We start from the raw sequence: 72,089 nt of genomic DNA on the forward strand, positions 1-72,089 counted from the left end.
GAACACACATGAAATTGGAAATTCTGCCAAAAAACTATGACTTTTCTATTAATGTTATGAAAAGTATGCTACTGATAATTGTGGATCACACTAAGCCTAGCGATCTAAATACGTTTTAGCACATAAATCATGTTCACTAAATGCATTTTTATTTCCTTCACTTGATTTTGAAGTAGCTTTTCTTCTTCGAAAAAACGAAAATGAAATTAGAAATTGTGATGTGATAAGCATGACATATTACTTAAAAAAACGAAGCAATTTTCGGCCCAAATGTGAAGTTCTATGACTTTTTACTTTTAATGAAAATATTTGAGCTTTAATATATATTAAAGAGACACCGGAAATTATATTATTTTAGTAAATTTACGCTTATTGATAAATTTTTATAGATTGCCATTAACTTACGAAGTGCTACCGACAGGGGCTTATCATTATTTTAGTGTTATAATTTCATGATCGGATATTATAACTCAAAAGATTTCCGGAAAATAAACATAAATTTTAGAAAATTGGAAAAAGAAAATCCCAGAATGTATATAGTCAAAATACAAACAAAATGAAGCAAAGAAGAGAAGAGGGCAACGGCTGCTGCCGCCGCCGCCGCCTGCGGATGACTCTCACCAAGACCAATAAACATTGGCCGCTGCTGCGGTGGAGCGAGGATTTGACTAACCAACCGGCTAAAGAGGTCTGCCTAATCACCGTCCGACCCCGAGGACGGCCGAGGTGGTCATCGGCCACCACCAGCCCTTTGCCTTCCCTCTTTCTCCTGTTTAATTTTTTTATCTTTTTGTTTTCACTCCATTTCTTCCCTTCTTTGTTTCTTTTTCAATTTTCAATGTTTTATTTTAAGGTTCGTGTTTGACAACTAACGATGGTAATAATGAGCCATCTCAGCTGCATATAGCAATTAACGGCCTCATAGGGGTAGTTGTTTTGAGGGTCCCCGCTGTACATTTTAAAGTTTAGGATATGTGTTTTATAAAAGATGTGAAGTCAGATTTGCTTCAGAGGTTTGGCCTTAAATATCAAAAAAGAGTACGATTTTTTATGGGATAAAAACACAAAGTCTGAAAATTGTGGCGGTTGGAGGCGCCTTAGTTCTAAACATTTTTTTTTTCCTTCCGTGCGATTCAGCTCGAACACTTGGTTTTGCTTGACTTTTTAGTCATTCCATTAGAACTTTTTTTTTTGGACAATCATTCCATTAGAACTTAAATGCATGAAAAGAATAGATTTAATAGAGATCCTAAGATGCGAAAGTATTTGAATTTTATGACTTAGCTGCACGCAAATAAGTTTTAGGATTAATTGCTCAACCGACACAACTTTTAGGAGTCCTGTAGTCATTATCCCCTAATTCTATCAATATAAGTCATCTGATTAAGTCAATTCATTGTAAGTATATCGACAAGTCAACCGATAATGATTAGGAAAATAGAATAGGCATAATAAAGTTGAGGGACAAACTCATGACCTGTGTCATGTTCGACAAACTGTTGTAAAAAAGTCCTAAGTTGTCAAATAATGAGTTCACACTGCATTTACAGCATATTTCTAACAATTTCCACCTTATTATTTTCATGGTCAAATTTCTAGTTATTTTTTCACTATTGGTAATGACATAATTCACTGAACATTGAATAAATACATCTTTACGTTTCCGTATGTAAAACCGAGCAATTTGCATTTCAATTTACTTCTTGTGGGTAGAATATGAAGATATTTTGTCTTCAAAATCTATGATTAGGAAAAGGCAAAAAAATCCAAGAAATTATTACGGTTCCTCGACGGAAATGTTCCTGCAAGGTTGCGTTCTATTGATATGTCGTTAGGCCCTCATTAGCAGATTTTTAAATGGTTTCTTTTTTTGGTTGTCATGATTTGCTCTTTTCACCAAACCTAACATTATGTCACAATTTTGCTAGTTTAGTATAACAAAATCTATATATACATCTTCAACAAAGTAGAATTGAGTACTGAAGAGTATAAGGACTCTTAAGTATGACAAATAACCAAGAAAAAAATAAAATGGAGCAATTCAGTCCAAATATGAAGTCTAGGGACTTTCTACCTTTAAAGAAAAATATCCGAGCTCCATTTATTTTTAGGAAAATAACTTCTAGGAAAACGTTTTCGGATTTTTCAATGTCTATTTTACGGAAAATGAACTACTTGTGGAAAACATTTTCCACCAAAGAAAAAAAGTCTTGTAAAGGAGGGGAAAATATCTTTCACTTTTCAAGTTGGGGATATCATTTTCCCTACTCACTCTCTCTTTATCTCATGCACTATTGGCCCCTTCTCTTTCTTTTTCTATTTTCATAATTTGAATTTTTAATTATTTTTCTTTTCTTTTTCTGTTATTTTTCCACCTTCTTCTTCGGCCAGTTGTTGGCCATTGCTATGGCCAGCAACCGGCCAAAAGAAGAAGATAAAAAGAAAGAAAAGAAAAAAAATAAAAACTTGATTTTTAAAATAAAAAATTATTAAAAATTGATCTTAAAAATAAAATAATAAAAAATAATTGAAAAAATGCATAGAGAAAAGATTTTCCATATCAGACAAATTTTTCACTTCATTTTTAGGTTTTAGTTAAACATTGGAAAATAATTATATTTTCTTGAAAATGTGAAAATGTTTTCTTGGAAAATATTTTCCAAAACGCTACGTTTTCGCGAAACGAACGGAAATGTATTAAAAGCACATTGAAAATTATATTCTTTTAGCAAATCTACCCTTTTGTTAACACTTCATGGATTGCCATTAACTTCTAATGTGCTGGGGTGTTATTTTTCAACATTTGATATCATGACTCAAAAAATTCCTGAAAATAAACATATTTTTTTAGAAAATTGAAAAAAATATATAATTGATAAACAAGCAAAGTTGAATTAAAGAATCAATGTTTTTATTACCTATTAAAATTCATGTTTCAACTTTTTTTCTTTGAAGGCAATAAATTTGTTATGGATTCTTATTTTTTTATCTCAATTATGAGACTACCATATCAAACCCTCAGTTGTGGAATCATGTAAATACAATCCATGCACTAAATGGCGTTACTCCTAGTACATACAATTTTGGGAGATAGAGAATATATATATATATATATTTATGAAGTTGTGTGATTTGCACATTGTCTTAGAATTAGTTGTACTTATTTAGTTTAACATGAATATCGAAATGGTTGGACTCATATAAATTTTGTAGTTAGTAGTATTAGGCTTTACATTGTAACTTGCCAACTTTCTCTACTCTTTTGTTCTTTTGTTCTCCGGAACAAAAAAAAAATAGAAAAAAGAAATTCATTTGGTAACGTTAACTAATTTTTTTTTTTTATTCGAATAGAAAAGTAGTCAAGGAATAAATTTAGTACATAAACAATAAATAGAAAAAGTAACTTCTTATTTCTGGGAGCAATTTTTACAAAAAAGTCATTTTTTTTTTTGCTTTTCTTCTTCTTTCTCGTTGCCCATTGCTCGCCATCGTCGCCTGCCATAGGTCAACGACTGTTGGCCACCACCTCCTAGAGAAGGAGTAAGAAGAAGAAGAGAGGGAAACAAGAAAAATATAAAAATTATTATAAATTTAAAAAAATCTACGTTACAAAAAAAAAATTTATAGGTTATACCAAACACATTCCTATTATTTTTCTATTCCAAAAATAAAAATTTTATGTAGTTATCAAATGAATTCTTTTACCCAAAAATTATTCTAGAGAATAGAAATAAAAAAAAAAAATATTTATGAAAAGAAATTGTTTTTCAAAATAGAAGTATTATCAAATGCAACTTTAGTTTCTTTATTTGAAACGGGATTAGTATCAAGGGTAAACCGCTGATCTAAATATGAAGTTTTAAAAGCGGCCTCATCCACCATTAATAAAAGTCAGCACATTTGAGGGCATTTCGGATTGCAATCGGAAATATTCTTGGAAACGCTAAAATTTGAATTGATATTTTTTCAAAGAATATTAGAAATTCCTATATTATTTTGGCCGTAGAAATTAAATTATCATGGAAAAGAAAACGAGGAGAATGATTGTGACCCTGTAGGACTACCATGATCTTTTATTAGATTTTCCTCTGCAAGTAATATTCAATTGATTATATTAATTTACATTGAGAATTTTTTCTATTGGACAAATGACCTGTGAAGTATGATAGGAAAATAACATATGCTAGATGTATTAATGAATTCGATGGTTTGTGGAAATCCTTTGGATCAATACTTAGCATTGTTACATTTGATAAATAATAAGAAAAACATGCAAGTTTGACATCACGATTTATAATTTTTGGCTGGAAATATTACTCCTTAACTTTTTCTGCTTTGAATATTTACTAGATACGCCTAATAACAATGTTCAAAATTGTATTGTTAAATTCTTGTTGGTTATTCCATGGATAGAGATCATTAACAATCTGGCGGCTGGATTTCAATTTTCTCATATAGTTAAGTAATCATCTGGGATGTATCTTGCCATGTTTGCGGAGTAAATCAATTATAACAAACCCTGCCCATTATACTATTTCCGGTTTTGAGAACGTATTATATATAAAATAGGCAAGTGTGTCCATACCAATAATGAGAAGAATCAATATTAGGCCATCGACGATTTTAAAGACCCAACTTTAACTTCTTTAACATCAAGTATCTTCTCCGAAGATGTTCTTGAGGACCAATATTAGGCTATCCACGATTTTAAAGACCCAGCTTTAACTTCTTTAACATCAAATATCTTCTCCGAAGATGTTCTTGGGGTATACATCCAAATAAGTATGAACTATATATAGAAACCATTGGATTCAAAAATTCATCCAGTGGTGGACATACATCTAGGCCATAAACCGTTCCGCGGTTGGTGGCAATGACGGGTTTCGCATACTTCCGTGGCGGAATGCCATCATAAAAAACAAAATCTTTCAAGACATGGAATAAATAAGAGCATAATGCAATTTCTTGATTTTCTCATTCTTGATTGAGACTTGGGAGACATTCATGGTTAAGGATGCTGCAAATAACATTGGATGACAATCGATTTATTTATGTCAACGCAATTTTATCACATGGTACATGGTCATTAATCACATTTCTTGGCTACTTTTATGACTTTTGTTGCGTGAACTTAACCAAGGGTACAAGCTTTCAGTTCAAATAATAGGAAAAAGTTTTGCTATAATTAAATGACAAGTTTGCCCCAAATTCGTTCGAGTTGTGTTCTTCTTTGTTGATCTTTTCTTTGTCCAAGATCTCTTTGGGACAATTTCGTTCTTCGTCCTAGTTCTCTTCTTTGTCTGCAGATGGCCTTAGTTTTGTTCTTCATTTGAGTCCTCTGCTTCATCCGAAGGAAAAAACTTGCAAAATATCGACATTGCCATAGACGAAACTGCAATCTATGAAGGTAAGGTCGTTCAAACCCCAACTAAGCAGCTTTGTAGATTGCTTCCCAAATATCGGTTTCTGGATGTGCACGCAGCATACTCGGTTCAGTACTTAGTTTTCACCTCCAAAAGGATCAAAAGAAAGGCCAACTTGAATTTCAGCATCCTGCAGATGTGGAATTGTTGAGACAGGTCCAAGCGTTGCTTGCAGTCTTGTAAATTATTGCTTTTCCCTTTAATTTCATCCAGCAGAAGCAGTAATATTTACTAACTTGTGATTTTGTTAAAACTCAAAAAGAGGAGATTGAAAGAGCTCTTCAGGAGCGGAAGCTGTGCATTGCGAAAGTTTCAGAACATCAACAAGAGACCCCACCATGTCCTCTGCCTTTTTTTCTCAAGTGGACATGAAGCTTAGTGAGATGAGTGTTGAACATGTCGATATGGACGACGGACCAATTCACTTGGTGTAGGTAGCATCAAGCTGAGCAAGATCGTGTTCATTCAGCAGAGACGACTCATAGAGCCGTCATTTTCACTTTCCCAATGTTTTTTTTTTTTTTTGAACAGCACTTTCCCAATGTTGATATGTATATATATAGCAGCATGACAATTTGTACCCCTATAGTAGCTAGATCTCTGAATAATAGCAGTTGAGCACAAATCAGAAGAGTCTTCAATGAGAATACCTCATTGCACAGCTTTTGTAAAGGTAATTAGAAAAAGAATTCTTTCATTTGAAAGGAATTTTTTTTTTTTGTCAAAAGTGAGATGCCTTTCGTACCTTGTCTTCTCAACTCGGCAAATTCGCGCTGAATTCAGGAACCCTTGCGAATCGGTTCTAGAAATTGAGTTTCAATTAGAGGAAAGCTCCCTTGTGGCCCCCTCATAAAAACGCTTTTCATCTTCTTCTGTCGAAAGCTGGTCGTTCAAAGTTGGGCCTTTTCCTCTTGGAAATGTGAAATTATTGTGTACTTGGATAAGGTCTTGAATTAAAAATGACTACGCTCTTGAGTTGTCAGACAGAACAGCTTGATCATGGCAAGGCGTACGGCTTTCGAAAAGCGCTGTCGTATCTAGTTCAATAATCATGTACATTCAAAGTCAGTTGATGTGTATTCAAGCTCGACGTGGAATCCTTTTATAACTCGGCTCAATTTCTTTGTAACTTTGCGCTCGAGTTCGACCACAAGTAGCTCGAGTACTATCAATAGCTTTTATTAGTTATAATACAATTTGATGGAGTGTGATGGTCTCCTCTAACGCAATGTTGAAGTTTAGATTCACTGTTGTATTCAGCAGTATATAGCACTGTAACAAAACCAGCTTAGAAACTCGGAAATATGGAAGACTTAAAAACTTCCCACCAACTCTCACATTTTGTACAATCAATATAATGACAAAATATAGACACATAAAAAATGGAAAAATTGCCAAAACAGTCATAAACTTATTGTAATTGTGTCAATTTAATCATAAACTTTTTTTTTGGCTAATTCAGTTCTTAATCTTTTGCATTTGTGTTAATTTAGTCAATTCGTTCAATTTTAGCTAGCTGGCATGGACGTGGACGTAGGTCGGCGCCGGCCATTTGGCCGCCATTAACGTAATAATTTTTTATTATTTTTTCCTTTTTTGTCCTTTTTGTTTTTTTCTTTCCTCCTTCCTTTTTTAGAGCCTCGGGTCGGTGAGGACAATCTTGCTGACCACTGAGGAGGCTCACTCTTGCTAGTGCCTCAGCCACCCCTGTAAAATTTTAAATAGTCATTTCCCTACCAGTACATAACCTCTCGGAAAAAGAAACCAGCTTTCCATTTTTTTTTTTTTTTTTTTTTGGGTCAAAAGATAGCATTCTATTTCTTAATTATAGAGGAGACTTACAAGATGCAGATGTGGAAATATCTGCACATAAAAAGTTCCATAGTGGAATAGGTGGGGAAAACAGCCAATTACGTGGAAGAGACCGATTACGGTGTTTCCTTGCTATCCAGTCCGCAGCTTCATTCGTTTGGCGGGGGCCATAGTTCACCGAAATATTTTTATGTCTACTGAGCCCATTTCGGCACCTCTGCACAATCTCCTTTAGATTCCAATCTGGTTGAGCCCGGCCCATGATCATGTCCACGACGGATGAACTGTCACTTTCAATAATCCACTTTCCTGTTCCTGTTCCGAAGACTTGCACGTGAGACGACTGGAGTTCGTGCGTATAGGAGATCCCAAGTAGGATTGCTTGGGCTTCCGCTTCACTTGCCGAGGAAACCCTAATCGTTGCAGCGAAACCCTCAAGCAGTCTTCCTTCCCGATCGCGAACAATACCCGCCGCAGATCCGAGAAATTCGCCGGAGCCCCATGCCGCGTCGACATTTATTTTCAGCCCATCCCCTTCCGGAGGCCTCCATCGGTGAGGTTTTGCTAGATCCGTTGATTTTTTGCTTCTCTCTGTTTTTCCTCGACTGAAGAACTCGTTTTGCTCCCTGGCTGTGCTCACCAGATCTGCGGGTCTAGGTTCTTTAGATCGGAATATCCAGTTGTTTCGCGCCTTCCAGATATCCAGTTTTCTTTTGCCAATAATTGATATTAGCACCGCATGCTCTCTCTCACATAAATGTCGCTAAATGCTTTTAGAGAGTTTCTCTCCATCCTATGTCGGACCAATAGCGATTAATATATGCAAGACCAATGAGTTTATTTGATGTTGGAAATCCTCCTAATTCACAAAGATGGTACTTAGAAAACAAATTGACAATCTACAGCTTTTAGCTGCATATAGTAACCTTGAAGTTGAGTACGTGGCTTTCAACATTTTATTGGTGTATCCAATAACAACATTGAATATTGATCATCGAGTTATCTCAGCAATTTCAATCAAGTAAAAGTATCAACAAAATGAGGTTTGACACATCGATTTTCTATAAAAGTCAAGTAAAGATCAAAGGATATGCATTGACACATTAGTGGATTACAGAATTCCTACCTAACCTACCATTTATCATATTTCTTTGTATGGGAATAAATCCAATGCAGAATATGCAAGTGTATCCACCAATAATGGGACTAGCCAATTTTTTTTTTCCTATTTATACAGCTCTCATCTTGTGATGCTCCAAGCTTCAATATTTAATTCCTGTTGGGCCACAATTTCACCACTCTCTTCATATATGACTATCTCTTTTGATAATTGATGAAGTTTTTCAGTCAACCACCGTAGTCTTTTCCATGAGAAACCATTGATGCATCTAAATAACAATCCATTTGCTTCGTCAAAGATCATGGCCCGCATATGGAAAACACTCTTGATTTCGATAGGAGATGCATCGTCAAATGCTTTAACCTCGAAAGTCGGATCAATGATTTACCAAAATAATCTATTTTCAATGCCGTCTTTGCTAAAGGTATGGTTTTCCAAAAAGTGACAAATTTTCAACTTAAAACTATTTTTATCTCAATCCAACTAAATATTGTTCCTACGTGCGATTTGGATGATTGGTCTAACTTTTCATCACTCGCTAATTGCAGATTGTGGTGTCTCACTCTAGGTGGACTTGGTGTTTAAGAGTTGAACTGAGATACAATAAACCGGAAAGAAGTTTTGAAGTTTAATCGAGGGCACCATAGTTGGCGACTCTCCACCTTGGCTCCTTACCATGCCCGTGGCCAATTTTCCTCCAAATCACCTTCCGTTGAAGGCGAGTGAAGTATGTGCAGATTCTACGTTGTCCCAATGGAACTTCGATTTGCAAAGCGAACTCCTTCACTGGATAGATGGGGAAGAGAACATAGGATCCATTTCAGGGTGAAATTCACTTGCAATTATTACGTGTAAAGTTGTATAAGAGCTTGATATAGCGAGTAAGCTTCCCTTGATTTTTGCGTTACTTTGAAGTAAATTTTTATTACACGGAACATCCATCTACTTTCTTGTATTATGTGCAAATCTTCCATTAGTGTTGTTCCAACATTTTCTAAGTCGCTAATGAAATATGTGACCTGAATCTGTAGCGATTATCTTATTAATACTGTGACAGTAGCATAATCTTGAAGCAATAGCGATCTTGGCACATGTTTTCTTTCATACTGTTTTCCAATCAACAAAATCCGATGTGAATTCTCTCCTAATTATGTTGCTCAGAAGTCCCATCTGTACTTTTGATTAATTCAAACTAGAAGGAACTTAAATAATATGTGACATAATTTTTCTAGTTTTAGTAAATGTTGGTTTACAATATAAGAAAACCCCTCTATTATTCATGTATATCAATTGGAAACTAGACCGCAAGTTCAAATGGACGTACAATGCAAATATCAAGTACATGCAACGATTTTTCATTTGAACTCAGCAATATACTCGAACACAAATAATGATATGCACGATATCGTTCATCATTTATATTATATAACACAAAAGAGTCCGCATTTTAGTTGCATAAAACATAATATATTGTTTAAATTAGCCCTATAGAACAAGTGAAATATTTGCAGAGATAAAAACATCCATTTTTACCTTGTATACTATGTACTAATTCCATTTACATGTCGAATATGTCGAATTACCATGTAGTGATTTCTCGAAATCTTAAGGCTGGTAGTCAAATTTCCTTTAAATCTAAATATTCATCAATGAATAAATGTGCAACACCCTTTTGGACTGGACCATTCTGATAGACCTACCATTTATACAATTGCTATTATGGAAATATGTATTAAATGCAAATGTGCAAGTTTATCCACAATAATAATGAGTATGGCCAATATATTTGCCTATTTATACAATCCTTCATCTTTTATGGCACCATGCTTCTTTACTCTTGTTAATTAGCCTCTCCAATCAGCCCCCACATTACAAGGTTATTATGCATAAAAAAGGACCAGAATACAAGCAATTGTTACAAGCGTGTACGATTATTTTTAATTTTCCGAAATTACGAACATCATAAATATTATCTTCACGAAATTAATTTCTTTTAGCTCCTAGTATCCTACCCACGCTTTCCTCAGATGAATAAGAAGTGCGAGGTTCAACAATTATATTTATAGCCTCATCAGCAAATTTAAAGAGCCCGAAATGAATAACAAAAAAGAGAAAAGAGCTTATTACTTGTGCTGCAAAAATCAACCCACATAAATTTATGTCCACGACCGTACACGAAAAGGCAAAATCTTTAAAAACTTCGCATTAAGAACTATTGATTTCATGCAAGAAAAAAATGTAATTAAATGAAAACTATAGACATATACTCATCCATTCACTATCACCGAATTCGGATATTTCTCCTATTACTTGCCCCATTGATAGGTGGAAAAGGTCGGTTTATTTATTTTGTTTAAGCTGTTGACTTGCTCGATGGAGAGCTGTACAAGCCACAATTGCGAATCATAATGTCCACACGACATTACAATCTATTTGATTGTCTCTTTCCATTCACCTTCCTATCAAGTTCCCCATAAGCAAATGGAAAGCCGAAAAAAAAAAAAAAAAGCGTGTCATGGGAGTTGCCACATAAATTTTAAAAATATAAATATAAATATAAATATAGGAAGCGTCGACTGCGAGTCGAGAATAAAAGGCTGCAAAAAATCGATTTGGTTTCAAGCCAACTCCAGCCATCTTAATTTGAATGTCTGACTTCACTGCCATCCTTTTTTCCTTTTTGGTCTTAGGCAAGGTACATTTCTAGGGCGCATGTTAATGTTGCTGTCCGAACGCCTCATCCGGTGTCCCTGAGACCATCTGTGATCTGACAAGGCTCAGGCGCAGAAATGGAAATTGGATGAAGAACATGTGAAGCTTCATGTCGTGAAATATAGCTGTTCCTATCCTGCAACTAGGAGTAGCTTTCCATTTTGCATTTCATAAATGTCCCTGCACTGTCAATATATTAATTACATCTAAAATGAATCAAAATCATCCACAAATGACTTGTGTTCGTTAGTTGTAACTTAACATAATTGCATTATTGTACTAATATTTAAATACTATTTAATTATGAGATGGTATCCTACTATAATCATAAGCGATATTATTTTTCATAATTAAAATATAGCTATATTATTATACCCAAGTAACGTTATTATAATTAGTTAATATCACGTAATTAAACATTAATTGTTATATCTTTTTGTTTATGATTTTTAAAAACATGATGATAAAAGACATTAGGCTTTGACTATCTATCATCAAAATTTTTTATGAGAATTCTTTGCTATTCCTGCCTATTCTCTACGGTGTAAAGGCAGACCAAACGAGAGTATGGTCTTGAAATAAAATTTCATTTTGCAAACCAAACTAAATAATAATTATTACTTTATTGCTTCGCTCCTTTCCTTTCACTAAAGAACCGTACAATATCAGTGGGGGCCTACCAACTACGACGATGAATAAGATCTCCGTGCATGCATGACCCCTATTGAAAAAGATTACTACAAGGTGCTATATCAATAGAACTTCTAAAATAATTTCCCAAATATAAGTCTTATGCCACAGCATTAGCTTCCGAAAAATGACTTGAACTTACCTGCATTTATAGAAGTAATCTTAAATTAATTTTAATGTTAAGCAACCCCTTATAGTATAGTTTTTTTTTTTCCTTCTTTTCATACGGTCTAGTTTCCATACTAGAAGAGGATACTAATTATAAAGACGGGTCATATACGGTTTTTCCCCCTCTCTGAGCTAAGAAAGTATCTTTCCTAAAGAGTCATGTATGAAATTTTAGCATACATAGTAAATACACAAGTGTAGTGAACTCTTATAGTTCAAAACAACAACGATTTTTTCTAATTATTTTCAATAACACTAATGTTGAGCAATTTTGTTTAACTGTTTAGTTCGCCAAACTGCAAGAGAAGAAGGAAGGTTGCCTTGTATATATTTTGTTTATGTATATCACTATTAAATCAAGACAATAACGAGAGATGGTCGGACAAATTAAAGTCCATGTAAGTAAACGAACTTGTTCTACGACTTTATATAGAGTAATATAAAGTAATTTGCGTTACAGCACGATATGCTAAATTAAGAGACACTTTGCCTTAAAACGAGATCATTGCCCTTGTGGATATAGCCTGCGAATCGAACCAAAAGCGAATGGTAACCCAAAGACCATTTTCCTTTTTCTTATTTATTTTTGCTTCCAAAATTAACCATCAATACAACATCAACATGCATGTGATCTGCATCATACATGATGCATTTCAACAACTGAGGAGATTATCAATGCCCTGACTGAGAAAAAAAAATTAACTTGTACATTTGATAAATTCCCAGGAAAAGAAAATATTTTGTAGCCCAAAATGGAAAGATTTGGTCTGAAACAAGCTTTAATATTCTCTCCCCTGTTTCTTTGACTTTGAACCTCTCTTCCATGCGAAGCCAACCAGTGCCTGTTCTATCTGAGTACATTCCCTCTCCTCTGTCTCTTGCAGTTCTTTCATTTTCTCTAGTTTTCTCTCTTTCTCTCTCGGTTTGCTTCTTCCCCCTTGGCCTGAGCGTTCTGCATCCCAGAAAAAAGAGTGTCTTCGCATCAACGTAGCTCCTCTCTCCATTTTTCATGCTCTCCGAGTATGTTGTCCTTATTTGTCAAAAACATGGCTTCTGGCCTTCCTGTAGCATCAAGGACCAGAGCCCGTATAAGGAAAGAAGACTCCTTTGCCGAACGTTTCTCCAAGGCGGAGCCTGGAAGACAGAAGGGTGAATCTTCGGGGGCAAAGCGCAGAGGCAGACCTCGAAAAAGAGTCTCGCCTGGAACACAGAAGAGCGAATCTTCGGGGCCAAAGCGCAAAGGCAGACCTCGAAAAAGAGTCTCTTCTATTTCGGGTGCTTTGGGAGGCCAAGGCGGAGGTAGTGCCGGTGATGACAGCCATGAGGTCGTTGTTATTACAGACGGTGAAGACGGCAGTGACAAAACTATTTCCGTGAGTGGAAGTGGTGAGGAGGAAGAAGAATCCGGCGATTATAGACCTCAGACAGCACGGAGGTTTGAGCCTAACCGGGTTTTTCATAAATGTAGAAAAACTGCTGTTGTTGCTGACGGTAGGATTGACTCTGATGAAGAGGACAGCACAGACTTCGAGTCTGATGAGAGTGTAGGTGGCCATGAAAATAGAAGGTTCAGGGGTGACAAGTTCTTGTATAATGCCTGTTCTGAGGATGACTTGCTGTGCTCCGATAAGGAGAAAGCTTTGGGCGAACAGGGTGAGGGAAATGACAGAAGTTTCAAATCAAAGAATAATGATTTTTTTGGTCGGTCAAAGAATGATGATTATGCGCCAAATGTGTCCCGGAAGAGGACTCCATCAGTGACTGATGATGGTCATGAGACCTATGTTAGCTTAGATTATTTGTCCTCTTCATCCACGAGATCAACTGAGGCTGACAACACCAGCGATGAGGATTTCATCGCAAATGTGCAAGAAAGCTTGAGCGCAGATGGAGAAACTTCTTCGGGCATGGAAGAGTACGTGTCTGGCACTGAGTGTGAGGATATTCTTGAGATAAGGAAGAAGATAAAAAACGAGGACGAGTTGAGTAGTTTATACAGGGCAAGGGAAACTACTAGGGAGCTTGATAGTGAGTTGATTGACAATGCAGAAAAGAAAGAGGATGAGGAACGTAGAGTTTCGTGGGTCAATGAATGGTTGCAGGATGATGTGGAGGAGGAAAAAGAGGAAGAAGCGATTAATGTTGAGCATGATATTGAGTGCATGGGTAATCCAGTGATTGACGATGTGAGAAGGAAAGAGAACGTGGAATTTAGAGTGTTGTGGGTCAATGAATGGTTGCTGGAGGAGTTGAAAGGGGAAGAAGCGAATAATGCTGAACAATTAAATGCAGAAATCGACTGTCCTTCCAATGATGAGAACGGGAGAGTGCAGGAGAAAAGACATGGGAAGCATGTACAGTCAGACTTTGATTCTGTCATTAGATACGCGACTTCCTCTAAAGTAGAAGGTCGAAAGGAGAGGAATTCAGGCATGTCCTGTAGCATCCGACAACTGCAAAAGAAAAGGAAATATGAGGATTGTAGCAGCGAGAAAGCATTTGTGAACAAAATTGCTGAGCAAGAGCAAGCGTCGGCTTCTAATGGTACTATGGAGGAAGAGAGAAAGGTAATTAAGTTGCTTGGGGAGCAAGCCACAGGAATAAGAAGCGGTGCTGAACCCGTGATGCAACTGAGGACAGCCAGTGAAACCTTGAGCAAGCCATGCAAGGTAGCCAACACAAATGCTGCGAATAGTTCTATAGGCCACCATTGCAAAAGTAACGAGAAGGCTGTGAGGAATGATTGTAGGGGCAACTGGGAATCCAGAACTAGGAGAGAGAGAGCTTGTGAATCAAGGGAAAATACGTTATCCAAACTCGCCGATTGCATATGGGGGAAGGATGAGATTCTTCAAGACAATATACAGAAGGAAAGTGAGAAGGAGAAACAGTTTGCAGGTGACTGTGCCGTGGAAGAAGAGAGAAATGAAAGCACAGAGGGGTTCGAGACTTTTGGCACAACAGCCAGCAACATCAAAAGAGACTGCTCAAATAATATGTACGAGCTGAAGAAAGTCGGTCAAATCATGACTAAGTCAGATGAAGAGGGTGTGGGGGTGCACCAGGAAAAAGTGAGAGAAGATTGTAGGAGCACCAGCGACTATCACATTCGCTGGGAGAGATCCGGTAGTTCGAAAGAACTCAAATATTTCAAACGTCCTGCTCAGAAATTCAGAGATAACAAAGATGATGCTGGTCGGAAGGAAGTTGTGTGGGAGACAGCAAGTAGGATAGAGCCACGGGTGGAAGTGCCTCCGCTTCCTGTGAAGTTCTTCTGGGGAGATGAGGAACCAGAACCGGCACCAAAATCTGAAGCAGAGAAGGAGATGGACAAGATGTGGAGCCAGATGGAATTTTATCTTAGAGCTGGTGAAATTGGTTCTTCCGGACCCCTGGTAAGTTTCATGACACCGGCTAGCAACCTAAAGGCACATCAAAGATGAGTGGGTTTTCTTAAAAAAACAGACCGAATATAGATTTAATCTTATCTGCTGAGTACTGACCTGTCCTGAATTTTCTGTGTATATTCAAATATGTTGTTAAGGTACCAATGCGAATTAATTGTCATAGAAGTGAATTGGTTGTTTAAGCACATGTACATTACTTTGTTTATACGGGAATATGGTCCTTTGAAGTGACCTTGTCAAAATAAGTTCGAGCTAATGATTGAGTGAGAAGTACTACATCTAAGCTCACCTCAAAATGAACAGAGATGTCTGTATAAGACAATTGACAATTTTTTTTCGATTTCGGTTGTGCTGTGATCTGCCCATCATGAGTTCCATACCTGATTGCTAACTATTGAAGTGATTGATCCTTTTGTTCAGATTTTTTTTTTCATCACTCTTATGACTAAAAATGTGTAGCATAAGGTCACAGCTCCGCATATAGGAACTTTCTTGCTGTGTTTGCAAATGTCAAAGTGTGGCTTGATTGAATTAATTCTCTTTGGCCTAAGAGAGTTTTATAGATTACTGATCATGGGATTTCATCCTTTAAATTAGAAAATAACAACCTCTCTATGTCTCGCAACTCCCAGATTCTCATCTCTTGCTTTTGCAGAGTTAAAATGTGTGAGCTGTGTTTATTTCTGCCTTCCTTTTCCATTGTTGATGTTGATGTGCATATCATCCGAATCATATTTGAGGATGCTCTTCATTTGATGATTATTGCATTCTTCCTCGGTCTATGGAAAATACAGTAATACCCTTTCATATTAAGCCATATGAACTTGACGTCATTTGCTTGTGCTGTATTGTACCGTCTCTTTTTGAGCCATATAAATTCAAAGATGTTGCTGTGGAAACTTTTCAAGAAGAGAACTTATGAGAAGCAAAACACAGGCAGAGGATGAGAAACAGAAGAAGCCATGAGAAAGATTCTTATTTACTTGATAGTTGATCCTCAATGCACACATGGTTTGAATATCTGAGACTATCAAACTCAGTAGCTAAGAAAGTTGAATGATTATGTGACCAATTCGAACTAAATGATCAATCTGAAGCGGTCCGTAATCTCGCATAATTTGTTTCCAGCTGTCTTAGCTCGATCCCATTTACTTTTTAATGAATCTACTCCTATTATTGTCATATTTATTGCTGTTGTATTGCTGTTCTGCATCGACATTGCCATTTTCTTAGTTTGGAAATAATTTCCAGTTACGCTGCTAGAGCATAAACAAAAAAATATTTTTCTTGCAATTACAACTGGTCCTTTTTCTAGGGCAAATAGCTATAGGAAAGTAGTAAATAAGACTGACAGCATAATTTCATAGAGATTTCTTGCGTTTTTAGTTGTTCTAAAAGTGTTATTGTGATTCTCTTCAGGAGGAAACTGAAACTAGTCAAGCCACCCTTTGTCCAGGAGGAAAGCATGAGCTCATTTGCGATGAGGAAATTGGTTTAATTTGCCTCTTCTGTGATCAGATAGTGCTTGAGATAAAATATGTCTTGCCACCATTTCTACCATCTTTTGTAAGTTCTGTTGGTTTACCAAGTACTGTGGCTTTTACTGTTATATCCATTCTCAAAACACCGTCCACACTTCACAGTTGGCTTAGTTATGTTATCGACTCTCACTTCCCTGGATTAACTGTTTCTGTCACTGCCATCCTCAATGTATGTCTATGCTCTAGAATCTTCGAAAACCACTGTTTCCTTATTTTTTTTTAATTTTTTTTTTTGCCTTTTATTCTGTAGGAAAAATTCTCCATTGAAACGTCAGGCACAAAAATGCCACTCAACAGAGGGAATGTGTCTTTGTCTGAAGAGGATTGTCTTCAGCCTTCTGGAGATGACTCTGACAAACTCTCTCATCAGAACGGCTCTGTTTTGGATCTCATCCCCTGCGACAGCAGTAAAATGTATCCGCACCAGCTGGAGGGATTTGAGTTTATGTGGAAGAACATAGCAGGGTCTACTGACCTAAAAGACTTGTCCAACTCTGAGCCTAACGACGTTGGTGGGTGCATCATATCTCACGCTCCAGGCACAGGAAAGACTTGCATGACCATACTTTTTCTGCACACGTATCTCAGACTCTTCCCCAATTCCCGGCCTGTGGTTATTGCTCCTGCGAGCTTGCTTCTCACTTGGGAAGAAGAGTTCAAGAAGTGGAACAAGAAATGGGACACCAGCATTTTATTCCACAACTTGAATAATCCGGAGTTCTCCGGGGCAGAAAATCCAGAAGCTGTGAGAATGGTGGAGGCAAATAGCCACCTCAAGCGATGTAGCGATGTGATGCGGGTGATCAAGGTCTATTCCTGGAGTAAGAACAGCAGCATACTAGGCATCAGTTACAATCTGTATGAGAAGCTTGCAGTACACAGTAGGAAAGGCACAAAGGATCCAGTGAAGAAGGCAAAGATTGAAAAGAAAGATGAAGAGATGAGAAAGATTCTTCTTGATTTGCCGGGTGTAGTGGTTCTTGACGAAGGGCACACGCCGCGAAACCAGAGGAGCAGTATTTGGAAGCTTCTGCTGAAACTTCGGACTGAGAAGAGGATCATCCTCTCGGGCACCCCTTTCCAGAATAACTTTCTAGAGCTCTATAACACCTTGTGCTTAGTGAGACCCACAATGGCCAACGAACTACCCCTGAGTCTCAAGAAATTCTGCCAGACAACACAATGGAAAAGAGCTAAAACAGATGATATCAATTCCTTTGTTCAGCCACATGACAAAGTGACTGAAGATGCAATTGTGAATCTCCGGTCTATCATGGCTCCGTTTGTTCACGTTCACAAAGGGAGCATTCTTAAAGAGAATCTTCCTGGTATAAAAGAGTGCATAGTGGTGTTAAACCCAGGGGATAGGCAGAAGAAGATAGTCGAGAACATTCAAAGATCTCAATGCACGTTTGAGTATGAGTTCAAGCTGTCTTTGGCCTGCATCCACCCTTCTCTGATCCTAAGCTGCAATGCATATACGAATGAAAAACCTCTCATCTGTCATGAGCGTCAGAAGCTTGAAGATCTGAAGACTAACACAGATGCTGGGATAAAGACGAGGTTCCTAGTGGAGTTAATCCGGCTCAGCGAAGCACTCGGTGAGAAGGTTCTGGTTTTCAGCCAATACAAAGAGCCATTGTCCTTCATCAGTGACCAACTGAGATTGACTTTCCAGTGGTCCTCCCAAGGAAAAGAGCTTCTACACATGCATGGGAGCCTCAATCTGAGGGAACGCCAACGTTTGATTGGAAAATTCAACAACCCACAGAGCCAAGCAAGAGTAATGTTAGCTTCGACTAAGGCTTGCTCTGAGGGCATAAGTCTAGTCGGAGCATCAAGAGTTGTCTTGCTTGATGTGGTTTGGAATCCTTCGGTTGAGAGGCAAGCAATCAGCCGTGCCTTCAGAATTGGGCAGGAGAAGGTAGTCTATACCTACCATCTGATCATGAAAGGAACCTCGGAATGTAACAAGTTCAGCCAACAGATGGAGAAAGAGAGATTGTCTAAGCTGTTTTTCTCCCCAGCTGACAAGGAAATTGGTGATGGAACAATGTCCAGTCTGGTTGCTGAAGACAGAATTTTGGAGGAGATGACTTCCAGCAAAAACTTAAAGGATATGTTTGATCAGATACTTTACCAGCCAAAGGATTCCAATGCATTTGAGAATTTTGACTCTGACGCCACCCCATGACTGGTCTTGTGAGCATGAGCGGCAGCTTGATCTGAAGTTGATTCTTGTTTGAGTATAAATTTTGATTTAGTTTTCTGGTCTTTTCTGGCATTATCATGGTCTTATCATGGTCTTTGGACTTGGACCATGATAATGCCAGAAAAGACCGGAAAACTAAATCAAAGTTTTCTGGTCTTTTCTAATTTTCCACAATGTTGTTCGATTCAGGATTGAATGACCCATATCATAGTTTGTATGGAGCAGCAGATTCTGGAGTATATTTCTAGTTTTCCTCATGATTTCTCCTTCTCTACAAAAGCTTGGCACAGCTTTGTCTGTTTATATTTTTTTCAGGAAAAAGCTTGGCCTGAAGAGAGGCTGAGCCAAGAGATATGTTCACCCGCAGCACTCAGTACTATCTCAGTAATCTCTTCTTATTGAATAAACTTAAGAAACTCCTTTATTTGATATCCCAAGTGAATTTTAACTCAAATGAACCTCAATGAATATTGAACTCAAACACGCTTAATTGTGAGTGTTGAATTTTTTATTTTCAGCATTATTTCCACTTGTTCCCACTAAGTCTCTTCTCTCAACTCCTTGCCATTTGCTCCGGGCCAACCGGCATAGAGACCTGTTCGATGTCCACCCAGTTTACTACAACCTTTGCCAGCCACATAGACTAAAACCCTTGTGGCATTTGGAAACCTTTGCCTCTTGGCTCTCGTTCTCTGAACTCCACATCTGGCTCTTCAGTGGTGGAATGCTGGTCTCGTTCTTGTTGACCCACAAGCTGACGAGGCACTCCATTTGAACTGTGTGTTACATTTGGTTTCTGTACTCATCATTGATTGCTGAGGTATTGGAGTGAGGTGATATTGGAAGGTGCTCCATCTATAGAATTGAGGTCATTCGTTTTTTAAAGGGATGAAATTGGTGATATCTTGGATCCCTATAGGAGCTTCAAGGCAGTCTCTGAGGTGGCTGAATGGCCTTCCAAGGAGGAAGTTCGAGAGATTTTGACAAGTGGAGTTTTGGAAAGAAGGTAAAAAGGTCTCTCCTTTTAGAGTTGAAGGTGTGTTGGTGCAAACGACTAATGTAAGGTTTGGCCCTTGTATTTCAGGTGAAGTTCTTGAACTATCTTATTAGATCAATGCTGTCCTTTAAGGTGGACTGTCATTCTTGTTTTGTGTCCAGTGAAATGAAGCTGAATCGGTGACCAAGAACAGTGCAGTGGAATTGAAGTACTAGCAATTAGCAAGGAGTACCCAATAAAGCTGTTTATGTATATTATATTAGTTAATTAAGATAGAATAATATTCAGCCTGTTTGGGCATGTAAGAACCTCATATATTTCCAAGAGCACTGAGGCCAAAATTATCATGATAGAGTTTATGGGGATAGTCTTTGCATTCTCTTTCCTTCTGGCTCAATGCTGCTGTCCAATGTATGTTGGAGAACTTATTTCAGAGAGACAGCTTTGTTTGCTTTAGTGAAATTGTTGAGAGAGAAACAATAATTGCAAATATTCTGTAGTTATGGTTTGCGCTCTATATCCGTGCAGTGGAGATACTGACGGTGAGAAGGATGATGGAAAACATGGATGCGGTTGCTCTTGAAAAAGCTGATAGAGTTTCCACTGCATTATCTCCCGTCCCTGTGCTAGGGAGAAGTTCCAAAACGACAAAGTTCGATCTGGTTTTGATGATATAACGGATGGTTTGAGGGAGCCTGATATGGATAATTATGATGAAGAAGATGAAGGTATTTTTCCTTTCTGTTAGTACTTGGTTCTCTTTTACTTTTAATAAGTTTCGTAGTTCATCCAGAGGAAGTTGGATGGCTATTTCCTACTTGGATACCGGAAAAGTGGCATCAGAACGGATTACATGGAAATGCCCCATCTAATACACAACACTCGTTTAAATGACATGTCACTCTCTTCCTCTTAATACCACAGACAGGAGCCAGCCAAACTCACCTGAACGAGTAATGGATGTATCGTGAGACTTAGTAGTGTCAGAAATTCAAACATGGTCTGCATTTGCTTTCCAAGCCAACTTCAAGAGCAAAGAAGGAAGGCTTTCCCTGTCAAAGTCCTTTTGAGTCGATCAAACTCAAAATTCTATCCCCCACTTATCATGCTTTATAAAGCTAATGGATGCTGCCAGATCTGCTTGCTGATAGGCAATTAAAAGACATCGCTTGATTCAAGAATGCAACCGCAGAAAACTATAGAAGCAGAAACGAGATGACCGCGCTTCAGCATTCCACTGCTTTAGGCAAGCCTATTTTGACTTGCTAGCCACAGAGATAAAACTGTGTTTAGGAATACTTGAAGGAAAACATGCTAATTTTTATACCAATCCATCTTATTGTTCCTGTCCCTTTTAAGATTTCAATTTGACTTTACAGGAATATCTAATCTATCACGAAACTTAATATGCAATTCCACAGCGAGGAATTATAGCTCCAGGAAAGGATGCTTGTGTAGCAACAAGATCATTAGCACAAGTGAGGCCTTCTCCATTCATTATCATTATTGAAGAGTGACATAGGCATATGATATTCTTTTCTATGGAATAATATTGATTAAAATTTTGACATTGCTCGATTTAAATTATCAATACAAGCTCAATATTAAGATTTTTTTTTTTTTTAAACATCGAAACTAGAAACGTTAATGTGTTTCCAATGTTCTTTGAAATTTACCTTCATCTTTTGGATAGATGAAATAACCTTGAGATATAATGTTTGAAATCCATTTATGACTTTCCGGTCTATATATCTTGTTCTTTTGTTATTATAAATAATGAGTTTCAAAGTTGACCGATATGATTGTGTCTTCTTGTTAAGGGTAATATTTATTGGAGAGTAATGCTTCCATTCATATAAGAGTTGCTTCTTTTCATATTGACATTCAATAAAACTAAATGTTTTTAATATATATTGAATAAACAGTCATTATATATGGAAAACATAATTTCTACATGCAACGCTTATGGTTACCTAACAGTGAATTATATAGACAAATTTATTTCTCCGCATCTATTTATTTGCTTGCTCTTCTATTGTTAATTCTCTCATATTGAGACATACGGGCAATATGAGTGCAATGAATGAGTTTAATTGTCGTTGGAGATCTTTCCAATCAATGGCAAGTGCAACTACTTTAATTTATAATAGGAAAGGGATGTAAGCATCATATGTCTTACTATAACGTTCATCAGTAAATAGTGGTTTATCTATATATTCTAAGATTTTAGTAGACACATGCAATAGGTATTTTCAATATGATGAAATTGCCATTAGTGTTTCCATTCATCACAACCATCAACAATCTAACAGTCCAGATTTTTATTTTCTCAAATAGTTAAGAAAATCACAAGAGGGTGTACATGAGTGCGCCTCTAGAGAAAACCAATTCTACCAAATCTTGCCATTTATAATATTTCTTTTTATGAGAATGTATAAAATGCAAATAGTGCAACTCAATCCACAACAATAATGAGCATGGCTAAATATTTGACTATTTATTTGTGCAAGTCTATCCACAATAATAATGAGCATGACCAAATATTTACCTATTTATAAAGCCTTTCATCTTTTGGTGCTCCATGCCTAAGCCAGCTGAATTTCTTTCTTCTTCCTTACTAGTCCTTCAAGCATTTCAAAGCAAGACCCTGTGATGCCTACAAAACAAAGTATTTGGCATCATATCTCACTCGCATTTTTTGAAGACCTCTTTTGCTCGCATCCGATGATCAACCTTGCATGTAAACAAGTATCGGATCCATGATTTACCAAAAAATAAACAACTTTGTTCTTTGTAAACCATGTCAAGATATGTATGCTAGATGAATGAGTGTAACCGTTATTAGAGATCTTTCCAACCAATGGTAACAACATCTACTTTAATTATAATAGGAAAGGGATGTGGACTCAATATAACTTTCAGCACTAAATAGCGGTTTCTTGAGTGTGACTGGCAGCTAGCTGTCATGGGTCTTTCTTTGGTAAGATTTCATGACCTCCAAGAAATCAAGAGTTTGCAATTTGTAATTGATCAAGCTGAGTAGCCTCAGTTGTGGGCCAAGAAGATCAGTTGTGATGTTATGTGTTGCTGCTGGTGCCGCTGATATGTCTTTTTCCTTTTCTTTTTTATTTAACTATTGCATGGAAACAATGTAAAGGAATTGGTTAACGTGTTTAGATGGTGCAGTGAATTTATGGTTCCACTGCAGCAAACCATAAACTGTGTAAAAACGTGTTTCTTTTGACCTTAATGAATGGAATTTTTCAGATTTGCATTTGTTGCCCCCCCGTTCATTATTTGCAGCTTGACTCTTAAAAGCAATGCAATATTCAATCTTGCAAGCTTGCTAGATTCATTGAGTGGCCAGGTTGTGGCTAAGTGCGTTAGATCTTTCATGGCCAAATTATGGATAGGTTATGGTTTTAGCCCTCTACAGCTCAATGAATCCTGCAAGCTCGGTGCATTTCTCTTGATTAGGTTATGCTTTTAGACTTGGCCATTTCTGTTGGTCAATTGAGATTACAATCATCTCAGACATCCATGTTACTAGCAACTCCAAAACCAAGGTTACATCCATCATCTTCCCCCAATTCACTGATTACATTTGCACCTTGCACAAAAAGCTTCAAACAAGTCCCTGCAACAGTAACTGTTGAATTGCCTCCTATCGACCTTCAACATTATCAACACAATCAACGCTAATTATGACCCTCATATGAATCTTCTCCTTAGCTTGCACTCTCGCGATTTCCATTTCCATCTACAAGCTTTAGTCCAAGTTGTTAATCCCTGCTACCTTGAGCTCATCTTTCTTGTCCAGTATTCGCCTTCTCAGAATGGCCATTCTTTCCTCATTTCTTTCCAGGTATCCTCCACAAACTTCACCTCCTCCTTCAACACTTCGTCATCATTCGTCAATTGGAGGTCAACCCAATTAAAGAAGCCCACAACCATCAAATTTCAAAACGAGCCTGAACTTTAGCAATCCAAATTGATAGCGAACATTGAAGTTTCAACACTGATCAATCCAAATTGATACTCTCAGCGGAGCTGCTGAACATAGATCTTGCCCAATTAAAAAAAAAAAAAAAACCGAAAATAATATCGAACCCAATCAACTCAGTTGCTTTCAGCAAATTGAGACTTCATATCCCTCCAAAATGAACAGCGGTAGAACCTCCTCGTGGGATTCTTTGATGTTCGCCAAGTGTGCAGCCCAGTACGCATCTGATGCTTGCGGGAGATGTTTTCTTCCCTAAAAGATGAAGCTTTTCAAAGCCCCGTTACCAGTATTGCTGCTTCCCATCGACGACATTGCCTGTGGATTTGCTCAAGAACCCTAATTTTTTTTGGCCCCCAATTCAAGAACTCTCCAGAGCCCTAATTTTTTTCTCCAAATTCTAATGACCACGTCTCTCTCCCTTGTCGCAGTATTGTAGCTCGACCAAACGGCGTCGTCTCCGAGATCCCAACAGCGCGCGTCCCGATTCAATCGAGAGCCTTGACGAACCAATGTCGTATCAAGCCCCCAATGTGCACCTCAGCAACATCCACGAGTGCACAGTCCACGTGGGATGCCATGTCATCTTTTTCCCGGTAAGAATGAATGACAGCTTGACGGATGTCTGAGATGGGCAAAGTTCATGTTTTTTTTTTTTTTTTTTTTTTTTTTTTTTTTTTTAACTACACTTGAAAGCAGGTGCCAGAATTGGTCAAAGTCACAAATTAGTGCTTTTTTCTAGAGAAAGTCCGAATTCGGCCAATTTTTTTGGGTTGGGCTGAAAGATAAAATAATTTACATAATCCATCATATATATTTGGGTTAATGTTACGAAAAAATTGATATATTTGTGATGAATTTACTTTAAGTTAATTTTTTGACAAACTAAAATCATAAATTAGTATACAAAATAAATTAATCTTCCGTTAGTTTCGTTAAATTTTACCGTTAAACTACCGAATTGAATGACGCGTGACGGTTAACAAATATACCAAATTGGTGTTTTACCTTTGTTTGTCGCAAGTAACCTATCACTCTAAAAATATAACCCATTTCCTAAGAGATCACTATAAGGAATCTTTATGGGAGTCAATGAAAGCGTGAGAAGAGAAACCAAAAAGAAAAGAATTGGTTACCTTAAGATTGCAAATTTTTATAGAGATCATGCAATTTCGTAGTGTCGTTTGAGCGGAATCATTAAATAATCGTCTTGATACAATCATCAAAATAAACTTTGATATGGAGTAATATTTGTGATTATATAAGGAGATTTTTAGATATATGCAAGCAAGAGCAAAGGCCTCGATGGAAGAGTTATATATAGTTTGATCGTCATGATATTTGGACCACGACATCACACCTCCATACTTGAAAAATCCTTTGATGGTCGGCAGTCCAATAAAAGTAAGATTTGGTGTGGGAATAAGACTATTGTCAGCTGCGATCGAAGCCATGCGCAACCCCAAGAAGATTTTGCCGGCCGGAATTGAAGTCCATTGCTCCATGCATCTTGGAGATCATCCTTGATCCCAGAATTGTATTCGCACTGGGATTGTTGTAAAACTAGACCCAGTGAAGTCGAACAAACCTGTTTGAATGGCAACTCCAACCCAAGTGTCTGGATAAGGACATTGAAGGGCTGCAGTCAAGTACACCTTCTTCCCTTGCTATTATATCCAGACAAGTACCTAACCAAATCATCCCAATGCTGTGTTGTGCCTCCTTCGATATCGAAATCGATGCTATCGAGCACCGCGTCCCTGAACAACCGAGACGAGGACTGCCCTCCTAAGAAGTTGTCCCATAGATAAGTCATGACCTGTTTAGCATCCTTGGCAGAAGTGAGATAGTAACTTGCTGCGTTTCCTTCGATCAAAAGCATCACCTCAATTCCCCTAGCTTGGCAAGACTTGATTTCGGAACTCAAGCCGGTGTGTCCTCTGCTATAAGGACTGCAGTGGCTGGCGAGGTTGATCATAGGAGTTTGGCCATTGTCAAAGGTAGATGGGAAAGCTAGGTTCACAAAGTTATAATTTTCGGAGGCGCATCAGCTAAAGTGCCTTCATTGCCACTCTGATCCCAGCAGATAGCAATTCCATAGGCATGGATGCCAACCACAAGAGTCAAAATGATTGAACAGGGGAATGCTGGTGAGATCGAAAATTTGGAAACCATCTCTGTGTTTCTCTCAACTCACTTGATATACTTGATTAGAGGTGACTCACTTTGTCAACCAATGGTCGTGGATTAACATAGGTGTCCTCTAATAGAGTTAAGTAAGATAAAAACAAAACCATCCTCTATAATTATCAATTTATAATTGTTTTTTCATCGTTAACTTAAGGCCAAAATGAATGAAGATGATGAAGCAATCAAAATTTTGTTGAGTGTGTGCGGGCTTTTGACAGCTAATTTGTGTCAAATAAATTGTAGGTTGCATAAAAGGTTTACTTCATGTGAATATTTGGATAACTCTTCTGAAAGATTAAAGATGATGGTAACGAGTTAAGTACTTGAATGCATCACATCTAACATATCCTGGCCAGAAGCAGTAGATGTAAAAATTTAACTAACCCAGGAGTCTAAAAGAAGTGAAACCAAGTGTTCATGTGTTCAAAAGTTAAAAGAGATGCGCCGTACTGGCTAGATTTTCAATAGTGTAGATGCAGACGAGGCAGTGATATGCATAGATCTTCTCATAAGATCAGAGCAGGTTAAATTATTAAAAAACTTCAGAGAGAGTTGCTGCGGAATTCCTTAGTTGCGAATTCACCTAGCCTTTGGGGAACTAGGTGGAGTCGCACTGGTGCAAGCAGAACTAATAGAGTAGAGTTTTGAGAGATTTACAAAACTCTAAAGGACTTTTAATAGTTAGTGCAAAGAACATGCAGGGTCAATTTGCAAGGTCGTTGGCTACTGCATCGATGAATCACGCATTCCGCGCATTAGGTTGCTGCACTAACCAAAGACCTAACAAACTGATACTACATGTTTTCTGCACTAACTATTAATGGTCCCACACTGCCTGTCACGCTCGCAAAGCCAATTGAGGGGTGGCCTTGAAATTGAAGTTCCCAGACACATCTGAATCCTTTGGCTGGTAAAGTATCTGATCAACAAATCCTTCAGGTTTTCACTGGCGGTCATCTCATCCAATATTCTGACTCTGGCAACCACACCAGATTTTCTCCTCTTGCCCCTTTTCCTTGTCCACTGGAAAGAAAACCAGCGTCTTCACTCTATCTTTCTGGATCTGTTTGCAGTACTTATCACATCCCGACATTCCCTTTACGATCAGAATGGTAGGTATAGACAACCTTCTCCTGGCCAATTCTAAATGCACGGTTGGTCACTTGTCAAATCAATTATTTAGTTCAAACTGGTTTCCAAACCGTTCAGCTTTCTTAGTTACAAGTTCTTTAGTTCCTGATGAATAAGTATAATTGTTTGTGTATAGAAAATCTGAGTCATTAAGAATTCTGTTTCTGATAAATTATGTCCTAAAAAAGTTGCCAATGCGACATCATCTCTGGTTAAGATGAAACATTATGAACAATGTGATCAAAAGCAAGAATCCACACTCATCTCTTATGCTCTCATCAGAGCCAAAGTCTGCTCTGATTTCTGATAGTTGGGTGAACTCTGATGTACATAAAGGAAGCAAAGCTTTTATCGTTAGGTTTCTAAGATTGTTGATTAGTTTTAAATACCGCCGAGTATGGTCAACATCATCTCTGGTTAAGATGAAACGTTATGAACAATGTGACCAAAATGGCGAAAGTCCATGCTCATCTCTTATGCTCTCATCAGAGCCAGAGTCTGCTCTAATTTCTGATAGTTTGGTGAACTCTGATGTACATAAAGGAAGCAAAACTTTTGTTGGTAGATTTATGAAATTGTTGATTAGTTTGAAATACTACCAAGTATGATTGGTAACTTGCTCATCACATTATTAGTAAGTAAATTACTGATATTATAGTAAACTGGAGAATCATGATTTACACACGAAAGAGAATCGCTGGGAAACTGACTAGAGTATGGCTTCCATTTCTGTAAACTACACCAAATCATTCAGATTAGTCGGTGCAGAGTCAATTGAAAAAAAAAAAGCAAAATCACAATGCCAAATTTTACACGCAGTCTAAATTCTAGTTTCTTTGTTGCTTGGAATTGAAATGGATGTGACTTCTATTTATGCATTCGCAGCCCTTCGAACATTGAAATTGCAGATCCCCTCCCCAGCCTTCAAGAAACTAGCTAGAGTTGCAACGTTGCAAGCAAAATCAAGAATGGCAGAGTTTTGAGAGAATTAGAGAAGACAAAAATCATCACGGAAGAGAAATGAGAAGGAAATCGATACTCAGCGCATTGCTTTAGAACATTTTACAGATGATTGATTACACATCCAGCACGATGGTTACAACAGTAAGCACAAGACCTATCAAATCTGTACTACAACTTCTTTTGCAGTGACCTGTAACACTTCACTGAACACCGACAGACGTATGTAATATCCTAATCATACTGTTCAATGAACTCTACTGGACTCAACATGCTGTTTCGAGACCTTTTGAGAAATTTATCGAGTCTCCATGAAAACACAACATGGTCTTTCATGACACGAATAATCACTCTCAACAAATTGATGGCCAGCAAATAGACATTTCAGGTATTGTCACTATCAATTTTGCCTAAAAGGCCAATGTTTTAATTTGCTTTATGAAATGTCTGCATTCCTACCTGCATAGGATAGACAAAACTAAACTTTCAAATCTTCTGTTGATCCTGAAGATAGGAGGTAGAACATTAAACTTTTACTTCCTTTTGTTCCTGTCCTGTTTCCTTGACTTTTGAAATATGGGTCTATCAAATTTAAAAACCAAGTCCTGTGGTATTAACCCAGTTGAAGGAATAATGAAGCAGGTCCTATTGTATTAACCCAGTTGGAGGAATAATGAAGCAGAGAGAGAGAGACTGGTAGTTTAAATTTGGAGACTTCATGTAACCGAGACTAAATATGGCTGCAGAAACTCTTTGCACGGTGAATGTTTCCTTTCCTTTTCCTTTTCTTTTTTGCACGTTTTATTGGATTATGTTAGGAACTCTTGTGCTTTGAGATTGTCCTTGATTGTTTTAAACAGTGAAGAAACACCTTGTTGAAGTTGATCACAATTCAGCTATCGCCCTCTTAACTATATTCCGCACACGGCTCGCAGTTTATGTCTTACCTACTTATTTTAATCCATGGAACAAGAATCTAATTGGACAACAACCTAGGTTGCAGAAAATATAGTTGTAACATTAACGCAAAACATTGTGAGAGACGATCATTACTCACTTCTCCTCAACCTTTGGCATCGATTTGAGGAGTTCTAGGACGAAATTTAAATGGCCTGCGACCCAGCTGACATGCAACGGCTTGTGGCCGGCTCCTTGGAGAGCCATCTCCTCTAGGATGAAGCCATAGCTTCTGATCAAGTCATTCAGTTCATTGACATTGTGCCTCTGAGCTGCTTCGATCACTCGTGGGTCCGTTTGAGGGGAAATATCTGCCGCGCTAATTAGAACTAATAATGATGAATCTGCGCAACACAGTGCTGGCCCTCCTCCTAGCATGAATTGTCGTTTTATTTGTTGGAAATTGCTTGATCACGGGAACTTTAAAATTACAAAACCTACGCCTAATTTCTTCTTGGGATTAACAATAATTCTTACAACTGCTCGTACAGACAAAATCTCAACCTCACGAAGATGTTCTCATGATGGCCAATTCATCTTAAGAAGCAAGGCCAAATGAGTACTTTGAAGGAAAACTCATGCAACCACATCTCAGAATCTCGATTGCTCTCTGTGAAGTTACAAAAGTGCTAAACTCAGATTTATTAAGAAAATATGATACGGCGAATCACTCGTGGACACTACACAATAAACTGCAGAGAATTAAGGACAGCAAATCAATATCTGACCTTCATCCGATACTCCTAAAGGCTTGCATTTCTTAGCTCAACCTCAGGGGAAGAAAAAACCGTAATTAACAATGATAGATTAGGTCCTTATACTGTACATATCCCCTAGGAGGTTAAACCGAGAAAGCCTTTCCAAGAAAAAGTCTAAAGATAGCGCCACCCACCTCTGTATCAATAGAAGAAGAATTGATATCGTTAGCGGCAGCACGCTCAACAATTCCACGTTCTTCAGTCCAAACGCTTTGTCCAGTTTCATGAACGACAGGTAAATACATCAAGCAGTAGTAAGTTTGAACCATTGTGGTCACAGAGTAACGGCGGCAGCCTAACGGGGAGATCTCTGGTGAGGCAAATGATCATCTAGACCGACACCAAGAGTCCGAATGTGTAGCTGCTCATGAAGGCAATATACGTTAAGTCCCTGCCAAGAGGATCAGTCATCCAAGATGTATAGGATGTGAGGAAGCCTTTCATGGAACTATTGTCGACTTTGTTGTAAAACTTGGAGGCTGAAGCACAGCTTGGTAGATTGCACTTGTGATAAGCATGGCGACAACTAGCAAGGCATTGCGTATGTCGCCCATTGGCTCTTTTTCTTTCTTCAAATTATTCGATGGGGCACGTGATAATGATTGAGGAGCATTTGTGACTGGTTCCCCATCTGATTGATCTTTCTTTGAGAGTAGACTTGATGGGGGCGATATTGATCTTCCTCTTTCGTGTTCAGCTCCATGCTGTACAAGAATTTCTCTGAGATCTATATCATTTACACCCGGATTGGGGTCTTGGACTGTACATATCCTCTAGGAGGTTAAACCGAGAAAGCCTTTCCAACCGAAAATCTAGAGCTAGTGCCAACCGCCTCTGTGCCAGTAGAAGAAAAATTGGCGTAGTTACAGGCAGCACGCTCAACAGTTCCACGTTTTTCAGACCAAACGCCTTGTCCAATAACGTGAATGGAGGGTAATACGTGAAGTAATAGTAAGTTTGAACTAGTGCAGTCATAGAGAGTAACAGCGGCAGCCTGACGGGGAGATCTCTGGTGAGGCAGATGATCATCTACACCGACGCCTAGAATTTTACGTGTTGGCGCTCATGAAGACGATGTACGCAAAGTCCCTGCCATGAGGACCAGTTATCGAAGATGCATGGTGTCCCTGGGAGCCTTTTGTGGAATTATTATCGACTTTTGTGATAAAGCTTGGAGGCTGGAGCACGGCAGGGTAGGCCGTGCTAGTAATGAGCACGGCGACCAGCAGGGCATTGCGTATGTCGCCCATCGACTCTTTTTCTCTTTTCAAAATTTTTCGATGGCAAACGTGATGGTGATTGAGGAGCAATGGTTGCTCGTTCCCCATCTGATTGATGACTGGTAGCTCCCTGTATATCATCGTCATCCACTGAGAAAAGTGATGAAGCGGATGTTCCTATTCTGCGTTTGGCTCCAGCTCCTGCGAGAGTTTCTTTCATCTCTCTATCTCCTACCCCCTTTTGTGAGAGAATTGAGACATCTAGAGGCGTCAAGCCACTTCGTTCGAGGCGCACACATCTACCACTTGACAATCCATGGCATGCCCACGAAGCATGAAGTCAACCACCCGCAATTTTTTTCCATCTTTGTTTTGTTCTCATTGATTTTCAGATATTTGGATGATACAGAAAATATTTTGGCATATTGTAGGGATGCCAAGTTCCTAAGAAGAATTTTGCACATTGTAGGGATTCCAAATCAACACCCTCACTGAAATGATGCGCCAAGAAAAAAAGGGAACCTGCCTCGGATGCAAGACGGTAGTGCCTTTGTTGCCCTTCCAAATAGATCACCTGCTCCTTCTTATGCTTTTTTCAGATACTCCACCAACACAACCACCACGTCAAACAGTTGTTCTTCACTGCAAGTAGAAGCGCCGTCTCCTCTCGGGCGGTTGTCTCTTTGATGGACTCAGGCGTAGTGGAGAGCTGTACCTTCCCCGTTCACGATGGCATAATGCAAAGGGACTCTTCTCTCCCTGCCCTTCACAAAGCATAGGTGTGGACCAAGAGGGGACGGAGGGAGAACAGAGGGAAGGAGAGGAAGAGAGGAAGAGACGTGAGGGTGCACGAGGGGGGGAGAAAACGAAAAGGAGAGAGGGAGAGGGAGAGACAGAGAGAGAGAGAGAGGAGAGAGTGTTCGTAAAAGAGAGGAAACGGCTAGGGATGTGTAAACCAAATCGGTTCTACCTACGAACCGGACCGAATTACCCGGAAAATAAGGGCGCGTTTGGTAACGATTCTGTTCTGGAGGCGATTCCCGATCGAACCGATTCTTTTTTATTCTCGTTCCTGAACCGATTCGAGTAAAAGCACGTTTGGAATCGTTCAAAATTTTGATTCTGGAATAGAATTGCGTTTGATCCGTATTAATTGATTCCGTTCCAAATTAATTTCTTTTGATTTTTAAATAAATTTTAAATAATTTATTTTGATTTTTAAATAAATTTTAAATAATTTCTTTACTTTTTTTCTTTTTTTCTTTTTTTTTTTTTTTTCTTTTCTTTTTCCTTTTTTTCTTTTTTTTTTTTTTTTTTTTTTCTTTTTTCCCCTTTTTCCTATTCTTCTTCTTCTTCATTTGGCCTGGTCCGCCGGACCGCGACCGGCCGAGCGAGGGTCGGCGACGCTCACCGGAGCGCCGCCGACCCCTCCGAGGTCGGCCCTTCGTTGGCCGAGCCTCGCCCCAGCCGGGCGAGGCTCGCCCGGCCCGCCGAGGCTCGGCCTCGCCCGATCTGGCGAGGCCGAGCCTCGCCGGTGGCAGCCGGCCTCGCCCGGCCTCGGCGAGGCCAAATTGGCCACCGGCGGGCCGGGCGAGCCCGCCGATGGCGAGGCAAGCCTCGCCGGCAGGCTGGGCGAGCCTCGCCGATGGCGAGGCAAGCCTCGCCGGCACTGGGCGAGGCTCGACCTTGCCCGATCTGGGAGGCCGAGCCTCGCCCGGCCGCCGGCGAGGCTCGCCCGGCCACCGGCAAGGCTTGCCCGGCCCCCACCGGTGGCCGGTCGGCCTTGCCGTGTCGGGCGAGGTCGGCTCGGCCACCGGCGAGGCCGGGCCTCGCCGATCTGGGCGAGGCCGAGCCTCGCCGTGGCTAGGCTTGCCTCCGGCGAGCTCGCGGACCTCGCCTTGGCCTCGGCGAGCCTCGGAGACCTCGCCGGGCGGACCGGCGGCAGCCGGCGCGGACCGGTGGCGGCGGGCGGCGGCGGCCGGCGGCGGCGGCGGGCGGTGACGGCGGGCGATGGCGAATGGCAACCGAGATGTTGAAAGAGAAGAACAAGGTTTTACCGTGTTGATTCTTTTTCTGATTCTCGGACGTAGAATCAATTTTTTTAGATTCTCAAATCTTGTCCAAAATTGTTCCCGAACAAAAAATTTACCAAACGCGATTCTCGTCCCAAACGATTCCGGGAACAAAAAATCATAATTTGGCACCATTGGGCAAGTTGCCAAACAGCCCTAAGTCTAAGAACCGATTCCTATTGGAATCGGTCTGGGAGTAGGTTCCGATTTTTTGAAACCAATTGTAACTAGTTCGGGAATAGGTTTCGAGTGAGTACCCACCCAGGAATCGAACGAACCACCCTATAAGCTAAAAAACCAAAACCCTAATTTCTTTTTCCCTAAATTCTAACCTCAATACTCTTTCATTCCTTGGAACTCCTCGCAATCTTTCCTCTTAACCTAAATTTTTATGGATTAATGGTGAATGTAATTTTATCATTTATGTTATATGTTACGTGTTTGAACTTTTTATCATTTATAATTATAAGTGACCATGCTAACATCTTAGGGATTGCTGTTTTTAGCGAATTATGTTGTTCATCTTTTATTTTGAATCATTTCATTGCTCATAGCCTTACATAATTTTGTTTTAAAAAATGAACCAAAAAAAGGAACAAAAACATAAAACGGGTTCTCGAGTAGACCTTGGAACCGGACTGAAAAAATAGGGTAGGTTTCAAGATCAGTTCCACACAAACAGGATAGGTTCCATGGTCCAAAAATTGGGAATCGCTTACAACAGTCTTGGAATCTACCTACCCTAGAACCTATCACCCTAGAAACGAGTGTATAAAAGAAAGAGGAAGGAGCGAATGAGCTAGATTAACTCCGCTTTATAATGCTTACGCTTTGAGTTTGTTAGCTAAAGGTAACTTTTGTTATCTTATTGGGCATTTTTCAGGAGTGTTGCTTATTTTTTCTTTAAATTTGTAAACTCAAGTCTTGAAAAGGACATAAATTATATACCATGAGTTACAAAAGGCATTGCACGACTTGATATTTATAAAAAAGAAAAAAAGTGTTGTTTGGAGCATATTTGTCGCATAAAATTCGGATTCGGCTTTTGCTACCCTTTGATTATTTTGAAATGGCATAGTAAAGCATTTTTGGAAATAGTTTATGAGTTGTTATTTGGGAATATGGTTTGAGAAATGCTTTTTAAAAGGGATTGCATAAGACTATATATATATATATATATATATATATATATTGATTTGTGAACCTGATTAATGAAAGGCATATTGTAAAAAGTTAAAATGTTTTAGTTTGTGAAATCAATTTATAATACAAATTCTAGATTGATTTTGTGGACTGTTAGATGATGATGTTAATGATTTGAAGCTCAATAATGTCATGGATCTAGTGAGGGGATTTTAGGTATGCATATTTATTTCGAGATATCTTTTTCAGCTAAGCAACTGGCAATACAGGTGGAGATACCTAACTAGGGGTGAATCTTGGTTACTTTATCACTAGGTGTTATACTGTGACAATGGTTGGATGTTGAGTATAAAATTGATTAATGGAATTGACTATTGATATGATTGAAATTTTGTCAATGGAATGGGTCATTTATGTGTGGTTTGAGCACGAAATTGATTAATGAAATAGATCAATGAGTGATCTATTAGAAGAATGGACTATTGATGTTTGTTTTAATATAGCTAATGGGTATAACCGTGTTTTACTATTTAATTAGATAGTATTCCGCTATTTACTTTAATTGTATTTGATTGTTCACTCTAACCATATTTGACTATTCATTATCACAGTACGTACAAAACTATATTGAAAACAAATAACTCATATTTGCAATTATACGTAAATTATGTATGAGATTTGGGATTATTAAGTTTATGGTATTACTTTTATGATATACATAATAGGCGTTTGATTTACTTAGAAGAAATATATACCATTCACTAACTAGTGGTTGCTCACATCAAATAGCTGACACATTTTTTTAACATAGATGTATTAGTTTAGGATTTTTTGTGAAAAGTTAATTTGTGTCAATTTGAGATTTTTTGTGGTAGTAAGCTAAGTTTATTTGTCTAGCCACTGTTTTTTGGCATCCACCGGTGTCTAATCATTTGACTAACCTCAATATTTTACAAAGGGAATGTCCTTTTTCTTTCATTATCTCCTTTCGGTGGAAAGAATACAGTCGATGTCATGGTCTTAGGAAAACTATAACAATTCTTAGTCCTAAACCTGGGATGTCGTCCTTTGCCTCTGCGTGATTATCCCGTCGCTTCTTCGAACGCAGCCTAGACTTTTCCAAAGGACAACTTCTCCCCTTTTGGCTTTTGGGTTTTTTTTTTTTTTTTTCTCGTCAGAGCTTTTGGATTAGAAACTCCATCTTTTTTCGAAAAAATTTGGGCGAATATCTTGATTTTTGTAACGGTATAACGCATACGATTTTAAAATTTCAAAACTAAGTATCGTTGGAACCAATTGTGATATTATAAATAGGAAAAAGCTACCAAAAATCTCAAACTTTGTCTCGAGTGACAGATTTACCCCGAACTTTGTTTTGTGATGTGAAAAACCCCGAAGTTTGTTAACTGTGACATATTTACCTCATTAAGGGTATTTTCGTCTTATTTTTTATGTTTTTTCTTTTTTATTTTTTTCTTCTTCTCTCTTCCCTCCGCCGGCCAGCCGGTGGAGAAAAGCGTCCCGGTGAGGGCAGCCCTCGCCGGCGTCGAGGGTCGCCCTGCTGGCCGGCTAGGCCGCCGCCCTCGCGGCGTCGGCGAGGGAGGCCCTCGACCGGATCGAACGAGGGCCTCCTCGCCCGATGCCGTCGAGAGCACCCCTCGCCGCCGTCGGGCGAGGGTGCCCTCGCCAGATCTGGGGAGGGAGGCCCTTGTCCGACGTCGACGAGGACCGCCCTCGCCTACGTCGGGCGAGGTGCCCGCGCGGCGTCGGCGAGGGTTTCCTCGGCCGATCCGGCGAGGGAGGCCCTCACCCGACGCCGACGAGGGCCGCCCTCGCCGTCGGGTGAGGGGGTGCCCTCGCCGGCGTCGGGAGGGTGCCCTCGCCATCCGGCGAGGAGGCCCTCGCCGGACGCCGGCTTCCCTCCGCCATGGCCGCGAAGGGAAGGAGGAAGAAGAAGAAGAAAAAAAAAGGAAAAAAAAAGGAAAAAGTTTCTAAAAGTAAAAATACCAAAATGCCCTTATGATTTAGGGTAAATATGTCACACAAATAAAAGTTCGGGATTTTTGTGTCACAAATAAAAGTTTGGGGTAAATGTGTCACAGTTAACAAATTTCGGGATTTTTCACGTCACAAAACAAAGTTCGGGGTAAATCTGTCACTCGAGGCAAAGTTGGGGGTTTTTGGTGGCTTTTTCCCTTATAAATATTTGTCAAAAGATGCGAAACATTATGCCACCAGTTCATTTTACCATTTATCAATGCTATTCCTCATTTCCGTTTATTACATGGCAGAATTGGGAGAATACGGGTAAGCATTTTGTCTTATATGGACTACAATGAAGATTTAAAAAAAGGTTCGAGAACCATTACGGTTAAGCAAATCTCAATTATCCATACACTAAAGGAATTTCGTGGTGCTTGTCAATCACATTTAAGCGGCTTGATCATGTTGAATTCGTGGTGGCACCCACACAATTCACTGTGAATTTAAACGAATTTGAAATTATCAAGAAAGACTAGATAAGCTAAAAAAATTATATCTTTTAAGTGAGACATATATTCTTTTGTCTTTTAATTAGTTATTTCATTCAATATTTGAATTAGGTAAAATTTTGTTACGGTATACCTCATTCACTTTATGCAATAAGCTATAATTTGAATTATATTCGATTTAAAATAACAATACATTAAAGGTTAGTGGATATCACGGGACTTGTTTTCTTAAGTTTTCATTGTACCGGGAAATCTTTTCCAACTTTATTATTATGTGAATGAACTGATATATTTATTGAGAAAGTCACTGATCATCTAATACGTTTTGGCCATCTAAAAGTTATCATAAAGTAAATCACCTAACAAGTCTATTAAAAATTATTGGTTACCTATTGGTTACGTTTGGTCGTCCGGATTTCTAATCGGGATAGGACCGATAGGATAGAATATGAAGTCTTGGGATTTTTTTTATATTTTGTTCATTGTTTGGTGAATCGCAGCATTAAAATCGGATATATACATTTTTTTGATATAAACGGCATCGGATATATACATTTTTTTATATAAACGGCATATCATTGTAAATGAACATAAATGTTCATAAACGAAGATGATAAAAATCTCTTGTAACACTATTCCTTAGTTTATTTTTATTTTATTTTTCCTCTTTTATATTATTTTCTTTATTATTTTCTTTTTTTCCCCTTGCATCATTCTTTAATAAAATTTTATCAAATAGTAAACCGTACTAACATACCTAAAATACAAAAATACCTCAAATATATAATAAATATAAATATTTAATTTATAGATCGAATGTTTATTATAAGATAGAATTAAAGTTGAATATATAAATTAAAATAAGATTAATTAAAAATAATTTTTAAAATTTTTAATTTCTTAAATTAGAATTCAAATATTATTTATATTGAAATATAATTTCAATTTTGTTAATTTAATAAATTTGTTATTCGAGAAAAATAATTTTTCTATTATGGACATTAGAAATCATATTCACCTTTATCCCACCTCCCCCATATGATAATTTTATCCCGTCTATATCCTCCTTATATCCAACTTTATCCTATCTTGAGCGAACACCAAATGTAGAATAAAATAAATTGTATCATATACCGAATTTTATCTCGACCACCAAACGCAGCCATTGTGTTTTCATGTATTGTCTTTCTTTGCTTTTCCGAGGTCTAAAGTCGAAGCGTGGAAATTGGAGAAGGCCAAAGGTTTTGAGAGCTCTTCTTCCTTTTCTTCCTTTAGTGTGTTGAAGGAGGCCGGAAGATCTGGAAAAATGATCCTAACAAGAAGACACATTGGTCTTTGTCGCCTTGCCGACCAAAAACCAAAAAAGTAAAAAAAAAAAAAAAATTCGCTCGTTTTCTCTAGAGCAGTTATTAACCTAGTTTAATTTAATATATCTTTTTCCTCTTCACATTTCATCAAAATTATCCATCCGCTTTCATTTTCATCAGGTAATTATCCAAATTTTTGTTTGCTGCAACTTCTAAATTATGAAAAGTAAGTTGTCTTTTTCTGTTGCAAGAAAATTCGAATTTTTTTTTTTTTACGGTAGAAGAAAAATCAAGATGCTTGCGTCACAATATCAAAAGCAAAAAGTAAAGTGTTAGGAGGCAAGGAAGCATGAAACACTGCGGATCCTGGTCCTATTAAATTCAGATCTCTTAAAGCGGATAAATTTTCAATTGTGAGAAGAATTTCACCTATCAACCCTTCGCGATAATTATGATAAAGCTCTTCTAGATTTTCCAATGATCCAATAGCATTTGGAAAATCCCATCGATAGCCATAAACGGACCATTGGGGAATCATTTTCATAGGAGATTCTCTCTCGGAACCACCGTTGTTTATATTTTTTTTCTGCTGAATCATTTTCATTGGATCCTCTCTTAATCACCATTTTCACACCATTGTCGCCAGGATCCTATTATTGTTATTGTTATTGTTATTGTTAAGAATCAGATTTCATCCTTCTTAAGAAGTTACTCTTTTGTTATTGGACTAAAACTGCTTGTGTTATACAGTAATGACCTTTCGATTTCATCTGAATTTTTTATCAGCATCATTCGATTCGATTGGACTAAAAATCTGACCAGCTAAGAGTGTGCGGTTCCCAAAATCTGGAACCTATCTTCGGATATAGGTTTCATTTTTTGGAACCTGGAACCTACCCGCGTCAGAACAAAAAACCTCAAAACCTGTTCCAGGGTCGGTTCCAAGTTCCAATAGGTTTCTTTTTTTTTTTGGTTTCATTTTTAGTTTAAAAAGACAGAAATGAATGCAGCAATAATGAGAATTATGCCACGAAAAACCATGCCAGCGACTTATGATGAGAATTACGCAATGCTTAATCACCTTCTAATGAGGTTAAAACAATAAAATCTGAAATAGTACCTGCAAAAAAAAAAAAATTACACTATCAACAATAAGGTTGATGCACTGCTGCAAAACATAGAACTCCCATGCTGCAGAGTGGTGACGAGATTCACTATTTGCAATCCCCTCCCATCCCCTTCTTACTGCAGGAGTGCTCATTAGTCATTGAAGGGCTAACCATAGGTCTTCTAATCTCATGATAGGCTTGTCCATGACCATCCACTTCATACGAATGATCATACGAGTAATTACTACCATATTCTGATGAACCCATTTTGTAGTAGTTTGTATTCACTGGTGGATATATGCTCTCCTGCATAATATACGAAGGAAATAAAAGCAGAATTAGTGCTAGACCAAGATTTGAAAATACAGGAAACCAGAAAGATGCCAACAAATAATCCCACAGTTAGATTGGCAAGTATTAATTACGACGGAAGGTAGAGAAATATCGAGTCCTGCTGTGAATTGTCCTCTTCCCAAAATAGAAAAAAATAATACTAAGTGAAAAAAAAAAACAACACAGATATAAACCAGCCATCTCTCCAGAAATGGAAAACAACATAATCAACTCATAAGTACCTGAGCATGAGAACACCAGAAAATATGAAATTCACGTGTTCATACGTAAGACCCTCGAAATACTCCATAAAACTTTCAGACCATTGTCAATTCCCACTTGGAATGTTAATGAAAGCAAATAAACATCCACCCCGTAATAAAGTATCAAAGAGCACGAACACAAAGGATCCAAAAATGCATACCAAGCCTAATCTCTCGCAACCAAGGCTTGCAAATCCATTCAAATACAGTATGCACCATTCATTATGTGATCTGGGTATCCTATCTTGTCACAGATCTTGCAATTGAGATGACAATAAATTCGAGCTCAGGCCAGGAAAGAAGTATCTCACTGCAACAGCACTCACACCCCAATGCTAGCCGTGCTTATAATGCAGAGATTACACTGATATCATAATTTTCTGCACAAAGATGGCAACCCCTTAATGTTAGCCCTGCTTATAGTGCTGCTGTGCTTTTATAACAAACGGCAATTGAGGAAATTCGAGTCATCGCAAACAACAGCCAAATAAAAAACACTACGATATTTGCCTCCTCTCTTCTTGATAACTCTGGTAGCATCTCTGAAATGCATTGGTAGTATTATACCTCTTAATCCTTGCTCTTTTTTTGAGCTTATCCTTCAATTCATGATTAACACAGAAAAATAGCCTGAACTCACCATAACAGGGTCTAGCACCTTGACACTTGGCTGAGAAAGCAAGAATTTCCCTAACAGTCATTTCTCCTATATGGAGATCATATTGACTTATATAAGCCGATGTCCTCTGCGGTACAAACTCTTCCATCCCGTGTCCGTTGTACGTGACTCTTCCTGAAAACTGCAATTCACAAGCTCTGTGTGACTTGCACACTAGAACATTTCACTCTTAAAATGAGACAGCTCTAAAAGTACTTTCTTTATGCTGCTTACCTTCAAATCTTTGCCGAGCTTCCCAGCTAATGGTAGAAGTAAGGTGGCCTTTCCAGAGCCTGGAGACCCCAGAAGTAATGTCATTTGGCAAAAGAGAAACAAAAATTGTCAGCAATATCTGAACTTACTCCTTGAGCAGTGTATGCTGATAAACATCTCTCTCTTTTTACCTGCGAGGCTTGATGATTCTGCTGACATCGTTGAGAATCGGTAATGGTTTCTTTCTACTGGGAAGGATGTGAAAACAGTTGAGAAACCCCCGTTGACATTGACATCGATTAACAAGAGACAGGGTTCAATCAATTTGAGCAGAATCCTAGAAAATGTAGATATGTTATGAATTGAATGTTAAATAACCTCAAGTATGTTAACAGTGAAATTGAATATTGTGGGTAGAGCTTGGCTCCCAACATAAGCTTTTGCCTTGACATCTAGATGCTCAAACGGACTACACTTTTGCAAGAAAGGTGAAATCTCAGAGAATGTCCTGGAATACGATAATCAATTATCTAGAAGGCAGGGCACTTCACAAAAAACCCAGAAAACTCGAGTAAATTGGGTATTCAATTTCGAACAAAGACCGAATCCTTCATTCAAACAATTGACAAAATCTAAATCGGAAACAAATTTAGTATAGAACCACCGATTTGAAATGAGAGCTAAAAGAACAAACAAACTTGCACTAGTAGAAGCATAGAAACAACCACCATGACAACCCATTCCAATAAAGAAGAGAACAAGAAGGAACGGATTACCCAAGTTGGTAAGGGCGGAGTCCAATGGGGGGGCCGGCGTCGTCCAGTGGTGGGGCGACCGGGGTGCGAGCAGTGTTGAGGGAGGCAAGGACAGGGTGGCGGCGGCGTTGAGGGCGTTGTCGGGGGGCAAGCGGCATCCAGCGGCGGGACGAGCAGCGGACCAGCAGAGGGACAACACGAGCAGCGACCAGCGGAGGGACGAGGGTTGGGCAGAGAACGGGAGAAGGGTAAACAAATTGATTCAATTGAAGTGTGAACTGAGAAGTGGGTTTCTACTTTTTAGGTTTTAGGAACCTTAACCCGGTTCCCAGAAAAAAGGGAACCGGGTGAGTCCGTTCTCCAGTTCCCGGTTCTCCCGGGAACCGCGCTCACCCCTAGGACCAACCTTGCATATCCTGTGCTTTTCTTTCAACTCCATGCTCCCAGCTGTCCCATTAGTTTAGTGAGCGCTCATAGTTAGTAACATTATTTCTTACACCTACTCCCACAGACGAATTCTCAACATCAAAAAGATGTTCTCTTGATGGCCAATTCATCTGAAGAAGCAAGACCAAATGTGTTTTTGAAGAATTTTCGTGCAATCTTATCTCAGAATCTTGACTGCTATTCTTGAAGTTACAAACGTGCTATAAACTCGGGACAAATAAAATGCGATACAGTGAATCACTTGCAAACATCACACAATCAACTGCAGAGAATTAAGGACATCAAACTGACATCTGACCTTGTCGAACAAACTCCATCTGACACTACTAGAGGCTTGCATTTCCTAGCTCAACCTCAAGGAAAGAGAATACAATCATTAACGACAAATTAGGCTCATATATGGTACATATCCCTTAGGTGGTCAAACAGAGAGAGCTTTTCCAAGTAAAATTCTAAAGCTAGCGCCAACGGCCTCTGGAACAGTAGAAGAAGAATTGGAATCATTAGCGGTAGCACACTCAACAATTGCGCATTTTTCAGACTGAACTCCTTTTCTAGCATCATGAACGGCAGGTAATACGTGTGGCAATAGTAAGTTTGAACCATTAAGGTCATAGAGAGAAGCACCGGCAGCCTGACGATGAGATCTCTGGTAAGGCAAATGATCATCTGGACTGACACCAAGAATCCGAATGTGTTGCCGATTACAAAGATGATGTACGCTAAGTCCCTGCCCAAAAAACCAGTCATATAAGATGCGTAGGATGCGAGGAAGCCTTCTGTGTGAGTTTCGTCAACTTTTGTTTTAAAGTGTGGAGGCTGAAGCACAGATTGGAAGGTTGCGTTCAGAATGAGCCCGGCAACGACCAGCAGGGCATTGCGTACGTCGGTCCCTGACTCTTCCACCAAGACCAGTGATGAATGTCTTCCTCTTCCGTGCATGGCTCCAACTGCATTGAGGATTCCTCTGATCGCCCTATCTCCTGTTTCCCTTCCCGAGAAATCTAGAGGCGTCCTGCCACGATTGTTATGGGCATTCACGTTCACAAACACATGCCGCAGAGAATGCTGGCGAAGCATGAAGTCAACCACCTGCAATTTACCATTCATTTTTAGTTCTCATTGATTTTCAGACATCGAGATAATACCGTAAAATTTTTGGCATGGATGGACATCCTTTATTCCAGTGATGATCAAAACAGATCCGTTCCAATGGATTCCTTTAGGTAGAAGATTTTTGCATATTGTACCGATATCAAATTGACACGCTTACTGAGATAATGCGCCAGGAAAAGTGCGATAAAAAAATGGAAGGGCATAACTTGCCTGGAAATTTTTGGCGGCGACAGCAAGATGCAAGGCGGTATTGCCTTCGTTGTCCTTCCGATTGATCTCCTTCTTCATATGGTGCCGCTTCAGATGCGTCACCAACTCAGTAACGGCGTCAAACTGGTCGTTCTTCACGGCGAGGTGAAGCGCCGTCTCCTTTCGGGAGGTTGTCTCTTTGACGGACTCAAGCGAAGCGGAAAGCAGTACCTTCATGACTTCAAACTTACCGTTTTCGATGGCATAATGCAAAGGGATTTTATTTTCCAGTCCCTTCACAGAGCACAGGTCTTCACGCCCTCTCACGAGCTCCTCCGCGATCTCAACATGACCGTGAGCTGCCGCGATGTGAAGCGGACTTAAACCATACTTGTCCTTTCTTCCCGCGAAATCTGGCAACTGCGTCAGGAGCTCTTTGACTAAATTCAAAAGGTTGGCCGCACAAGCGACGTGTAACGGCGTGTAACCGTCCCATCTGTCAGCCAGCTCCTGCAGGTAGCGCCCGTCCCTTCTGATCAAGTCTCTCAGCCCTTCGATATTGACCCCTTCAGCTGCTGCTGCTGCTGCTTCTTCTAAAAACCGATCCATCTGATCTAAACTAGGAATGGTCTTCTTCTTGGGACACCTCTGCACTTGCAAATCTAAATGCAGATCCAGCCAGTAGCACTACGTACTAAAAAAGAACTGCAATGGTCTGGTGCCACATAATGAAGCACGGACACGCTCCGAGACCTTCCGTGTCCGAGACGTTCAGACACACGGTCGTTGAAAAATCCGACACGTAATGAACTCTTCCCAACACGCGTTTCTGGAATTACGGTGGGTTTCTGGGGCTCGTCTGCAAGTGCGAAGGGAGAGAGAATCATTGAAGAAGGCGATGGAGGGTGGAGGCAAAGGCCAAGGGAGTGGAGGCAAGGCCGCGACTACAAGGAAGGGCCAAAGGAAAAGCAGAGACTGAGGTGACCAAGAGGGCCACCACTGCGATGCCTGGCCGCGATGGAGGGCCTGAGGCGAGGCTACGACTGCGGGCTAAAGGCGAGGCGGCGAGCGACTGTGATGAGGCGACCAGGCGAGAGCAGAGATCGAGAGGAAGAGAATTGTGCGAGGAGGAGGAGGAGGCGGCTAGGTTTTTAGGGTTTCCAATGTTGCTCTTTTAGTTTTAGGAAGAAGAGAAAAAAAAAAATTTAAAAATGGGGATGCCGTGCGAGGAGGAGGAGCCGGCTAGGGTTGGGTTTCCGAAGGAAGAGTGGAAAAAAAAATTAAAATGGGATACTTCGTCCAATTTGATGGGATTTTTACCTTTCCTTTTTGGAAGAAGGAGAGGATGGAGGGTGATTTTAAGAAAGGAAGTGACGGGCGGTGCTAGGAAAGAAACGATAGGATGAAATAAATGAGTCGGGCTAAAAAGTGATTTCAGCAAATAAAAAGACTGATATTGAATAATTATAAATGGCCACCACCCAGGACTTGGTTATATTCCAAGCGACCCTGGTCATTTCCCCAGTAATGCGTCCGGGATGTTTTACCCTACGCAAGGCGTCATCGAGGGATCCCACCGGGCCCTTTCTCTTTCGAGTGGCGGGGTACCCAAAGTGGAGTCTACCTTTGTTTTTTACTTGGGAAAGGAACCAAGGGGGAACAAGTAGGTTCTCCTTGCTTCCCTATTTAAACCTGCAGAGGGCTTTTAAGGACACCTTTCGGTCCCATTATAGAAGAACATATATTTGTTTAAATAAGTTTATTCTAGTTTCAACTTTTGTTAAAGTCGAAATATGTCCCCAAACATGGATACACATTTCCTATAAATATGTCTTTCTAATTTTCTATTAATAGATTTATTAATGTTATTAGTATAAATTCATTCTAGGCTTTTTCTATTATTTATTTATTTACTTATGAATTTGAATCAAATTAATTTGATTGAAATAATCATAAAAATGATAATTTATTATGTATATATAAAAATATTCATTTAATATATAACGTATCTCAACATATCGGAATTTTCTATTTTTTGAAAAATAATGTGTTGGGGTGTTGCGTCATTTAATGTGTCGTGTGTCCGTGTCGATGCACTACATAAATGCTACATAAGTGCCACATGGGCTTTTCGCCATCGGCTTTTTTTTTTTTTTTTGGTCATAAAATGGCTTTTTAATATATCATAAATTTAGGCTTCATTCATTTTATGGGAAATGACTTTCATGAAAATGTTTTTGAATTTTCGAACGTTTGTTTAACGAAAATGAATTAACCAAGAAAATGTCTTTCGCCTTCGAAAAAAACACCTTCAAAATTGAAAATACATTTTCCATAATTTCTTCCAACAGACTTTCTTTAACCAAAGACATTTTCCTTTTCTTTTTATGTTTTCTTTTTCTTTTTTTTAAAAAATCGAGTTTTTAATTTTTTTTTTTCTTTTTCTTCTTCCTTAGTAGGCAATCGACCACAAGCTAGTTTGAGCCTCACCACGGACCATCGAGGCTTCGCCTCACCGATCTAGAGAAGCCGAGCTCGCCCAATGCTTGCAAGTTGGGCAAGGCTCGGACCTCGCTCGAGGTCGTTAGAGCCTCGTTGACCTTTGGTGACCTCGGGCGAGCTTAGGCCTTCTCGAGCCTTGCCAGCCTTGGCAATAGCTAGTGACTGTTAAAGCCAAGGAAGAAGAAGAAAAAAAAAATAAAAAAAAAATAAAAAATAATTAAAAAATAAAATAATTATTGAAAAGGAGTCCATGGAGAAAAAGATTTTCCATATCGAATGATAGAAAATATTTTTAATACATTTTTAAATTTTAGTTAAACATCGAAAAATATTCTTATATTTCTTAAAAAATAATTTTCAGAAACGTTATATTTCTTACGAAACGAACGAAGTCAAAAGCAAATAAATTTCAAAAAATCCCTGGCTTGGCCCCATTTTTCTCAAAGTATCCCCAAAGTGGTGTTTGTTTCAAGATAGACCTAGAGCTTGGTGATTTCGTCTTAATTGATCCCCGTTCACTTGAAGCACAATTTTTTGCCATGGTCGCATGCGTGCCGCGCGCATCATTACCACCATGGACGGACATTTTCGTTCAAAAGAAAAGTCTCCAGGTCTGTCAATTCGCTTCCTCGGCAGTCCACGCTACTTTTCCTTCACTGACTAGTTGAATGAAGAAACGTATACTATAGGGACTTTGGTAGTTCATTTTCAGCGAAAGGTAATTTGCTAGTCGTAAAATTCTAGTATGAACAGCACCTATGAAAGTACCTTTCTCTATTGTCAGTGGAGTTCAAAACAAACCATAGGCAAAAAGTTTATTCCGGGAGCTAGGTCCACACGCTATCCTAATGTGAATTCATTTTATTTTATTTTATTTTATTTTATTTTATGGAGGTTGAGCATCTGTTTCCTCCCGTGGTTTGAAATCTCGCAGAGTCAGTGATCGGTCATGCTCGTAAGTTTATCTGTCTAGCTATAGTTTTTGGCATAAGCTGGTTAAGGAGTCTGTGGCAGAGAGGAGAGGAGTGTTTCCACCTATGAGGGCCCTCCCTGATAGTCCCTCGGTGGGGTGCTCAATAGGATTACATTTTTTATTTTAGCATGTCAATACCTGCACACCTCACACCCTCAAGTTGAAGCTAAATCTTTTTCTTCCCCAACTCCAAGAAATACCAACAATTTTACGCTAAAGAGGAGTTGAATATTGACAATCCCTCTAGAATGGACGTAAGCTTATAACCAGGGATAACTGGGTCGATTTTTGCAGGTATGCCTTCCCACAATAGGCGAACCTATAGTTCAAGCCCTTCAAGAACAACCTTTTAGCAACAAACTACTCAGAGATTAATTAAGAGCTTAGAGACATTCACAAATGTCAAGATGGTAGCATTTCTAACTACTTGAGCTGCATTTCTCAGCGAATCCTATTAGGCTGAAGAAGAAGAAGTGTTTAGAGAGACATTAAGAGTTTTTGCAAACACACTCACATTATTTCAGGGGACTCTACCCAACACATTACATCATATTTGCCTTTTATAGGCATTAAGAGGTCACAAATAAACAAGGATCAAGCTCACGGGTCCTAAAACAAACAGAGGCTCCAGAAAATCTGGTTGGGAATTATTCTAGGTGATATGAATAGTGACAGTGAATAGTGATTTTCCTAACCTAGTGCTACAATGACTTGCTTCGATCAGTGTCACGCCCCGAACTTCAGGCGCGCCAACATCCCACCATGGTCATTCCAATATGCGACGTTCCCAGGCACTTGTCGCCGACCCATTCATTATATTTGCGCATGTGGAAGCGAAACAAATCCCCTGACAACATTTTACTTGAGATAGAAAAGCAGGCAATCAATCACAAATACCAAACAGTCAATTATAAACACATAAGTTTAAATACAACATTCGACTCTCTACAAAATAGACCGGCTCTACAAAAGGGCAAATATCCTAAGACCAACTAACAGGACACGTTCACCGATCCTTCAGTTTCCACCTTTCCAGACTCCATGGCTTTGGGTCCTCCACGACCACCATCTAGGGACCTGAAATTTTGGCCCACAATAGGGTGAGACATTGTCTCAGCAAGTTTAACCTCCTAAACCCTTATTAGGAAGAAAATACACTTCAGGTGGCCTAGCCACATCACACATAAGACTTATCTTGTCTTAATTCCTTCCTGCATGTTAGCACAATTTGCATCACATAATCTCATATAGTAATAAGAATTCAAACAATTGGAACGCCGACACTTTCCTATAAACCACAATTGCACTCAGCACACATTCCAATTATTATTCACTGCCACACAAGGGCATAGCCTACTTGCAGTTCGGCTATCTACTGACATTAATGCCAAGCATCGCCTCCCGAAGGAGCATAGGTCCAGTTGGCCTAGCCTCTACTACGACCCGCATCCGTTGTAAGGGGCATCCCATATAAGGGCAAGTCCGGCTCAATAGCCCGGGACGATTCCTCTTAATTATCACACAGCCAAATCATACTCGGTCCCGAGACACTTTGCATTTCACTCAATGCCTCCACTTAAAATAGTGATCCCGACCATTTTTCTTCATTTTAGAAATATTCCAGAAATTACTCACGTGTGTGGGGGCACGTTAATTTCGAACCGAAATCCAATATCTCACTTTTTCAACCCCATTATTTAATATAATAATTAAAATTCAATTTTGGTATCAAAACGACACCAGGTTTTCGAGTCAAATCCATATTTTTCACAATCAATACTCAATTTACCACATCCATTCATCAAATTCAAATTCTAAATACACGAAAGCAATCAGCACAAAATTCTGAGCAATTGAGGTCATAAATAATTTTTTTGAGTTTTTTTAAATAATTTTCAGAATATAATAAATTATTAAAAATTCCAGAATTTCAAACATTTAAGTAAATCAAAAATAAAACCTATTATGAGACATCAAGGCTTATATTAAAATAAACCTACTTAACTTTAAACTAAACACACTTTAACTTGATTAAACACCATAATCTAATCCTCAACCAATTAAACAAATCTAACCACCTAAACTTACTTAACTTAGACTAAGCACAGTTAAGGCATCATTAATCATCTAATCAAGATTTAATGAGCTAAATTCACCCGATTAGCGAGCCGAACGGACCAAAACGACGAGGGCGTCGAGGGGATCGACTTTTCCAAAGGCGAACCTAAACTTCGGGGCCGGGAAGCCGGCCAAAACGGGGCAAAACCGAGTTGAGATACCTACTTTTCTTAGTTGCTGGTTGAGGCCAATGGAGGGGGAGACGGCGGCTGGTTCAGGTCAGAATGGGCGGACGAGCGAGGCGGCAGCCCAAGCGGTTACTGGTGGAGGCTCCAGCGGTCCTCCAGCGACCTTGGCGACGACGGGCAGCTGCAGGATAACGGACGACGGCTGGTGGAGGTTCGAGCGGAGGCGGAGCAAGGCTAGCTGGCGAGCGGGCGAGCTGGCGCGCGGGCGGTGCGCGCAGGTGGGCGGCAACCGCAACCGCGACGGTGAGCGAGCGGAGGGGCGGCCGGCGAGCGTGCGGACGGGCTGGACAAGCTACTGGTCGCACCTTCTCTCTCCTCCACTCCCAAGTTCTAAGAAAATCCCAAATTCAAGAAAGAAAATGATGTTGATAGCCCACCTTTTTTAGAGCAAATCTACCCCATCCACTTCTCAAGATCCTAGCCACTCTTGCCCCACACCATGATGTCATACTCCACTAACTCCAATCTTCTACAACCTTATTCCAATAGGTTCAATTTTATTTTCCGCCGTGGCATAAATTCTCCTAAATCTTGTACAACACAATTCATTCAATTTCCTTCCAATTGAATTAAATTGAAGTCCATCAAATTAATCCAATGTCACCACACTTCAATTCACATATTTACTTGACCATAGAGTCATCTTAGATCCCAAAAGCATGACAAAAAGTGGGTCTACTAATTTCTCGAGTCAAATTAATCATACTTTGATTATTCTGCTGAAAAACTCGGCTTGCATGAAAAATCTTCCGAAGATGATTCAATGTTCCTAAAATGATTTGTGACACGCCTGGACTTCCAATTTCTGAATTCGACCTCAATTTCACGGTTAATTTCACTCTGGCACGATACTAGTGCGTCTTGATCTATCAGGTAACTTTTAGAAATTTTCGTGCATTTGACCTGTGGTTGATCAATTCAAGCCGCAATGTACATCTTGGGTGGCCTAGCCACATCACACAGAAGACTTACCTCATCTTAATTCCTTCATGCAGGTTAGCACAATTTGTATCACACAATCTCAGATAGTAATAAGAATTCAAACAATTGGAACGCCAACACTTTCATATAAACCACAATCGCACTCAGCACATATTCCAATTATTATTCACTGCCACACAAGGGCATAGCCTACTCGTAGTTCGGCTATCTATTGACATTAATGCCAGGCATCGCCTCCCCCATTTGGAGCGTGGCTTCGTCACTACGTCGATGGCATTTCCGAAGGAGCATAGGTCCAGTTGGCCTAGCCTCTACTGCGACCCGCATCCATTGTAAGGGGCATCCCATATAGGAGCAAGTCCGGCTCAACAGCCTGAGACGATTCCTCTTAATTATCACACAGCCAAATCATACTCGGCCTCAAGACACTTTGCATTTCACTCAATGCCTCCACTTAAAATAGCAATCCTAGCTATTTTTCTTCATATTAGAAATATTCCAGAAATTACTCACGTGTGTGGGGGCATGTTAATTTCGAACCAGAAATCCAATATCTCACTTTTTCAACCCCACTATTTAATATAATCACTAAAATCCAATTTTGGTATCAAAACCCGACACCGGGGTTTTTTTGAGTCAAATCCATATTTTTCACAATAACACTCAATTTGCCACATCCATTCATCAAATTCAAATTCTAAATACACAGCAGCGATCGGCACGAAATTCTGAGCAATTGAGGTCATAAATAATTTTTTTGAGTTTTTTTAATAATTTTCAGAATATAATAAATTATTAAAAATTCCAGAATTTCAAAACATTTAAGTAAATCAAAAATAAAACTTATTATGTGACATCAAGGCTTATATTAAAATAAACCTACTTAACTTTAAATTAAACACACTTTAACTTAATTAACACCCTAATCTAATCCTCAACCAATTAAACTAATTTAACCACATAAACTTACTTAACTTAGACTAAGCACACTTAGGGCATCATTAACCGTCTAATCAAGATTTAGTGAGTTAAACTCATCCGATTAGCGAGCCGAGCGGACCAAAACGACGAGGGCGTCGAGGGGATCGACTTTTTCAAAGGCGAACCTAAACTTCGGGTCGGGAAGTCGGCCAAAACGAGCCAAAACCGAATTGAGATACCCACTTTTCTTGGTTGCTGGTTGAGGCCAACGGAGGAGGAGATAGCAATGTTCGGTCGGAATGGGCGGAGGAGCGGGGCGGCAGCCCGGGTGATTATAGGTGGAGGCTCCGGCGGTCCTTCGACGACCTTGGCGATGACTAGCAGCTGCGGGACGACGGACGACGGCTACTAGAGGTTCGAGCAAAGGCGGAGCAAGGCTGGCCAGCGAGCGGGCGGGTTGGCCCACAGTGGGCGGCGGCCGCGACCGCGACGGTGAGCGGGCGGAGGGGTAGCCGACGAGCGTGCGGACGGGCTGGGCAAGCTATTGGTCGCACCTTCTCTCTCCTCCACTCCCAAGTTCCAAGAAAATCCCAAATTCAAGGAAGAAGATGATGTTGATAGTCCACCTTTATGAGAGCAAATCTACCTCATCAACTTGTCAAGATCCTAGCTACTCTTGCCCCACACCATGATGTCATACTCCACTAACTCCAATCTTCCACAACCTTACTTCAATAGGTTCAATTTCATTTTCCGCCATGGCATAAATTCTCCTAAATCTTGTACAACACAATTCATTCAATTTCCTTCCAATTGAATTAAATTGAAGTCCATGAAATTAATCTAATGTCACCACACTTCAATTCACATATTTACTTGACCATATAATCATCTTAGATCCCAAAAGCATGACAAAAAGCGGGCCTACTAATTTCTCGAGTCAAATTAACCATACTTTGATTATTCTGCTGAAAAACTCGACTTGCATGAAAAATCTTCCGAAGATGAGTCAATGTTTCTAAAATGATTTGTGACATGCGCGGACTTCCAATTTCTAAATTTGACCTCAATTTCACGGTTAATTTCACTCTAGCACAATACTAGAGCGTCTTGATCTACCGGGTAGCTTTTAGAAATTTTCGTGCATTTGACCTGTGGTTGATCAATTCAAGCCACAATGTACATCTTTGACACATTGGCGATTCTCGGTTGTCGTGGTAATCTCAAGGTTTCAAATACGGACACAGGATACTCAATCGACAGTAAAGTCAGTCTAGTGCCGACCGACAAGAATAGTGCGATCTGGTGGAATCACCCACACTCGATCACATGCCTCTGTCGAGTCGACCTATCTCCGGTCTTTAATCGATTTTTAACTGTGCTGTAATGACCTTTGCAGATTAGCTCGGTCGAAAGGTCGTTTCCTAATCAAATTCTCGAGTCCGATGCATTAGAATTTCTTAACGGCTTCACCTGATAGACTAGTCATCCCATGAGTGATCAGTTCAAGGAAAAGAACTATATGCGTGCAGATGAAATGCCCATTTCAATTTACTGAAAATAGAATTGGAAAATCGAGATATCACAATCAGCGATCTCTTCCATCACGGGCATTGTAGTCATAGTTTGAATCATCAGAACTATGCATTTTTGCATGAAGATGCTCTTCGTATTTCTGTTCAAGTTCTGCAAGTCGAATATCAGAGAGGCTTCAAATATTCCACCTGTTTGCATCATTTGATGAAGATGCTTCTTCATGAGTCCTGGAAGATCCTGGAGTGTCGGCAGACAAGTTTGGTTGAGGCCACTTGGATGGTTGAACATAGTAAGATGTGTCTATTCTTATGGATAAGGACAGAGGTCCTTGATCATAGTGGTCTTGAGAGAGAGGGCCCTCTCATTGAGCATAGGTGTCTTGAGATAATTGTGCATGGTCATATGTATCTGTCATTTCTTGCTCATGTGATGGAGGTGTCCTTGCGTGCTTGAACTCTTTGAGTGCTTCCTTGACTTCTGGTGTGAGGTCATAATGGTCCCATTCAATGGGCATAGTGTAATTCCATACGTCTTTAGGGATGGTTTTGTTTTCCTGGCATACGATTTGTTAAAGTTCTCGGTATTAGTATTCACAACAACCAACACGACCTGGAAATGACTTGTAAATACGGGCTTCCTTAAGATTCGATTGAGGTTTATAGGATGTAGTTCCTATACTCTGTGGTGTAATGGCAATGGTGCCATTGTTTCGTATAAAAGCTCATGGTCGTTGAAGAAACACAACAGTGTGGATCTCCGGGTCTAGTCGGACAATTCTTAGCTCTTACTGTAGAATGTGTTTCTAGTGAGTAGGTGGATAGAACCAATTGAGGAAAGCTAAGACGTTTTCGTTGCTTTCCTTTTCGATATTTCGGTAGAGCCAGAATATCCTGGTTAAATTAACGATGAACCTTCTTATTGGAATCTCAATAGCTTTTAAGTACTTATTGGTTGAGTACCATAATAACCATCAAAGTTGATTAAGGAAATCATCTTCCTTCCAGATTAGAGAGTGTATGAACGGATAGCCGGAATTTAATCCAAAAAGATAAAGGATTGAGCCTCCATGGACTTTGAATAGATCTGTGTGGCACTGCCACATAAAGTTTTCCATATTTCGGTGAGGCTGTCATTATGGATTTATTCAACAATCTCCTGAGGATATTGCCAGCTTGGCCAATCTCGTATTCTTTCGATCTTATACTTTTCGTTGTGGTGAAAAGTATGGAAAATATGTCTCATGATGTACATGTTGATTTTTGCTGATACCTTTAGTTTAGATAGGAAATCAGCAAGCACATTCTTTTTCCCGACAATGTGTTTGGTTTCGCAGGAGTACTTTGAAAACCATTCAACTCATCGAAACAGTTGAGAAAGTGGAATCTGTTTTTGTTCAAACTTGCTCATCTAGGGAAAGATGCAATGTCCAGTTCCACCAGGAAGTGATGGCCGATGAGATGGAACTCAAATTTTTTTATTCCATTTTTACCGCCAATATTTCTTTGAAAGTTAAATGATAATGCATTTCAACTTGGGAAAATTTTCCACTTTTGTAAGCACACAAATGTCGCTTACCATCAGTTTCTTCGAATAGGATGGTTGCCCAGTATTCATCATCGGCATAAGTCTAGATAATTCTCTTTCTTGTTGATGTGATTTGTAACGAGATGAAGAGTTTGCATGATCTCTTTAAGTTTAGCGATTGCTTTAGACATGAATTTTCCCTAAGGTGGAGGATTCTTCTTTAACATTGATTGTAGTGGGATAAGTAGTTTTACAATGTTGGGAACGAAGTCTTTGAGATAATTAATTATCTAAAGAGATTGCTGAACTTGCTTTGTTGTGAAGTTCTCTTCTGGAAACTTTAGCAATTCCTGAGTAATATGTGGCCCTGGATAGTATGTTCCTTTATTAAGGTACATACCAAGAAATTCAATCTCTGTTTGGGCAATATTCATCTTTCTTTGAGAAAGTATAATCCCATGCTTCTTCACAATATCTGTAAACTGCTCAAGAAGTTGGCAGTGAGATTCCTCATCATGGTTGTAGAGCAATATGTCATTAATGTATAATGCTGCACTTGACAAAATTAGTTGGAAAATTCGACACATGGCATTTTGGAATAAGGATGGAGCAACCTTTAGGCCAAAAGGAAGAACCTTCCATTGAAAATGCTGATTTGGAATACATAATCCCGTCTTGGGCCTGTCTTTACAATGAATGCCCAATTGCCAAAATCCGGTTTTAAGATCGAATTTGTAATAGATGTGGGCTTTGGATAATCTAACAAAAAGGGAATTTCTCGAGGGTAGAGGGAATTTGTCATCTTGGAGGAAAATGTTAAAATGCTGATAGTTTATTACCAGTCGTATCTTTCCTCTATTTTGCTTAGCACGTTTGTTGACATAAAAAGCTTCACAGGTCTATTGAGAATCTGAAATTTCAATAAGGCCTTGTTGCAACAGTTCTGAGTATTCCTTTTAAGCAGAAACCAAGTGTTCTGGTTTCATTCCCATGTGACTCACCTTGGTCGGATTTATGTCTTCATTTTTTTTAAGGGAATACGCATAAAGAATTTCAGATTTTTCCACAAAGGATGATGACATTTTTATGAGAATTCAGAATGGGATTTTGAACAAAATTCTGACAATTTTTGCATGATTAGATCTAACAGACTCATTTGGATGTAAAAAGGTCTTTGGATATTAACGAATTCTGAGAATTGGTCCTTATACTTAAGACCTTTTTCAGGAATGATACGAAGTTAAGAAATTTGAGTCATGATGTCCTAGCCAATGATTAAATCTTTATTTAGAAGACTGGATCTGAAAATCTTTGTGGTTATGGAACGTTAGGGGAAGAACTAAACGATTCTTGGAGTAATTCTTATATTCATAGAAAAAGTATCTCCTGTGGCTGAATTGAAATATCGAACATAGGAAGTCCAATATTTTTCAGGAAGATAGTGTCTAAAATTGAAGAACTTGCACCAGTATCTATGAGAGCAATAACTGTGATTGGTATAGCCAACTTCAAAGTGAAGATTTTTACAGGAAAATGGGAACAATGAATCTGGCTTGAAAATATACTAGGGTCTTGTTATGAGGAGATGAGAGATATATGGAAAAGATTTTCAAAATCTGAGTCGAGTCGATCTCACTAGGAGTTTGATAACAAGGAATGACACAAAGAGTTTGTTTTGATGGTTCTTCATCCGCAGAAAATAGTGATTCAATATCATCATTTTCGAGTGAAACACCAGTTTCAATTTCTATGTGATGTATCAAATGGTTCGACTTTTTTCGCCCGCGGGGCAATTCTTGGCAAAGTGACCATTTTGGTTGCGGATGAAATATTGAGTTGATTTCTTGCGGCTTGAGCAATCTTTTCTTTTTCGTAGGAATCACCATCTCCTCTTTTTCCTAGAGTGCTTAGATTCATGCCTGGATTTTATTACCTAGAATTTCTTGAAATGCTTCTTTTTTCGGAGGATTTTCCGCACGAACCATCATAGTCTTTTTTGGAACATTTGATTTTCAGCTTTTGGCGAGAATAGACCCCATCAAGTTCTCTATTGTCCGTGAGGTAAGTTATTACCATTTGGCGCTTTAAGTACAAATCGTCGAGGTACAAATGGATCTCTTGTTGAATTTCTCCCAAAGGAATATCCACAATTCTCCTTTGTCTGTTGAGAAAGAACCTCTCAACCTACTATGATAGTTCTTTGGGGATAGAAGTCAGAAATACTTGTTTTAGATTTAGATCAGCTCCAATACCATAGAAGAGCTTAAGCATTTCTCGATAATGTTTATCGATATATCTTTTCTTGGAGAGAGCAGCATTTTCTCTTAAAAAACTCTCTTCTCTTGAGTTCTTGAAGGTCAGAAGGTTTACCAATGAAAAACTGGTAGATGAGGGCAATATAATGGCCAAAGTCAGGTAAAAGTAGAATTGAACTTGATCTTGCTCTGTTACCGATTGGCACCAATGTTTAAGGCAACCTGTAAACCTTGTGACAAATCCAAAAGGGATCGTACTTTTCCTAATTGGTAAGAGCTTGAGCATTCAGCTAAGTATGGAATTCTTCGAATCTTTTTAGTCATTTGAAGTAAGGAACATCATCAACAAGAAAAAAATTGTTTTGAAGAGGGAGTTAGATTTTGGGTTGGATTGTTTGGTTGAACAATCTCTGGTTCATAAGGGTTAGATTCCATATCTTGGTCTGGAGGATCAGTCATAAATATTGATGAAGTTGCTGGCACAATAGGGAAAGAGTCAAAGGCAGGGATAAAGAAGGATGAAGATGATGAAAGAGATATTGAATATGATTCAGTATCAAAATTGATCGAGAAAACCGGTTTTGATGGAAATAGGATCTAGTCTTTTAACGCGGCATGATCGGGTTGTTTTTCCTAATTGCCTAGATTTCTTAGGAATGATTCTAATGGATTGGATAGCATCATTTGGCTGGGCTTTTCCCTTATAGAGATCAAAGATTCGTTAGGCATCTTTTCTTTTCCTTTTTCTTTCCTCATTTGATCTAATTATTTGAGTCGGCTTCGCATTTCTACCACATCTATCTTATCCTATCGAGTAGGGGCTTATGTGAGAGCAGCAAAAATGGATGTATTCTGAGGTGATGATGGAAGTGAATACTCAGTTCGCAAGATAGTTGGAAATGGATCGGCATTTTTGAATTTTCCTTCTTCAAGAAATTGGATTTACCTCTTGAGTTTTTCTATTTCCGCCTTGGACTTTCGACATGATGGTATTCCAAATGTTGTCCGGATTCCAAGGCATGAAGCCTTTTCTGGAAGTCCAAAAGTATTTTCTTGGTGGTTTCATTATATCTCTTAAGATCTCTTTGCACATCTACCATTTTGGAATCAATCGATTTGAAAGCATTGTTGTGTGTTAGGAGAGTCTCTGATTGCCAATTCAAAATGGCTTTAGCAACATGAGTTCTATTTTGTCGTCCATGTCAGTAGGGGTAGGTACCTTTGGAACATGATGGTATCTCCCTTGTGGGTCTATGAATTCTTCTAGAATAGAGAACAAAAGTTTAGAGCTTTCCCGAGCAAGAGGAGGAAAATCTGCTTCTTGGAACATGGCAATGGAAGAGCTAGATAATGCTTCTTTCAGAGCTTCAGGTGGGTATGAATGCTTCTTTGCCCACTTTGGGATTGACTTGTAAAATAGGGAAACAACTGTTTTTTTGTAAGGAGGGGGTGATGTTGGTAGTGAGACTTGTGAGATGCAAGGTGGCGAGGTTAACTTTTGTGGTGGAGTTAGAGCATAAGAAACCATGAATTGGAATTTAGCACTCACCAAGAGTATTAACAGAGGGATCTCCATTCAGGTGCCTCTAATACATAGCATCCTTTGGCTTCTTGGCTTTTTGCCTAGGCCTTGCATTTGGGTCTACTTCGTTGAGAGAAGTTGTACAATAAGAACATTGACAAAAAGGGCCTAAAAAACAATGACCATATCGGTCCTTGTAGTATTGGATAGGGTTTCCATTACTCTAAAAGTACTGGACAAGTTTTTTGGGATCTACCACCCGCCGCGGTGGCTTCGCTGGATAAGGCTCTCCTGATCATTTCCTCAAAGGTGAATGGTTCAAAACCCAGTGAAGGTGCTTGGTGCCTTAACCGCTGTCACGAGGTGGTGGTTCCCTCGTGCGGCCCTAGGGTTTGTCCCACTGCACTGCCGGCGTACGGGGTTTCCCTGGGTCACAAAAAAAAAAAGAAGTTTTTTGGGATCTGGCTCGGAAATTGACTGGAACATATGGTTCAATCATGAACGGGGTTTGAAAGATGGAATGGGTTTTATTCTTTCTCTTTACCAAATTTGATAGCAATAGTGCCATCTTTCTTTCTGACGAATTCAAAATTCGAGGACTGGAGAGGTTTGTTGTTTTGATGTAGCTTTTCGTAGTTGGTGATCCAATTCTCCGGAAGGAGCTTGGCAAGTTTTTTCTTTGGGATTTGTTTGGGAACATGAATATAGGATGCTTGATCATTCGGCATGGAGATGAACAAAGTATCTTCATTTCCATTTTGGAAGTTTAGATCAAGAACATGGTTCTGCACTTGATAAACCATTCGATAATGTAGTGTTGCTGTTATGGAGTTAGCCGTTTGGGGCGCTCTAGTGAGTTGGATCTGGACTTTCAAAAAGGAGAGTAGCTGGGGGTCTGAAAGAGCAATGTTGAAGTTTGGATATAAGGTTACAAAGATTGTTCTAATATTCAGAGTGGTTTATACTTGTGCTAATACATGCACGCTGGTATTCTAGAAACTGAGTATCGAATAGGGCCACTTTGGCCACGATTGGTAGGTCTTTACAGCCATGGAAAGTGAGAGTAAGACGAATAGCTCCATAATGAACATGAGAGTATCATTGTTGGGTCCACTGTTTTGGAAATTTTGGTGGAATTTGAAGAGTAACAAAATACTTATTTTCAGTGGCTAGAATGTGATGTTGATCGAACTTGGAGGACTGTACATACTCCTTTACTTCCTTGGGAGTTTGACAAATATGTTGCCGAATAGACCGGATGGGAGAAAATGATGAAGCAGGTTTTGCAAAAGCATAATAGGCGTTCATAAGAGGAAGTTGGGTTTCGGAGATCTTTGTTTCATTAGTAAGAGAGACTTTATAAAGATAGTCGATCTTAGAGGCATTTGACACGCGAAAACTTGAAAGAGATGAGGAGGATGGAGAAGAAGCGAGAGTAACTGAGGCTTCTAGTATTTCAGGATCAGTCATGGTGAGAAAGGATCTTCTCAAATCATTCCCACTCAGGTGTTCCCTAGACGGTGATTCAATGTGTCAGACAGGGACATTTTCATTCAAAAGAAAAGGTCTCCAGGCCTGTCACTTCGCTTCCTCGACCGTCCACACTATTTTCCATCATTGACCAGTTGAATGAGGAAACACATACTATAAGGACTTCGGTAGTTTACTTTCAATAAAAGCTAACTAGTCCTAAGGTTTTTGTTAAATAGCATCGACATAAACACAAGATACGCGATACGATACAATATACCGACACGTCATTTCTCAAAAAATAAAGAATTCGATACGTTGAAACATGGTGTATATTAAATAAATATTTTCATATATACATAATAAATTATTATTTTATGATTATTTTAATCAAATTATTTTAATTTTAATTTATAAATAAATAAATAATAGGAAAAAAAGAAGCCTAAAATGAACTTACGAGCCCTTTATCCAGCTTTGGCTACCGCGCTTTTTGGCAATTCATTCAAACACACGTTCTCATATCATATGCTTAAAAAGACAGAAATTCTTTTACATTTTCTTTCGAAAAGAATATATATAATAATATTTTAGTCTAATGATTAATAAAAAGAAAAAAATTAAAAATCTACTCTGACCACCGTTTCTCTCGCCCTCTTCTTGGGGTTCTTTGCCTCTCTTCGTCGTCGGTGGCTTCGTCTTCCAGACCAAGAAGCTTGCCCTCAACAAACAGCCATGGATTTTAACCGTCAAGGAACACGACGGTGGCCCCAAGTGAAAGCGCGATGGGCGAGGTCGAGATTCCAATGGCGGACTTCCAGATGTGGAGGCTCCTGGCCACAACCGGCTTGTCCATGGCCCAAACAGGCGAGATCAAGATACAGTTGTGATTGGGCTCCATCTTCCCCATCGTTGCCATGGCTTCTACAGTTCTAACCGTTCAAATCAGATCTGCAGCGGCGGAGGTGTTGGGTGGGGACTCACCGTTAAGCGTAGCTCACCTCCGCCGCTACGGCCATGCGAGTCCTCCACCTCCCTCAACCACCGCCTCCTCAATGGCTGCGCATGGCAGAAGCCCTCGGAATTCCTCGAATGCCCATGTGCATGTCGGAATCGCATGTCAACATTTTGAACTCATGTGTCGGGAAGAGTTGATTACGTATCGGAGCGTGTCGGAGTTTCAGACTTTAGAAAAGTATTAATGCTTTGTAGGTTCAAGTATGAACAGCACCTATGAAAGTACTCGGTGGAGTTCAAAACAAAGCACGAGCAAAAAGTTTATTTAGAGTTAAAGTAGCACCAATACGGACACGCGCGCACGCGACACGACACGACACGCCGACACGTCATTTCTAAAAATAAAGAATTCCGACACGTTGGGACACGTTATATATTAAATGAATATTTTTTAATTAATTTGATTCAAATTTATAAATAAATAAATAAATAAATAATAAGCTAACTTTAACAAAAATTATTGATGAAACTAATAATTAACAAGAAATTAGAATGAACTTATTTAAATAAATTTATGATATTCTATAATGATCAAAATTTCTCTTTACCAAAAAAAAAAAATTTCTTATTATTTAACATTCAATATTTTTATTTTTAAAAATCACTTTTTATCGTCATTTATTTATTTTTTTACCAACCCCCACTCCTAAATTTTTTTTTATTTAATTGCTTTTATTTTCTGACCCAAAAAAGTCCCCCCACCCATTTATTTCACCCTCTCCATCCCGCATTCCTTTCTCCCCACAATTTGTCAAATCTTTCTTGAAAATTGAAATCACACTCCACCACCCACCCCCTTCACACCAAGTCCCATCAAAATCCCCACTTTTAATTTCTTTTTTCTACTTTTCTTGTTAAAAACCTAAAACTAAAAGAGAAGCAAAGTTGAAAACCCTAGCAGCCACGCCTCCTCCTCCTCCCATGACCTCTTCTTCGTGATCTTTGCTCTCTCTTGCAATCGCTAGCCTCCGACCCTCCCTCCTTCGCAACTGCAGCCGCAGCCTCGCCTCCAATCCTCTATGGCGGCATCGCAGTCGCGGCCCTCCGAGTCCTTCTTCCTCTGGCCCTCCCTTCCAGTAGCAGCCTTGTCGTCACTCGCGGTCTCACCTCCACTCCATCACCTTCTTCAACGATCTTCACACTTGCAGAGTCGCCCCGGAAACCCACGCCTCTCACAATTCCAAACACGAGTGTCCGAACGTGTCCAGAAGAGTTGACCACGCGTCGGAAATCCGACACGTGTTGATCGCATGTCCGAGCATGTCCGACATATATCGAGTTGTCCGACACGACACGGAAGCTTGTAGAACGTGTCTGTACTTCGTAGATTTAGAGAGCTAGGTCCACACGCTACTGAAAGAGGACCTTACTTTAGGACTTCCGTACGTGTGTCATTATTGCTGCTCGTCATGGAGGAACTAAACGTTGCGATTTTCTTTTTACTTTCTCTAATAGTCACAAAGAAACCCTAACTATTCAGAAAATTTCAATGTGGGTATTTTTTTAAGCATTGATCCAGAGGCTGAACTCCGGAACAATAGCCACTTCGCTGTAGCAGAAAAAAAGATCATGAAAAAGAAAATGAATATTCACGAATGTCGGACTTTATAATGACTAGTTTCTAACCAGCAGAGTTGGTGTGATTTACTGAGTGAAGCAAAGGAATTAATTTAATCAATAAAAAACCGTTGCTTGAAAACTTATACAATTCAAATAAAGAATGTTTCATCTATATAAGTATATTGGGCTCAATTTGCTGATACTATAAGTATGAAAGAACTCTTAGATTCTGTTCGTTTCGCGGAAAATAATTTTTGGGGAAAATGTATTCTGGATTTTCCAATGTTCGTTTCATGGAAAATGAATTTCATGAAAGGAAAAAAGTATTCTAAATTAGCAGAAAATGTTTTCCACTTTTGAAAAGTGAAAAATATTTTCCTCACTTGATTTCTTTTATCTCACACCTCTACAAATCATCTTTTCCTCCTCCCCTTTCGGCCCCATTTGGTTCAGCATTTCCAATGGGCTTTCACCCCCGAAAGCTCTTTGGGAAAAATTTTAGGTGTTTGGTTCAGCATTTGGATGTGTCCTTGGCCAAATACTAGCATTTGGAATGCTGATACAAGGTTTAATGATTTTTTTTTCTTTTCAATATTGCCCTAATTATAATTGTGTTTTCCTCTTTTATCATACAACACTGTTCATCGTCTTCTTCAGCCTTGCTACTCCACTGTGAAGCTCAGCCGGTGGGTGCGATGGGCAGTGCTCAATCGCGAGTGACCAGATTTAGAGGCGGCCGGTGGTAGTGGGGAGGCAGCTGGTGGCGGCAGCAGCGGTGGTGGCGACGGTAGTTGGGGAGGTCGCACTGACCTTAGGTGAGCCTGGGTCACGTGGCCTTGGGCCGCGTCGCGCGAGGTCGCTCGACCTCGGGTGGCGTTGCACGGTGGCTCGACCTCGGGCGGCAGTGCCTTGGTCGCGCAACCCGGGCGACGCTCGAGGTCGCCCGACCTCAAGCCACCTTGCTTGAGGTCGCGATGGCGTCGCCCGGTCGTGATGGCCTCGGGCGTGTCGCCGGAGGCCGCACGACCTCGGGTGGCATCACCGGAGGCCGCGCGACCTCAGCGTCGCCGCCGGGTTGCACGACCCGGCTCGGCCAATGGGCGCGGTGGGCCGCGCCGCCGTGAGCGGTCGATTTGGAGGCGGCCGGTGGCGGTGGGGAGGCGGTTGGTGGCGACGCGCGGGCGACGGCAGTTAGGGGAGGTCGCGTTGACTTTAGGCGAGCTTGGGTCGCGCGGCCTCGGGCGGTGTCGCTTGGGTCTTTCAACCTCGGGCGGCGGCGCCGGGTCGCGCGACCCAGGCGACGCCCGAGGTTGCCCGACCTTAAGCCACCTCACTTGAGGTTGCGACCGTGTCGCCCGGTTGCTCGACCTCGCGGCGTCGCTTGAGGCCACGCGACCTCGGGCGGCATCACGGAGGCGACCTAGGCTCGCCCCGAGGTCGCACGATTGCCCCTCCCCCCCAACCGCCGTCGCCGTCGCCACCGCCTCCCCACCGCCACCGGCACCATTGTAGAGCCACCGGCACGACCACGATTTTTCCCTCTCCACCTAGCTGATCTCCTCCCTTTTTCTTTTTTTTCTTTTTTTCCTTTTTCTTTTCAACCTAAAGCTACTTTGCAAATATACACATTTTTGAGTGTCCAAACATACTAGCATTCACAAAAATGTCCATTTAGTCAAAGATACTTGGGGAAATGCAAAGCCATTTTCCCAAAATTGAACCAAACGGGCCATTTTTCTTTTTCTTCTTTTCTTTTTTTTTATTCGAATTATTTTTAAATTTTCTTTTTCTTTTTAAATTTTTCTTTTCTATTTCTTTTATTTTTTATTTTTTATTTTTTATTTCTTTTATTTTTTTCCTTTTCTTTTTCTTTTCTTTGTTTTCCATCTTTTTTTTTCTTAACTAGTCATCACCGTCGCCAGTGAACCTCGAGCTCGTTAATCTCATGCTCACGCTTGTCGATCCGGCGAGCCTCGAGCTCAATGCTTGCGCCGCCAACTGGGAGCGGCAAGTCTCGTGCTCGTCGGCGAGCTCGAGGCTAGCCGGTCGCCAATCGCGGGCCATCATTGGCCAAGAAAGAAGGAGATGGAAAACAAAGAAAAAATAAAAGAAAAATAAAAAAAAAAAAATTAATAATATATTTAAAAATTAAAAATAATTAAAAATCAATTAAAAAAATATGAAAATCCATTTTAAAAATAAAATAAATGAGAAAAGAGTATATGAAGGAAAAGATTTTCCTTACCGAATAGCGAAAAATATTTTCTACTTCATTTTCAAGTTTCATCTTAACACCGAAAATAATAACTTTTTTCTGAAAATGACTTCTGGAAAACATTTTCCGTAAACGCCGTATTTTCCGCGAAATGAACGGAGTCTTATTACTTCATTATTTTAGAAAACTGCAAGTCCATAGTCAAGGAAAGAAACTTCTTGTGTGAATTAGATGCTAGGTGAATATTTGGTTTTCTACGCCGTCAAGTTTAACATATAGGGTGCGTTTGGGAAAACTTTTGGGGAAAGTCTTTAGGAAAATGCAAACACCTTTGAGTTAAATGTGTTTTTCAAAATGCAACTGTGTTTGGTAAATTATACTTTGAAAGCCCTTTGTGAAGCACTTTGAGCAAAATAGTGTTTGGAGAATTATATTTACAAAGCATCTTTATGGTAAAAATAAAATTATCAAAAGAAAAATTAAAAAAATTGACCGGCAAGAGGCGGCGACCTCTGGCGACCTCCGGCAACCTCCGACGACCTTCGGCGACCTTGGATCCGGGCGGTGAGGTCGCGTGACGTGCGTCGCGGCCTCCAGCGACCCCTGATTTGGGCGGCGAGGCCGGTGACCCCGGTTTGGGTCGTGGCGGCGTCGCGCAACCTCCGGTGACCCCGGATCAGGAGGCGGCGAGGTCACGCGACGTTGCCTCGACCTCCGGCGACCTAGATTTGGGGCGTCGAGGTCGCGGGAGGACCTCGCCGCCTCGAATCTGGTCGGCTGCGGTCGCGCGCGACCTTGATTGGGGGCGAAGGTCCTCCCGCGACCTTACCGCCCCGCATTTGGGTCCCGCAACCCATACCTCGCCGCGACCCACCCCGGCTCGGTCGCGCCACCCCGACGACAGGTCGTCGGCGGCGTTGCTTGCGGCAACCGCCGCCTTTCGTCGGCGACTGGTCGCGGAAGAAGAAGAAGCTTGCACGGAAGAAGAAGCTCGTGGAAGAAGACGATGAATAATAAGGGCGAAAACGGACAAACGAAAAAATCAATGAGGGTAATTTGGGAAGAATTTTTTTTTTAATCCTCGGGCTCAGCATTTTTGGTAGTTCGAGCCAAGGCAGCCCACCACCGCCAAGCGCAGCCCCCACCGCATTTGGGAATGCCAACCCAAAAATGAATGCCAAATGAGCTGGCATTTGCCCAAGGATCTTTAAGCCTCCAAAGGGCTTTGGGAAGTGGTTCCCAAACGGAGCCATAATGGATTGTTTGATTGGATTTTGAATTTCCCACTACATGATTCATGGAGTTAGCTGCGCTATTTAGTACAAATGGCCTAATTTTCAACGGTATTTATAAAAGTATATCATTATTGTCTTATAGTTAAAATAATAATATTAACCCAAATAAGTCATTGATTACTATATGTTATTTTAGCGAAAATTGATTACCTACACGCATCTTTGATTACCTAAAAGTCAATTTGTCTTTTGTGTTTTATCTAATGTGTTTCATGTACAATCTTTTTCATCTTTTCTTTATCTTCTCCCTTTGTCGGATTCATCTAAATAATTGAAAAAGTCTATGATTGCGTAAATCTTATTATAAAGCGAAGGGGAACGATTTAGTTTCAAGTATGGATTTCAACTCCTATACTCTGCAATGAGGTATGGTCAAAGTCTAAGAATGAAAATTAAAATATAATCAAGTATGACTGATAACAAAAATCACCTAACACGTTTATCAGAAATATTATTGATTTTTTTTGACGAAGAAAAAAAAATTATTGATTACCTAACGTGTTTTGCACGGAGTCCTAGCGTGGAATTGGAGACGGCCAAAGGTTCAGGCGTGACCTTCTTTCTTTATTGGCGAAGGAACCAATCGACAACGTCTGGTGATTTAGTCCAAAGTTAACATGCTACCTCTCTCCCTCTCAACCTAAGAGATCCATCCTAGATGGGGTCAGCGCACCGAAATAGTTTATTTGAGCCCTTCTTAATGCTAAACCGGTCCACACTGATCCATGTCAGTTGCTGGCATGGCATATGTGTTTTTATTTATATCCAATTAGAGATTGACACATGAATACCGACTTGGAATTAAACAAAATACAAAAATAAGTATTTCTCTCTCTTCCTCTCTCCCTCCGTTCAGATCTGGCCCAACCTCTGCTCCTCTCCTGCTGTCGCCACCGGCGGAGTAGCCGGCGCCTTGATTAGGCTGAACCTCATTGGCGGAGTCGCTGGCCATGGACTGCGTTCAAGCTCTCGTCGTCTTCCCCGACACTACTCCTCTGTATTTTCTTTTGCTGTTTGAGCTCGCAATCCATGGCCGTTGAGATCTCGAACTCGCTGCCTCCCGGCGAACTATGGACGATCTAGGCTTATGGCCATGGACAAGATCAGATTTGGAGACCCGACTCCAGTCTAGATTTGGACAAGCAACGACCACGAGCCACCGTGACGATGTAGGGGTGGCTCGGCCATGGACGAAGCCGACCACGAGCATAAGGTGAGCGACCATGGAGGAAGATAGAGCCCACCACAAGCACGACGGAGGGGAAGCTTCCTTCCCATTGCAATGCCAGTCCATGAGTCGTCGTTGCTCACGACGGGAGTTCTAGATTTGCAACCTAGCAGTCGTTGGCTTGGCCATGGACGGGGACCACAAGCCGAGGGCAGGCGACGATGGAGGGGAAGCTTCCTTCCCATTACAACGGCATTCCATAAGCCGTCGTTACTCGCGACGGGACTTACAGATCTGCAATCATGGCTCCAGTAACAGCGGCTCGTCCATGGCCGTGAGCGACGGTGGTCGACTTGCAGATCTACAACTCCGCTTGGCAGTTCTCTCCTTGAAACTCGGCATTGGCAACTCCGCCGGTGGCGACGGCGGAGGGAGATGGGGAGGTTGGGCTTGAGGTGGCCGGAGACGGAGGAGAAAGGATAGGTGGAGGTGAAAAGTGAGGTGGACTGAAATTTTTATGGTGTTTAATTAAATCCACGTCAGTATATATTTGTCAAATAAGGGTGAGCACGGTTCTAGGTAGAACCGAATACCGAAGAACCGGACCGATGGGTCCGATTCGGTTCTCGGTTTTAAGAGGCAGGAACCGCCGGTTCTCGGTTCGGGTGCCGGTTCCTATAGGAACCGGAACCGGGATTCCTAAAGCATAAAACCCTAAAAATTTCTGTCGTTCTTATGGTCTTCTCTCTCCCCGATACTTTCCCTCCTCTTTCTATCCTCAGTTCTCATCTCTGTCGTTGTCCTGTCCATCCTCTCCGCGACGCTGCATCTCGTTTCGTCTGCTGTCGCCGACTCGCCACCACCGGCCGCGGCTCAGCTCAGCTATTGCGAGAGTCTCCAACCCCGCCACGCCAACATTGTCCAAGGTTTGGAGAGCTTAGGCGTCAATTTGGTCCATGTGAGTAGTTATTCCCCTGCAATTGTGATCTCTGCCCTCCCCCGTTCCTCTCCTTTCCCGATGTTTCGATTCGCCGTTCGAAAGTCTCCCTTCGCTGTTGCTGTTGCTGTTGCTATGCTGATTTCATCTCGCGTCTCGCCCGTCGCGTCCTTAGTGTTGCTTTCTATTTTTTTTTTCTTTTTCCCTTTGAGGATTATCTCAGCGTACTGAGTGAGCGCGGTGGAGTGTAGAATTTGGTGATGGGGGCCCTGAAATTTGCTGCTGTCTCAGCGTACTGAGTGAGCAAAATGAGACCTGATAATGGTATCTCAGCAAGGAACAATAGTGGCAATGCCATGTGTTATTGATCCCTTTTGCAGCAAATGTCCCAGCGAGAATAGATTGCTTATTGAATTGAGAGAACATCAAGTTGGAAGGAGTTAGCACTCTTGAGCTCATACATAGCAATCAGTGGCCATAGGCTCAGAAAATGTAGTTGCTGCCAATTTGGCTGCGTGATCTCCAAGTTTCATTCTCGTTGTTCAGTTCATGTCAGCTCCTAAAGTTTCCAGGGCACATGTTTGAAAGTGTAATGAAGCTCCTAAATGGATGTTTCAAGAAGTGAACCCGTCGAATTTGTGCTGATTTTGGCGATTGACTTTGAACAATCGAAAGGGGTTGGGTGAAGAGCTGATTAAACGAAAATGATCTGATGATTCTGAAATAGGTTGTGATTGGGGCCTCCAAGAGTATGGTAGTGATAGTCTCATGTGTTTCCTTTATTGTGCTGGGCAGAGATGTCTCTTTCTATGGTGTGATAGAACTGAACAGGGGGCAAGCAAAAAAAAGAGGAGAGCAAGTTGAAAGAAGGTGATTTAAGAGATCATCAGCTACCTTTTACTAATTTACTGTGCATAGTAGCATCACATATTTCCTGCGTAGATTCGTCTATGTGCTTATATCTTGCTTTAGAACTACATGCCTTATGACACTAGAGTTGGCAACAGAGGGAGCAGTACATACAGGATATCCACAGGTCCGGGTGTTTTTGGCGGCTGTGATATATTGGCTTAAGCTATAACTTGTGCTCAAAGTTGAAGCCAAGAATTTTTTCCCTCCCAAACACACTTGGCTTTTTGCTTTTGGTACTTGCATTTAGCCTTGCCACTCCCGGAGGCCGACTTTGACGTTTTTAGATTCCATGAGATGTGAAAACTGATTAGTGGCCAAATAAATCACTCGCTGTTTGGGTATTAGTTTTTTTGCATTCAAATAACAGTATGCAGCCATGGGATGCGACTTTAACCAGCCAAGCTGCTTTTGGTCATGACTACATAATGACATAGCAATGTAGGTTATCATCCCTTTGCTGTGAACCCAATATAATAATAGTGTTAATTGGGAGTCTAGCTTATTGAAATGGGTTCATTTAAGATGTTTAAATTGACAGAAGCAGGATTAAGAGGAGTTGGTGATGTCCTCTTACACGGCAGCACATCCATCTTAATGCAGACTTTTGTTCCGTTTCCTCTCTTTTATTTAGTTGAATTTCTTGCCAAACAGCAGCCAAATCTATTTCCTCCATTGATAATTTTGTTCATTTTATATTCTCTTTGGTGAATGACAAACTTGTTCGGTATTGTTGCGTTCATTTTTATTTTGTTTAACTAAATATGAACAAAAAAAAAAAGAACTTGTTAGAGCTTGAAACCGGCCCTAGAACTTGTGATAGGGTAGACTCCAGGTTCCAAATTTCGATGGATAGGTTCCAGGTTCCAAAAAATGAGGAACCCGCATGCCGGGTAGGTTTCAGGTTCCAAGTGGAACCTGTAAGGTACTTGAAACCGCTCACCCCTAGTCAAATCGTAATTGGTTTAAGTTGAAGCAAACCAAGCTTTCAGTATTTGAACATTATGCAGTGCCTTTAACAAGTCCCAAAGTCAGCTAAACAGAGACCGCGAATACATAATAATTTCCCTCACGTTGCCCAAGCGTGGGTCCCTAGAAGTCAGTGTTCTTGGTCATACATAAAATGTGATATAGTCATGTGTAAAGTGTGATGTACATTGTTGTCTAATGTTTACAGGCCTATTGTGTGCCTCTGTGAGAGAAAGTGCGAGAGGGAGCGATGGCTTTGAGTGCGATCGCTTGGATGGCGATCACACTGGTTGTTGTGTTTCTGTCTCTCACATTCGCTCCGAATTGGTCCCTGGTGATTCTAATTCTTGTCGGAAATATTGCTCAAGCATTTGACAAAATAGGGAAGAAGATGCAAAAGGCCCTCTACGGACGTTTATCCGGTCTCTGGTTCGGGTTCGGGTCCGGTTGGTCCCGAGTCGGGTTCGGGTCCAGGTTCGGGTCCAGGTCAGGGTTCGGGTCCTGGTCATGATTCAGATCACCAAGCTCCTCGGGGTAATGCTACTCCGACTCCTCCGACTCCTCCGACTCATGATCTAGATGACGTGGAGGATCCGCCTGATGCTACTCCAGCTCAGTATCGTGCTGCAATTGATACTGGGGATTCTGCAGCCGATGCTTTGGGTATTGTGGTTGATGCTACTAGAAAGAAGAGAAGAGAGCCGGTAAGTTTTCTCTGCATCTTTTGGATTCGTGTTGTTACTTCAAGCTTCCATGACACTAAAATGGTGGAATCAGTCCTCTGCTTGCTGTTCGACCCAAAAAATGCTTAAAAATCGTCTAAATTGTTACATAGCTTCTTTTGACAAGAACCACCGAATTTGTGAATTCATTTATTGACATTTGAGTGATACGAATGTTTTGAATATTTTGGATATACAAAAGTCAAAATGCACGAGTTGTAAAGTTCAGTAGTCCGAGGTAAGGTTCGCCTCCATCCGAACCATAAGATTATATTTTGTTTTGGCCAGATGCATAAGACTTGGTCTGATCAACTATGTTTACTATGTGAAGCGGTTTAGTTTCCTTGATTTGACAGGGATTATCTTCAACCTCATCGTCATCGTATGCGTTCGAGTATGATGTATACTTGAATTTTAGAGGTCAAGATACTCGAGATGGATTCATAGATTACCTTTGCCAACGTTTGGTAGCTAAAGGGATCTCAATCTTCCAAGACGACCATGACATAAAAGAAACCTCTCGAAGGTAAACGAGGAGATCAAGCGGTCGAGGATCTTGATAGCCATCCTCTCCAAAAATTATGCTTCTAGTACATGGTGCCTCAGGGAACTGGTAGAAATGTGGAAGTGCAGAGAATCAAATAGACAAATTATTATGCCGATTTTCTATGATGTTAGTCCCTCGGAGGTGCAAGACCTAGATAGGGATTTTGGAAGATCCTTCAATAAACATGATGAGGGCGAAGTCGGCTCGATACCATCAAAACATGGAAGGAGGTTCTTCAAAAGATCGGGAAATTAAGTGGATATCACCCAAAAGGGTAATGCTTTTACTCTTTTCTTTATCTTGCCGAGATAAATTGGAAAAAAAAAGTGTAGGATGATGTGAAAATGAACACAAATCCTTTTAAATAAATATATATGTAATCATATTGATAATGATCGAAAATTCAACAATGCATAAGAATAGACTGTGTGGGTTGATTTAATTATTGTCGGTCCATTCTCCACTTTCATTTTTGTCTACTTTCAAATATTTTTGGTGACTTTCTTGTCATCCTCGTGCTTCATCACTCAACGTTTTGCAGGCGTGGGGGCAGGCACGTAGAAATAATTGTTGCACAGGTGGCGCAACTGTTGAATAGGGAGGACCAAGTTGTAACCGACAAACTAGTTGGATTTGATCTTCATGTTCAAGATATGATGAGAAAGCTTGGTGTAGCCTATAGCGAGGGACAAGCGGTCAAAGTACGAGGAGAAGAGGTACGCGTTGTCGGAATATGGGGTGCGCCAGGTACCGGAAAGACAACACTTGCACGGATTGTCTTCTACAAGATACATAAGTTGTTTGATGCATGTAGCTTCATTGATATTGGGTGGGAAGCAGTCCAGTTTTCAAGAGAGACTTTGATTGCTAACCTTCAAACACAAATATCTGCACCACTCGGATCTCCCAGTGGAAAGATTGAAGAAATAGCAAGTCTTCGTAATGTGAAGGTTCTCATTGTGCTTAACAATGTGGATATGCATGAACAAATTAAAACATTAGTTGGGAAGCTTACTTGGTTTGGTCCCGAAAGTAGAATCATTGTGACGACAAACAATAGAGAGGTTTTAAAGGCTATCGAAGTTGGAGCAGATGATTGTGGGACAGTTGAAGAGTATGAGGTTAAATCAATGGATCGTGGTGCTCCGTGTCCTGCCGGTGATGCTCTGGCTCCCACTGGAAAGAAGGGAAGAAATGCGGTTAGTTTTCTCTGCATCTTTGGGATTTGTATTGTTAATTCAAACTTCCTTGATATTTATACGGTGAAAACGGTTCTTTGCTTGCAGTTTGACCCAACAAATACTAAAATTGTTTACAATGTTCCAAATCTTCTTTGACATAAAAGATCGAAACTCTGAATTTTGAAAATCTCGGATCCTATCAAAACTCCAAGCACTATTGATA

The 72,089-nt window shown here is 40.1% G+C and overlaps 3 protein-coding genes and 1 pseudogene across 4 annotated transcripts in view; 1 reads left to right on the forward strand and 3 right to left on the reverse strand.

The window, feature by feature from the left end:
• Positions 1–23,612: 23,612 nt before the first annotated feature.
• Positions 23,613–26,257, reverse strand: LOC120293720 (annotated as a pseudogene).
• A 13,077-nt stretch (positions 26,258–39,334) lies between these two features.
• On the reverse strand, positions 39,335–42,088 carry LOC120293239 (ABC transporter G family member 3-like). 2 transcript variants are annotated; one of them, XR_005550979.1, is made up of 6 exons: positions 41,665–42,088; positions 41,080–41,225; positions 40,910–40,968; positions 40,658–40,817; positions 40,179–40,397; positions 39,335–39,727 (listed from the first exon to the last, which is right to left on the reverse strand). XR_005550979.1 is itself a non-coding variant. In XM_039312252.1 (5 exons), exons 1-5 carry the CDS (start codon positions 41,799–41,801, stop codon positions 39,666–39,668), a joined length of 564 nt encoding a protein of 187 aa, XP_039168186.1. In that variant the 5' UTR covers positions 41,802–42,088; the 3' UTR covers positions 39,335–39,665. The 2 variants fall into 2 exon arrangements, 1 of the variants encoding a protein (XP_039168186.1); XM_039312252.1 differs by lacking the exon at positions 40,179–40,397.
• Positions 42,089–42,331: 243 nt separating this feature from the next.
• Positions 42,332–44,573, reverse strand: LOC104446392 (ankyrin repeat-containing protein BDA1). Its single transcript, XM_018875052.2, has 2 exons — positions 43,417–44,573; positions 42,332–43,182 (listed from the first exon to the last, which is right to left on the reverse strand). Exons 1-2 carry the CDS (start codon positions 44,002–44,004, stop codon positions 42,484–42,486), a joined length of 1,287 nt encoding a protein of 428 aa, XP_018730597.2. The 5' UTR covers positions 44,005–44,573; the 3' UTR covers positions 42,332–42,483.
• A 25,422-nt stretch (positions 44,574–69,995) lies between these two features.
• Positions 69,996–72,089, forward strand: part of LOC108959342 (disease resistance protein RUN1-like) — a 4,298-nt gene continuing 2,204 nt past the window's right edge. The window contains exons 1-2 of the mRNA XM_039313445.1: positions 69,996–70,120; positions 71,227–71,884. Coding sequence (XP_039169379.1) covers positions 69,996–70,120; positions 71,227–71,884 — 783 coding nt within the window. The remainder of the gene's footprint in view (positions 70,121–71,226; positions 71,885–72,089) is intronic.

This window comes from Eucalyptus grandis, chromosome 5, assembly GCF_016545825.1.
Source record: "Eucalyptus grandis isolate ANBG69807.140 chromosome 5, ASM1654582v1, whole genome shotgun sequence".
NCBI classification, from domain to species: Eukaryota; Viridiplantae; Streptophyta; class Magnoliopsida; order Myrtales; family Myrtaceae; genus Eucalyptus; species Eucalyptus grandis.

Bases quoted from the DNA above. Each gene is read 5' to 3' on its own strand.
- LOC120293239 (XM_039312252.1), bottom strand. From the start codon at position 41,801: ATGCCGCTTGCCCCCCGACAACGCCCTCAACGCCGCCGCCACCCTGTC. The intron at 40,969-41,079 runs GTAAAAAGAGAG...TGGGGTCTCCAG, and splicing joins AGAATCATCAAGCCTCGCAG to GCTCTGGAAAGGCCACCTTA. The intron at 40,818-40,909 runs GTAAGCAGCATA...TGTGAATTGCAG, and splicing joins AGCTCGGCAAAGATTTGAAG to TTTTCAGGAAGAGTCACGTA.
- LOC104446392 (XM_018875052.2), bottom strand. From the start codon at position 44,004: ATGGATCGGTTTTTAGAAGAAGCAGCAGCAGCAGCAGCTGAAGGGGTC. The intron at 43,183-43,416 runs GCAAGTTATGCC...GGTAAATTGCAG, and splicing joins TCGCCGCCAAAAATTTCCAG to GTGGTTGACTTCATGCTTCG.